Genomic DNA, 72,089 nt, shown 5'->3' with positions numbered 1-72,089 from the left:
CTCCTCTCAAAACCGTGCCTCTCCTCTCTTTCAGGGCTGAAAAATGAGCTCAAAACTCATTAAATGAGCTTATATATGTTGGGTCTTAGGTCCGGTTTGGGCCCGGTCCAACCCGTTAGCATTTTTGGTCCGTTTAGTCCACTTTGGGCTAAACCTTTAAGATTAGTGTCCGGTTTTCGATTCTAAAATTATTTTTGTCCTTTCAAAACAACAAATCAATTTTCTAAATATTATTTTCCAAAATACGCAGTACTGAACAGTCTAAAGTCGGTACTGCCAGATTAAGCGCCAGTACACATTTTTACAAAAATCTTTTCGAAAAGGTACATTTTCCAACTCAGAAAAATTCACTGAAATCAAATTTCATATTTTTATTTTTAAATTAAAACTTCTAAATTTTGAATTTATTCCAAGCACTAAAATTATTTTATTAAAATGATTTTACGTAAAAACACGAATTCTTACACAATGCAGTGAAAGATGGCTTGAAAGAGATTGTGTTGGATTTGAATTAGTTTATTTTAACTTCATTTAACTTAGTGCCATATTATATCATGTTTTGAATGTTGTCATTGAACAAACAGTAAGACAATGTTTTAATTTATTAGTATGTGCATATTTTATGATTCCTGCAACTTTTGATTTAGAGAGAGGGGGAGAGAGACAGAGGGGAGAAAGAAAGAAGATGGGGGAGAGAGAGGGGGAAAGAGGGGAGAGAGAGGAAGGGAAAGGGGGAGAGAGAGGGGAAAAAGGGAGAGAGATGGGAGAGAGAGGATGTGAAAACTAGTTGTAGCCTATAAACCAGTTTAAACTGGTTTTTCAATTAAAACCAGATCTATTTTTATGAACTGGTTTAAACTGGTGCACTATATTATAAATTGGTTTAAAATTAGTTTCTTATGTGACAAAACAGTTTGGTTCAATTTCTAAATCATTTAAAATGGTTTAGTGCAGTTTCAGTTCAATTTATGAAAAAACTGAACTATGCACACCCCTAATCATATGCATCCATATTGTTTTTGGCTTATTACTAGGTTATACTTATGCCTTCATGACATGGTGAACCTTAATTGCTAAACTATGTGCTCTACACATACTTGAAACTAGTCATTTGTGCATAATACTTCATTTGTGAAATTAGATTGTAAGCTCACCTAGGGACATCTTTTTGAAATTTTCAAGTTATATGGATCATGCTTACTATATGATTGATTTTAACGTCTATCTCTCTTTTCCTAAATTTGCATAGCACCCATGTCTCTCACTTTATGTCAATTAGGTAATGCGAACCAAAATTCCAAGTGTGTCATTGATTGATGTGTGATTTCCATAGTTTCTTTTGTTCATTAAGTTTCCTTGCACATCAACCAATGTTCATTCATTATCCATTTCACAATTGCTTGATTATTCTTTGAATGCTTTCATGCTTTTTTATTACTTGTTTGTTTGTCTTAGCCTATAAATTTTCTTTAAAATATCTCAAACACACTAGAATGAGTGAAGTGCATATTTCTTTTGTGTAATTGTGACATAGCTTTCTATGCTAGTGTGTGTATTCTAAACCGTATGCAACTTAGAACTCAGGCACTATTTTTCTTTAATATCACAAACTTATTAATTCACTTCATCTTAATGATTATTATTTCATTCCAACAATTTATACTCCCTTATATTTGTATTTACTCGTCTTACAATATTCTATTTTCTATTTTTTAAGATGATCTACCATAAACAAAAAAAATAAAAAAAAACATACAATAATCGATTGATCCACCAGTTAAAGGTGCAAACTATAATTCACACTTACAAAAGGATTTACATCATTCTCTCTCACTCTCTCTTTCTTTTGATTTCCACTTCCTCTTAAGATTATCTCAATTCCATTATTAATCTCAATTCCAAATTTTTTATAATTTTTTTGTCATTCTCACTTCCGATTTACTTTTAATTTAATCACTGAAAGATCACATACATAATCAATTATTTTACATTATTCTATTGACATCGTATACTTTTTTAATAGGTTAAAAAAAATAAACTTACATCTTGTGAGTTATTCTAAATCTGAAATTTCTTTAGATAAATAAAACAAGGTATAATTATTTGATAACTCATTTGTTTATAATAATAATAATAATAATAATAATAATTGACTCATCAATTCATTTGTTTTTAATTTGTTAGGCACATTTTCAATGAATACACAGGACAATAGAATTGTTACGACATGATATAGTAAGCACAGTACAAGAATTGATTTCAGATTGTGAGGATGAATTGAAATCTGTAATTGGTAGAAGTGTCAATTTAGCCCAAACCTTAGGGCTAGCCCTCAACCCTCCAAAAAAATTTTAGCCCACAGCCCTAAAAATTACAAAATGATATTTTGTAAGCCCAACCCTAATTAAGCCCTCCCAACAAAAAAGCAAAACAGGGCTGGCCCTATAAGCCCTAAAAGCCCTAAATCTAATTTTCTCCTCCCTGAGACCCTGAGTCCCTGACCCGAGAAGGCGAGAACTACTTGCATTGAAACGGTGAAACTGTGAAAGGAATCAAAGGATCTGCGTTCTACTTCTGTGTTCTACCTGCGAAATCTTTGGCTGCTTCTCCTCCCTCACGCGAAATCAGAGGTAGGTTTCTTCATTTTCTATCCCTCTCTGAGTTTCTTCTTTGTTTCTTCATTTTCTGTTACTTTATTACCTCTGGCACACTTAAAGAATTCCCGAATTAAGTGTTTACTGATGACTTTTGGGTTATCATAGTTTATTTATTGACCATCACCAATGTCTATTGTACCATAGTGATTCTTGATTAAGTGTTTATTTGTAACTTGAGTATATTACATATTTAAGGTGTCAATCCTTGTTATTTTAGTCTTTTTCATTGATGTGTTTTTGAATGGCAGTGTGTTATGATTCATGATTCAAAAGTTAGACAAATAATTTTAGGACATGATTTATGATTTGACATCCTTATTTAGTGGTTTGACAATGTCAACTTACGCCTTTTTATTCTCACTGCAGGAGTAAACAAGCTAAAGAACTCATTGAAAGCATTATATGTCTATTCCTAGATTGCCAGTTTCAAGGTTTATTAGTGCCTTTGAATGATTGCATGCAAGCCATTGTCAATTACTTCACAGACCAGGAATGGCATTCAAGTTGTGAGAACATAGCAAAATTCGTTGCTTCCAGGTTGTTATTACTTTTGGTGTCAATAATAGTAATTCAGTGATGCTATTGTTTGGCACAAATTTCTTTGGCACCACAAAACTTCCTTATATAGATAGATAACATCAACCTTGTGCTACTTCATGAATCAAAATACATAGTTATTCATCACTTGTTCAATTTTTGAGAGACGAATTAATACAGAGTAGCTCAGCTAGAAAGCCTTGGATTGTGGCTGCTAGTGTTGGAGTTGTGGAGGCTTTAAAGGACCAAAGAGTGTGCATGTGTATGATAAATAATGCCATTGGTGGATTTAGATTGCATTATTTGATTCTGAGGGAGAATTTTGTAGCTTAAGCCTAATCAATTAGTGAGTCATTCTTCTTGTTCTTCATTTGTATATATAGCTATATCAACAAGTGTGATAATGGTGGAGGATGCATGGTTCGTATGAAATCCTGCTTGCAAAATAATGGGGTAAAGAAAATAATATCAAAAAATTTCTTGAGATAATTTTATGTTTGATGGGATTATATGGTATCTAACACTAACATGATTAGTGCTGTGAATTACGAATGATTAAGCACTCTTAATAACTTTTAGTTACGAATGATTCCTACACTTTATTATATGTACTTATTTCTAGAATCATTCAGAAGAGTCCCATCATTTTCACCTTTCTTTTTTCACCTTTTACCCTATTATTATTGTCTATGGCTGTGATATTTTGTGCTGGAGTGGATGAAACAAAATTATAAATGCAGTGGACCAATATAGTTGTCATAGAAGGTAGCTTTTTTAGTCATTTCTAATGTGTATATAGTTGTCATATTAGTTTAATTTGTTGAATTTTGCAGTTGCATATGCCTATTTAGATAAGATGAATAATTAATATGAATTAATGAATGTTGTTGTTGCTATAGAATTTTAATACACATTATTTGGATATGATTAGGAAATTTATAAACATGGATGATGAAGTTGTTTCTGAGACTCCTGTTCAAGCTTCTGGTAGTGTTGATTCTGGTAAAAGATCTAATGTTTGGAGATTTTTTAAGAAGATTGGAAAAGACAGAGATGGTATTGAAAAGGCTGAATGCAATTTTTGTCATCATGAATACAAAATTGGAAAAAATCCAAAAACTAAGAATGGTTACGGGACTTCTCATCTGAGTCGTCATATAGTTTCTTGTAAATCTATACCCCTCAATATTAGATTTGATGATGATATAGAGGGTTTGCCAACTAAAATTGATCAGAATGTTCATAGAAAAAAACTCGCTCAGGCTATAGCAAAACATGATCTTGCGTTTAGCTTTGTTGAGTATGAGGGTATTAGAGATTGGATTAATTACATTAGTCCAACGATTATAATGCCTTCTAGAAACACTTTAGTTTCAGATCTTCAAATGATTTATTCAACAGAAAAAGAGAAATTGAGGCAGAAGATGTCTAGGATACCTAATAGAATTTGTTTGACATCTGATGTGTGGACAGCATCTACCACTGAAGGATATATTTGTCTGACAGCTCATTTTGTTGATGAGAATTGGCGACTAGTGAGTAAGATTTTGAATTTTTGTCGAATGATTCCTCCCCATACTGGAACCGATATGGAAGCAGTCTTATTTAACTCTTTGAAGCAATGGGGTATTGATAAGAAAGTATTCTCTATTACTTTAGATAATGCTTCTGCAAATGACAACATGCAAAACATCTTAAAAACTCATCTACGTAAGCAGAATAGTTTGCTTTGCGATGGAGAATATTTTCATGTGCGTTGCTCCGCTCACATTTTAAATTTGATTGTGCAAGAAGGGTTAAAGGTGGCTGCTGGAGCTTTATTTAAAATAAGAGAGAGTGTGAAATATGTGAAAGCTTCTGATGGGAGAATGATGAAATTTAAAGATTGTGTGCAGCAAGCAGAAATTGAAGAAGGTGTTGGTCTAAAATCAGATGTTCCAACTCGATGGAATTCTACATATATGATGTTGGAAAGTGCAATTAAATTTGAAAAAGCGTTTGACATCCTTAGTGTTGTAGATGGAGCTTATAAAGATTGTCCGACAAATGAAGAATGGAGCTTAGCAAAAAAAATGTGTGAATTTTTAGAGCCATTTTATGAAACTACAAATCTCATTTCGGGTTCATCATATCCAACATCAAATTTGTATTTTATGCAAGTTTAGAAAATTGAATGTCTTTTGGAAGACAATCAAACTTGTGATGATGTTGTTATTATGAACATGGCTTTCAGAATGAAGATGAAGTTTGATAAATATTGGAAGGATTATAGCACTGTCTTGGCTTTTGGGGCAATTCTTGATCCTCGATTAAAGTTAAAGTTCTTGAGGTTTTGTTACAAAAAACTAGATCCTTCAACCTTTGAATTGAAGGCAAATGAAGTATTGGAGAAATTTAAAAGGTTGTATGGAGAGTACATAAATACTTTTGGTGGTTCAACAATTTCTCAAAGTAGTAATCAATCTCCTATGTCACCTGAAGAAGGAAGGCTTACAAAGAAGAGCAAAATGGTGATGAAGGTATTTAATTTTAATATAGTATTATTTTTCTCCTATTATGTTTATTCGTTACTTAAATAATCTTTATACTATATCTTTTAGGAGTTCAGAGAATTTGACTGTGAAACCCAAACTTCCAAGGATAAAGATGAATTAGAGATTTATCTAAAAGAAGGTTTGATTCACACCAATGAAGATGATTTGAAGTATGATGTGCTGAATTTTTGGAAGATTAATGAGGATAGGTTTCCCACTCTGTCAGTTATGGCCAGAGATGTCTTAAGTATTCCCATCACTACGGTAGCATCTGAGTCTGCATTCAGTATTGGTGGACGTGTTTTAACAAAATATAGAAGTTCCACTCTTCATGCGCATGTCAAATGCTTATTTGCACAAGGAGTTGGTTACGTGGATTTGTTCCAAATCATGATGGTAAATATTTATGCTATTTTTTTCAAATAATATTTTAAATTAAATTTCTAACTATTTTTTAATTGGTTGATTTTAGATGATGAAATTGGTGAAATTCATGAAGAAGAAGTGTCAACAGAAACGATGCATCCCCCTCAACATTCATAATTTTAGATGATGAATTTTTGTGTCAACTTTATTTTAATTTTCTAGAGACATTATTGATGGTAAATACTAGAGAGTAAAAAAAAGGGGTGATGAGACAGTAAATACTATGTTTGATTTCTTGCTATATATAGTTAAAAGTTGGATTTAATATGATCAATGTACATTATTAACATTTATTTTTCAATTTTTTTATTTTTACGCATAAAAATGATAAAGGGATAAAACAAACTAATGACTTTTAATAAGTTTTATGTGTTATTGAAATAGAAAATGTAAAAAAAAAGGTTTAGGTAACCCATGAGTTGGCCCTAGGGCTTTTGGTCCATGAGGACTTTTGGCCCTGAGGGCTTTTTAAAAATTTGACCCTATTAATTAAAGGGCTTTTTATTCTTCTGGCCCTGTAAAGTAGGGCCAAAGCCCTATAGAGCCTAACATATTGACACCACTAGTAATTGGCATAGTATTTGATATATTAAAAGAAAAAAAATTTCTATAAAAGGTATGCTCAATTTGCTAGATTTAGTGTACGCAAATTATCTATTATAAAAGATAAGAAAGCACCATTATTTTCAGTTAGTATGTATGATTGAATTAGCTTAGCATCATTGTTTATATTTTATGAATTTTCCAGTTTATAACTTTCATAATCGATAGATATGCATCTTTCAAATTGCATGATACATCTTCAAGATATAGACATTTTTAAAATTATATTATAATTTATTTATTTATGGACCAATCAACTCTATATTATTCTTATTAGTATGCATACTATAATATTGATATACAACAGATAAAAAAATAACTAATAAAAAAAGTATAAGTTAATTTTTTTTTTGTGACTAAACAAAAAAAAGAAAAAAAGAGACAAAATTAAATTAATTAGCTAGGTTCATATCTAAATTTATTAGATGTTGAATCTCACTCCATAATTGACTCCAATTCGAATAAATGTCCGCGTCAGAAGCAGCTGTTTTAGCCATACAATCTGCAACACTATTCGTATTTTTCTGAATTAAAAGAATAGAAACTCTCCAATTCCAATTCATAACCTCCTTTATATGCTTTGCCAAATTCCATTCCAAATATCATTACCAAGCATTCATTGGTTTACCAAGAAAATGGCTTCTAAACAGTCTATTTCACAAATAACCTCACGAAATCCACTATCCCAAACTAGAAGTAAACTTCTCCAAATAGCATACAATTCAGCAAAAAGAATACTATACACTTCAATTTTTCTAGTGCAACATTTCAACCAACATCCATCGGAATTGCGAACGATACAACCAAAACCAGCATAGCCAAAAGAAGCAAAACAACTAGCACCACAATTCAATTTAATATAATTAACAGGAGGTGAAACCCAATGCAAACAAAGTGAAGGAGGAGATAAAGATTGATACATAGCAAAAATAGTGTAGAACTCTCTTATTGAACTACGAATTCAACTCACCACTTTACTAGCACTCCAAGAATCATCTATATTAAATAAGTCATGATTCCTGTTTCTCTAAATCCACCAGATGGTTGAGAAAAAAAGAAAAATATTTCCACTCCTTGCACCTCTATAAAGCCAATCACGTAAATTTGAGTTATCTGAATACAGGTCCAAAAGGCTCTAGATCTCTTTGGCACTGGGACACTCTCGAAGATAATGAAGCATGAATTTAAAATCACTCTGACACCGATGACAAGTGCTAGATAAAGTTAAGTCACGATCCAATCGAAACTCTACTGTAGGAATAGCGTTATGAAGACTGAGCCAAATCAAAAACTTGTACTTCTCAAGAATATATAGTCGCCACACCCACAACCAATTATCACGCTCATTCCAGTCAAACTTTCTTTTGGTTAGCCAACTATATTCACTCTTAGATAAGTAGAGTCTAGAAGATACCATACACCACGACCAATTCGAACTCTCCCCAGCATTCAAATTCGGATTATAAGCATTCAAACGCTGTCTGACATCTTTTGGAATATTCGAGAAAACATCACGGAGATTCCATTTGTCATCTTTCTAAACGTCTCTAATAGTTAAATCAGAATGATATATACGAACAAAAGAGAGATCTTGAGCAATTAAGCTCTCAATACTTCACTTGTCAAATCAAAAAGATTGATCAAGAGACTCAATGCATAAAGAGAATGCATTCTTAAGAGCATAAAAAATCTTTGAAATACTCTTTTAAACATAAGAAACATTTCAAAGAACATGACCATTTAAAATTCTCTCATTCCTCAGGTACTTCGCCCAAAATAGAGTAATTCAAGGCTTGTTCTGATAATAAAAAAGTTATTAAACCAATTTATCAAGTAAAGATATAAATTAATCTTTGGTGATCGCTTAACAATAATTACAATAAAAACATGTTTCATATGCTTAAAAAAATTTATATATTTTTATATTATTTCAATTACAGCAACTCAACTATGTAATTCCTTTGAATTATGATAATATACTAATATGCAAATTATATAATTGTGAGAGATCCTCAATTTGTTTTTTTTTATTTTTATTGATTAGTCTCGTCAATAAAAATAATTTTAATGGATGAAAAAAATTTCTCATATTATTTTATTTTTATTGAATGAAAACTCAATCATGCAATAAAATTATATTTATTTATATTATTTACTTATAATATTTATATTATTTTATTAACAAATAAAATTATTTTATTTCATAACTCATATTTTAATTATATTTAAATAATATAATTAAAATTATTAAAAATTATAAATATACTTTAAAATTAATTATTCTCTCTTTCTCTAATTTCAAGAATATTAATTATTTCTTCTGTCTAATTTCAAATATATTAATTATATATATTTGATTTTTGTAATCTAATCTTATCATTTAGTTAGATCTAATAACTATAATTAAATTCTTTCATTTTTTGTATAAGGATACCTTTTTCATTAGATACTACTTCATATATATTGTACATTAGGTGTATGCGAGTTAATATATATATGACCGTTGAATATATATAATATATATGTTGCATATATATTACTTTTTTTAATATTAATTTTTTTATAATAATAAATTATTTTTAATTTATAAATTTTAATAATATTATTACAAAAAATACTAATATTAATTTTAATTATTTTAATTAATTAAATAAGTGAAATTATAATAAAAACTAAATTTAATTTTTAATTGATTAAGTAGAATTACAATAAAGATTAAATTTAATTTCTTTAATAGAAAAAAAAAATTTAAATTCTTATTTACTATTTATAACACAAAAATAAATGTAAAGTAACTTTTTATGATAAATAGGATATAAATAGAGGTTAAGGTAAATCTTCTATTAGAGATGGTCTAAATGACCTTAGCCTTCTCTTTCAATCAGACAAATTTTTTTTATTGTATTTAGTACCAACAAAAATATATCTATTATTATATCTAACTAATTTTATAATTAAAATATGTTACATATTATTTTTTATTGTAATTAAATTAAATCTTTTTTTTAATTAAAGAGTTCTCTCTTATTTTTTTTTATTCCTTTGACTTTTTCTCTATTTCTCTTATTCTTTTACTCACTCTATCTCTCTTATATATTATTATCAATGACTAATTATAAATTTGACAATTAAAATGTGCAACATAATATTTTTTAATTTAATTAGAATTAAAATTGAGATATAACTATATTATATTATTAATTTAACAATCAAAATATATCACATAACACTCTCTCATTAACATTAAGATGAAATATTTCTCTCCGAAATCATTAAATTTTATTCCTCCATCCTCTTAACTACATCTGTCTCCTTCTCTATTTCTCTCTGTCCTTCCAATTCTATATATAATTTATATTTTATATTACTAATTTAACAAATTAAAATATATTATGAGATATTCTTTTATTACAATTAAAATAATTTTTAAAAAAGATTAACAAATTTCATCTCTCCTTCTTCTTCTTATTTATCTTTTTTCTCTTATTTTCTATCTCTCCCTATCTTTCTATTCTACAAAAAAATAAAATTAATAAAATAAAATAATTAAAAAAATCCAATAATATTATTCAAAAAATATATTGCTGTTGTTGTATATTTTTTAAAATTTTTTATTTAATTTCAAAATTTTATTATTTATCTTTTTAATCTATATTTTTACTTCTCCTTTTTCAAATATTTATTATATATAATTTGGAGAGAATATTTTTGTTGTGATTAGTAATTAGAATCAAAATTCAATTGTTTAAAAAAATTAATTTTAAATTAAGTTATAACTATTAATATACATTTTTTAATATTAATTAAAATCTAATTATATATATTATTTTTAAACAACAAGCATTAAAATTAAGTATTTTTATTTGTACAACAGATTTAATACCTAATCAAAATATAAAAATATACATATTAAATTCTTTCAAATTTTAGATAATGAATGTTAAAATTGATTATTAGTAAAAAATTAAACTGTTGCATATGAAAATAATAACTAAAAAGTTTATTATTTGATTTTTTTTATCTACAGAAACTTTAGAGTCTTCTTAGCTAACAGATCTCTTACGACCTGACATTTTTGTAAAAGTAATTTGATTCTATACATTTTTTCTATCACATAATCTATAATGTCAAGATAAAACTAATATAATTTCAAAAGATTTATATTCTCGCAATTTTGAGTAAAAATATTAATATTGTATAAAAATAATGTTTAAATTATTATTTTATAATATAATATTATATACATTACATTGTATTAATTTATAAATGCATTTATTCACTTTTACTATTTAAATTGTGATTTTATTATAACTTTATATATTTATTTAATTATTACTGAGTCAAACAATTTAACTATAATGATCTACCGATTAAATTATTGATCTAGTAATCTAATAACTTAGTTTGGTCGATTATCAATTCGGTCTTGATAATTAAAAATAAAAGAGATCCTGAATATAATGTAAGCCTTTATGTAAACATTATAAAGCCTGATCTCGGATGCTGAGGGTGGAAGAAGTTAGGAACATTTTGTTCTCCCATCAAATACACAATTAACCAAATATTTCGGGTACACTTGAGATCTACTCATTTAAATTTTATTTTATTCCAAAAAATAGTTGTGCAATATCTGATATGTGAATGGTTATGGAAAAGAACATAAAATCAAGAGGTGATCAGCTAAAAAGTAAATAATTTAATTAATTTATTATTATATTTAATTAATTTTATTTGTTTTTAATTTATAATATTTGATATTAATTGTTTTTCATCTTAAATTAAATTTTTGAATGATACGTTGGAGAATTGAAGGTAGAAATCATGGAACTCTACTTCTAACAATCTCGATTTTTAGTGTATAAAAAAATTTATAAAATATATAAAAAAATATTCATTTAGTATGAAAAAGAAACATTTTAATACTTAGTAGAAGAAACATCCTAATGACTAGCATAAACATTATCCACGTAGAAATCTTAAATTAACTCAGAGACATTTGGCTGATTTTTTGCTGGTACCTTCTTGGTTCCTAACATTGTTGAATGGTTATTTATTAGGGTAGTAAACGCAATGCTCTACATGTTACGCATAAGGACAAATAATATATTTATGTAATTTATACAAAAAAAATCTTCAATGTACCACTTTATATTATCCTTATAATAGTTTTAAAGATATTAATTATAATGAATTAAAAGTTGATTTTAAATAAATTTTATGAAATTGTTAACCTTTTTATTTTAAATTTATAAAAAATATTTTTTTATTGAATAAGAATTAATAAAAATATAAATTTTTTATCTTATTAATTTTTATTTTTTATATTTTATTTGAATATAAATAGATATTTTTTATTTGTATTTATGTTTAAAGTTAAGTTGTTGAATTGTTGTTATGTTACGTTGCCGACTAGATGTATCAGACTCCATATATATATAGTAAAATTCCACCATTTTAAACATATTTACAAAAAACTTTTTGTATTTAAAAATTAAAAAATCAATGTTATTCATTGAATCATTGATAACTTATTTTAAAAATATCAGAGAGAGATTTGTCAAAACCGGATATAAAATTATACGGTCAACAATATGCATTATGGAGGGATCATGGCATATTAGATCCATCTATATTAGTATACTACTACAGTACTTGCAACGGTCCAAAAAGCATGTGGCAACAAATCTACAAATGTAAATAAATAAATCAATTTAAGTATTTGAAAAATATTATGCGTCCTTTAAAATTCAATTTTTAATCGATTTTTTAATTTAAATGATATTATTTTAATTAAAATACATTTTTAGTTTGTAGTTAAATATATTGGTAATTAAAATTAATTTAAATTTTAAATACTAAAATTTTTTAACTTTCTACTCATTTTATAAAGTAGTTACTTTATTATTTTTTTATTTTTTTTTATAAGTTATTCTCTTCTTCTTTCTTCTTTCGTACGTTCTTGTCTTTTTCTTTCTCATGTTCTTCACAAAATTTTTTATAAAAGAATGTTACTCTTCAGAGAAAGATATAAAAGCCAATTAAATCTTTGAAATCAATTCCTCAACTTTGTGATATATGAAACAATTTTAGAATTTATTACAATTCTTGTAGTGATCGTAATTTTTTTCAATTGTAACACATCTAACATTGTTAAATTATACAGAAAATATTTTTGAAACACACTCAAAATCATAAATCTAAAATTTAAATTTAAACATTAAAATACAATTATAACACATCTAAAACTATGAAGTGATACATAAAATATTTCTAAAACACATCCAAAATCATAAATCAGAAATTTAAACCCTTGCAGTGACCGTAATTGCAGATATCACAGTGTTGACAATTTGAGGATTGTGATTCTTTAAGTTGTTCTTCTACCTAAATCATTCGCCAATGCAAATTAGGAATAAAAGACCATCAAAATCATTGGAAGATACAAAAATAAATTAGATATTTAACGTCAATTCCTCAACTTTGTGATATATGAAACAATTTTAGAGTTTATATTATTACAACCCTTGCAGTGGCTGTAATTTTTTTTCAATGGTAACACATCTAAAATTATTAAGTTATACAGAAAATATTTTTGAAACACATCCAAAATTATAACTCTAAAATTTAAATATAAACATTAAAAAATAATTATAACACGTCTAAAATTATGAAATGATACATAAAATATTTCTAAAACACATCCAAAATAAGAAATTTAAACCCTTGCAGTGGCCGTAATTACAGATATCACAATGTTGACAATTTAAAGATTGTGATTCTTTAAGTTATTCTTCTACTTAAACCATTCTCCAATGCAAATTTGGATGTTGTACATGGCATGCAAAATCAATGTGATTGAATAACTAAACAGATACATACGTTTAACTATGAATCATTTTCTCTTAAACACATCCAAAATATCTGAGGTTCACTTTCGACGCAAAAGGATTGGCGACGCTGATGATTGGATTTTTGACGGTTTAGAATTTCTCAAATAAAATCTCGTCGAAGTATAGTTTCTAAACCAAGCAATAATCTTTTCATACAAAAAGTTGTTTGTCACTAAAACAAACCCCTAAATTTATAAACCGAAGTATTGAACCTCGGGTCGTTCTCCCTAGGAATTACAATAAAGTGTCTTGTTATTGGTTTAAGTTGTTTTGGGGTTTTGGATAAGAGACATGAAAGTAAAAGGCAATGAAAATAAACTAACAACTATAAAAGGCTCTTGGCAAGGTATGAAAATTAGAAGTCCTATCCTAGTTATCCTTCTCAATTGTGATGAGAATTGTTCATTGCTACCACTTAGTTAACCCTTACTAAATAAAGGAAAGTCAAGTGGATGAATTGACTTGAGCCACAAGTTCTAGCCAACTCCCAAGGAAAGACTAGCTTTAGTGCACTCCAAACCAATTAGCAATCTCTCCAATTACCAATCAACAAGGGCATTAGATAACTCAAGTGTCACTAATTACTCTACCTAGGCCAAGAGGAACAAAATCTATACTATATCTAGAAGAGGCATTTCAACAAACACATAAAAAGCAATAAAAGTAAACAACATAAATTGCAAGAATTAAAGAGAGATCTAACTACAAAGGCAAGAGATCAACAATAGAAAAGCAAAGAAGAACAATTATTATGAATTACCTCTTATTGAATTGAAAGAAAATGGAAGGAACAATAGTAGATCTACAACAAAGTATAAGAACAACATAAAGGAAATTACAATAAAAGAATGGAAGAAGAAGGAATGTAACAACAAGGAATTGAGAAGATAGAAGTAGAAGAAGATGAATTAAAATCTAGATCTAAGAACTAAGCCTAATCCTAATCCTAATCCTAGAGAGAAGTGAGAGCTTCTCTCTCTAGAAATTACTTCTAGAACTAAACTATGGCTAATGGTAACTAGATATCTCATCCCTCTTTAATCCTTGACTTAAATAGCATCAGAAATGAGTTGGATTGAGCCCACAAGGCTCCTAAAACCGCTGGGGACGATTTCATTAAAGTGGGCCACGGACAGAATCGGCGCGCGCGCGCAAAGTGCGCGTGCGCGCCCCTGAACACGAAGCAACATATGGCAAAATTTATATCATTTCGAAGCCCCGGATGTTAGCTTTCCAACCCAATTGGAACCGCATCATTTGGACCTCTATAGCTCAAGTTATGGTCGTTTAAGTGCGAAGAGGTCGGCTTGACAGCTTTCCGGTTCTTTCATTTCTTCATGAGTTCTCCAACTTTTTATGCTTCTTTCTTCATTCCGTTGATCCAATCTTTGCCTCCTAAACCTTAAATCACTTAACAAACATATCAAGGCATCTAATGGAATCAAGGTGAATTAGATTTAGCTATTTTAAGGCCTAAAAAGCATGTTTTCACTCTTAAGCACAATTAAAGGAGAATATACAAAACCATGCTATTTCATTGAATAAATGTGGGTAAAAGGTTATAAAATCCCCTAAAATTAATACAAGATAAACCGTCAAATTGGGATTTGTCAGACGCTGATGAGGATGAACGTGACGAGGAATATGACGAAGCGAGGCTGCGGATTGAGCGACGAGGAGGACTACGACGGCGCAGAGGAACGGCGAAACAGATGAACGACGCTGGGATGACGCGGCAGCGCCGAGGAGTGGCAACGACGAGGAGGAAGGCGGCGACAAGAAGGAAGGCGGTATAAACGAAGAATCACACGGACAGCATACAGCTCTCTGAGGATGACGTGGCGGCGCCGAGAAGTGGTAACGACGAAGAGGAGAGCGACAACAAGAAAAAAGGCGACGCAAATAAAGAATCCCACGGACGACGTGCAGCTCTCCAAAAATGACGGCTGGATTGAGAGTTTTATGATCTTTTTTAGGGGTTTTCTGCCGTGTGAATTAATTAAAACTCTTAAAATTTACTTTTTGAGTTTTAAAATTAAAATCTTTAATTTTGTTGAATTTATATTTTTGGATATAAGTTTTATTTAATTTGTATTTTAAATGTGTATTTAATTTTAAAAAAATATTAAATTTATTTAATATTTAAATTATTATAATAAAAATTTGAATAAAAAATATTTTTAAAAGATACCTAATCGTATTGTAAGTATTTATACGAAACAATTTGGTCGCAACGGTTGGACTTGTCCTTACAGAAAATTCATCAAGTACGTGGATTCCAATTGCTTCGTAGTGTAATAATAATAATAATAATCAGAGTGAATAGCCATTTTGTGGTTCAAAAATTTGGATTTGGATAAAACAGATCCAATATTATTTTGGATAAAATAAATTTTTAAATATCAGCTCTACTTGATAGCATAATTTAATAATTAATCCATCATTATGAATATTAATAAAATTATCTATGTGGTACATTAAGTATTTATATTAACTGCATAGTAAACTATACGTAAACATTAAATTACTTTCGTAGACTTAAAAAAATGATAAATTTTACCTATTCTTTTTTAAATTAAAGGTTAAATTATTTTTTGTGATATATCTTATTATTATTAAATAAAATAAAATAAATTAATTTATCATGATTAATTTTAATTTTTAATTTAACTTAAATTTTATTAATCTAATCAATTAATCATGATGTAATTTTTTTGTAAATTATAAAAATTAATAAAAAAATTTAATTTTGTAATATATTTTTTTCAAATTATTTATTTATTAATCAATTTCAATCACAAGAAAAAATGAAAAAAGTAAAAGAGAATTATTAAAAAAGTGTTTTGGAAATTTTAAATTTCGTGTCTCTTCAATTTTTTGTATCTGTATGTTTTTTTTTAGATTTTTATTTTTTAGTTGAAACTAATTAATAGATCAGATATGTGATTTAAAAAAAATTATAAAATAGAAGTTTTTTAGTGATTTTTATAATTTGTTAAAAAAATTATACCGTAATTAGTTAATTAGATTAACAAAATTTAGATTGCATTATGAGTTTAATCATGATAGTCAGCTTATTTCATTCAATAATAATAATAAAATATGTTTTAAAAAGATAATTTATTCTTTATTTTATTTTAGAGAAAGTGAAATAAAATTTACTTAAAAAAAATTCTAACCCACAGATTAATAAGTTGTACTTTGTTCCAGACATTGTTAGTAGAGAAAAACCGGAAAAGAATTTTTCGTTGACAGAGAACAATGTATCTATTTAGGAAAACAACAATAAAAAAGATAACAAAAAAAAAAAAAACTAAGCCATTTGATGAAACCTACTTCTGCCATAACGAGGTTGCAAGAAATCATTTGCTGCGTCTTAAACCTTAAACCCCAATAATTATATCATTTATCAAACAAAATTGATATTTAGGAGTTTATTTTGTCAAAAATAAATATTAAAATATATTTTATAAAAAATAGAATCTTTTGAATGACAAAATAATTATTATTGAAGTAAACAGATAAAAATATATACGGAAGAATATAAATAGAATAAAAGTATATAAAAAATATTTTTAAATAGTTCAATGTATTGTAAAGATTATTTAATTTTAACAAGTCAATATTATTATTTTAGTTGTATATATAGTGATGGATTCAGTTCTGAGAAAAAGACAAAAATTGAAATGATATTTTGAGCGTTGTTGCATCATGCATGGAGGTTTCAGAAATTACAAAATATATAATTGCAATTTTATGTTAGAACATAATGTTAGATAGAAAAATGATAAATTTAACTTGTTTAAATCATCTGACATATATCGAATTATTTTAAATTTTTTTGTAAGCACTTTTGTTCTTTTTATAATCTTTTTCATGTATATTTTATTTATTTAGGACTTGTTTGAGTGATTTTGAGTAATTTTAAAAAAAATATTTTAAGTGATTTTTTAAAATTTTTTAAAGAAAAAATAATTTGATATTTTGATATTTCATGTTAAAATATTTTTTTTATTTATCAATTATATTAAAATATTTTTTTAAAGTAAAAAATCTTTTAAAAATATAAATTATAATTTAAAAAAGATATTTTTTATTTATTAATTTTATTTTTAATTTTAAAATAATTAACCATGCTAAAAATAAAAAAAAAATATTTTCTCAATAAAAGAATTTTTTTCAATAACTTAATGATATCCAAACAAATTTTTATTCCAATTATTAAATTAAGAAAATAGTTGTTATTCTTGAAAAAGGTTCCATTAACCTTCTCAAGTAGAGGTGGAAAAGATTAAGACAAGTCAAATTTTATTCTTAATAAATTAGGTTTACAATAGAGTATATTGTTCTAAACATAACTTGTAGTATAGTATAAACTCTTTAATGAATACTAAGTTTGGTTTATTATCAAGTCTAGCCTGATTTAAAGCGTGTCAATAAACTTGATTTTTTTTAATAAAAAATAAATAAGTAATATTAATATACGATATTAGATAAGTAATGCACGTATATAATTAAAGAAATAAATGATATAATGAATAAAGATATTTAAATATTATAGAAGACTCCATTTAAATTTTTACTATTGTATTTTTATTAGTACAATAAAATTCTATATATCTTCATAAACATAACAGATTATTTCGTAGGTCTAGCTCTGACTTATGTATTGTATTTAGTTCTTTTAGTATATTCAGAAAGTGGAGACACAGAGGAATGAAATTTTTAGAGAAGAAAACTAAAACTTTAATAACACTTATTTTTAAAAATATCATTAGTTAACTTTTTAAATTTTAAATCTACCCATTAATTTTTATATTTATCTTAAACTAAACATAATATTAAAACATAACTCAATCCAATACATTTTATACTAAATACAATATAAAATTTTTATTTAATCTCTATTTTTTAAATTTCTATCTTTGTCTCATTTTTAAATGCAACATTAAAGAACTTAAATTTTTTAAATAATTTTGGCATGTTTTTTATCATTTCAGGTTACAAGCTCGATAGACGGAATATTTTTTTTCACTTTTATTCTCAAGGTTAAAAACTTAAAATCAAGACACTAGTAAAGTAGCAACGATTTTGGGGAACTATTTGAAAATAGAGAAATTAAATTTGGTAAGTAAATTTGTAAGATTATATTTGGTAAAGAGACTGAAACTAAAAAATAAAAATTAAATTAAGTTTTTTTTATTGTATTTGATATAAAATATAGGGTAATTTACGCAAATAAAATAAAGGAGCAAAACCTTTACGCAAATACAATATTAGCAAATTTCAAACGCAAATACAATAAACACAACTATATATAATCCGCTACATTCTGTAGCGGAACTCAATTGCACGTAATCCGCTATAGGGTATCGCGGATTACGTTGAGGGCTGAGTTACTCATAAACCGCTACACCCTGTAGTGGTTTATGACCAAATTAAATGGCGCTACACTCATAATCCGCTACACACTCTAGCGGATTATGAACAATGTGGATTGATGGAAAGATGCCTATATATACCAGTCTTACAGTAACAACTCGTGATGCAAAATGTACGAAGTTATACAAATACAATGTCCATAAATAATAAGCCATAGAAATATAATAGGCACAAGGCATTAACAGTAACACTGATTAAATTTTTACATTAGGCATAAGTCATAAGTCATACAAATAGGTCGGAACCAAGATTAACACAAACACACGAAAGGAACTAACAGTAACACCCGAAAGCATAAATTGCTACAGGAGAATAAAAAATTCAAAAAAAGTAGAAGCACACAGACTAGAAATCCTACGAACTACCGGCAACGGTGGAGCCTCTCTAGGGGCAAGACCTACGCGTGTGCCCAGGCTGTCTGCATAGCCCGCACCGCTTGGTTCGGTTAGGGTCGGCCTCATCCATGTTGTTCCGGATTCTGGTAGACCTCGGTCGGCCATCACGACAACGCCTCAAGCTGGGGTCCGGAATAACGGTCGGACCGTCATAAGGTGGCCAAAGTCCCTCCGGTATTGGCGGCACGAAACCCATCTGGTACATCCTGAACACCTTCTGCATGGTGTAGACCTCGTCAACATAGATAGACCAGTCAAGCCATGACCGGGCACAACATGCAATCGCATGGCAACATGGGTAATGGAGAACTTGAAAGTATCCACAGTCGTATGTACGGTGCTGGAGGGAAACTCGGTACGTCCCAAGTGAAAAGCTCCCGGTGAGCGTCGTCTCGGCAACGGTGTACTCAGACTGGTGTCTATCAAACAGAGTGACAGTGAAACATCTGGAGTCTTTCAAGTTGCGCTCGATTGCCTTCATAAAAGACTGGCAGAACTTGGCACCGCTGGCCAATTCAGCCTCTGCCGTCTGACCACGAATCACAAACAACTCCGCTAGCCGACCATATGTGGACTTGACTAGGGCGGTAACCGGAAGATTCCGTGTACCCTTAAGAACAGAATTAACACACTCAGATATATTGGTCGTCATGTGACCGAACCGTCTGCCACCATCCTGGTACTGAGTCCACTTATTGTATTCTATTCTGTTCGTCCAATCACACATTGCCGGATTCTCAGTCCGCATTATATCAAATCAATAGTGAAACTCTGCCTCAGTCTTCGCATAAGCAGCGTTCACAAGCAAATGCTTTGCATCCGTGCCCTTGAAACTTAGTGCGAAGTTAGCTGCAACATGCCGAATACAAAATGCTCGGTATGCAAGCGGGGGTAACCACCCACTGTTCGGGTTCTCTAGTGCAGCCTTGATGCCATTGTGCCTATCTGAAATGACCAGTATCCCCTGTTGCGGAGTCACATGTTGCCGCAGGTTGATCAGGAAGAAAGACCAAGACTCGGCATTTTCCCCCTCCACGAGACTGAAAGCAATAGGCAAGATGTTGGAGTTCCCATCTTGAGCGATGGCCAGGAGCAAAGTCCCTTCATAGTTGCCATACATATGAGTACCGTCTATGCTTACCAATGGCTTGCATTGTCGGAAAGCTTCAACACAAGGAGGAAACGTCCAGAAAAGACGATGAAAGTACACGGTTGAGTCATCCATGTCATCACCCATGCGAACCGGAGATGTCTTCAACAACGTAACCGTCCCCTCCATGGTGGACTGCACACCAAGGATCCAACGAGGTAGCTCGGCGTAGGACTCTTCCTAGTCTCCGTATATCTGTGCTACCGTCTTCTATTTTACCAACCACGTCTTTCTGTAACTTGGCTTGAACCCGTACGTTCCTTCGGTAGCCTCTTGCAACACCTTTATCGATACCGCCGCATTGGCTCGAACCAGAGAAAATATCTTCGCACAGATCACGTGATAATCTAGTTGTCGGTGGTCGCTGGATATCAATGTAGCCAAACATGTGTGTGGTCCGTTGTACCGCCGAACCTCCCAGGTTCCCTTCCGTGCTCGAAGGCTGATGCGAATCATCCATGTGCAACCCTTCCCAAACTCCTTGCATCTCCCATGGTACTTAAGATGATCTGACTCCATCACTCTATACTCAACTCCGCGCCGAATGCTGTAATCCTTTACAGTAAGCACAGCTTCCTCCTTACTATGGAAAGATTCGCCAACTTGAAATTCAGTTACAGAATTTTCCTCGTGCAAGCCTCGACCCCCAAAGGTTGGTGCTGAATCCGTCGGTTGGCTGATGGCTCCCAGATCCAAGGTAGAATAATGTGCAGGTTGCTCATGTGTGCCGGCACTTGACGGCGGTTGACATCTTGCTGGGTTTTGCAAAATTTCATCATCACTGTCCCTTCCAATGTCAGCAGGCTCTTCATCGGAATCATCCTCTTGCATAGCATTTTCCACCCGATCCGGTTCTCCCTCATGTCCTACATCTGGAAATGGATGAGTTGAGGTGTGTGTTAGGATTCACGTTGGGCAAACTGGAGTTTGAATGGAAGTGATTTTGTAGAATTGATTTTGGATAGAAGTGAGTTTGTGCCAACATGATTTATGTTTGGCAATTTTTACTAAAATTGATTTTGATAATATAAATTTTGTTTGGATAATATTAGTTAAAATTACTTCTAGATAAATAATTAATTAATTATTAAAAATATAATATTAAATTATAATATTTTTTTAAGTATATTTAATCTTTTTTTATATTTTTAGTATTTTTATATAATATTTTTTTATAATACTCTATTTTAGTATATTATAATTTTTTATTATTATAATAAAAATTAATATTTATTTATAAAATTAAAAATAACATAAAAATGGATAACTTTTTAAGTATTTTTTATAGTAAAAATTAATATGTATTTATTAAATTAAAAATAATATATAAAATAATATATTTTAGTACTTTTAATAATTTTATTTTTATTATTATTTTAGGTTCTAATTTTTTACAAGTTATATTTTTATTATTATTTATAATTAATTTTTTATTTAATTTATCATTTCTAATAAGAACAATAATACATATTATAAAAAAATTAAAATAGTAAACAGTTGCCAAAAATTAGAATAATTATTTTAATATTCACAGTATTTATTTAGAAAAAATTATGGAAAAACCAATAATAACTAGCAACCTAAACGTGCGTTGAGTAAACGTAGAAGCTATAATTTCTTACTTCTAGTAAACGAGCTTTTGGGATGCAGAATCACGTTAGCGTTCAAAGAAAAAAGTTGCCAAACATAAAAAAACAACGTTCAAAGCACTCAAACGCACTTTTATCCTCTTCAACGTGTTTCACAAACACACCCGAGGTGAATGGCCCAACTGGACCGGCTGGTCGATACTCCAACAAACACTCAGCTGCAACAACGGGCATCGAGGTGGAGGCACCCCATCGTGGTGGACTGGGACTGGGGGTTTGGAGAGGATGCACCAGAACTATCGATCCCATGTTCCAGCTTCGCAAACAACTCATGTATCCTCACTTCCGGAAAACTCCGACGACAATGAAACAACACCTGCATATCTTCATCTGTTCGTAACATGAACGTTTCGTATTGCACACCGGTTGACACAACCGCAATAGGGATCTTGTAGAACAGCTTCTTCACCCACTTTGTGCCACCCGCGGCCAACTTCTGCAGTATACTGCTCTTCAAATCCAACAGTGTATCAGACGACCTGACAAAAACACTCAACGGTTCTCTGTCTGTAAACTTCACACCGTGCCTCTTACTCTTTTTTTATTTTTCCAACATGATGCACTAACACCAAAAAGCTCTCTTCACTCTCCATTCCTCAAGTTATGAATGAATGAGAATGACACTCTACACAACTTGTTGGGTATATATAGGCATCTTCCCATCAATCTACATTGTTCATAATCCGCTAGAGTGTGTAGCGGATTATGAGTGTAGCGCCATTTGGTCATAAACCGCTATAGGGTGTAGCAGTTTATGAGTAACTCAGCCATCAACGTAATCCGCGATACCCTGTAGCAGATTACGTGCAATTGAGTTCCGCTACAGAGGTAGCGGATTATATATAGTTGCATTTATTGCATTTATGTCTGGAAATTATCAATGTTGTATTTATGTAAAGATTTTACTCCTTCATTTTATTTGCGTAAATTGTCCTAAAATATATGTGATTAAGTTATGTCTTAATATTTTATTTGATTTAAAATAAATATAAAGATTATAACAAATAAAATTATTTAAATATTTTTATTAATTAAAAAAATAAAACGTATCCTTTATTATTGCCTCTGCATCATCGTGAGGAGCTCGTAGTAACTGAGCAAATGACTGCAAAATATAGTACACAGATACAATGTTAAGAGTATCAATGATGCAAGTTTAAGTCATTAAGACTCCAAAAGGATCCTTGAAGCACGGAGATCAAGGTGAGAAAAAGAGAGGGGGCATTTGCCCCACTTGAAGTTTGAAAATAAATTAATAATATATATAGATTAATACACTATCAGAAATACACGATATTAGCTACGAAAAAATTGTGGTTAAAATTACGAAAATTTGTGGTAATTAAACATTAACAACAAATACATATTTGTAATTAATAAGGGCGACATCTTTTTAATTAGCCACGGTTTTTGATTTGTTAGTCACAGTTTTGTGATCCGTAGAAATATTTAAATAGCCACAGTTTTTATATTATTGTCCACATTCTAAATCGTGGCTAAATGAAAATAATGTAACCAATAAATATAATTTTACCACAATTTTTTTCGTAATTAATATTGACAGGCTAAACTTTTTTGCCACCTTTTTTCTGTGACTAAACAATGTTGGGTTATTTAGCCATAGTTTTTTCTGTGTCAAAAAAAGTATGTACAAAAAATATTTAACAGGCCAGATTTTTTTTTCATGCTTTTTTCCGTGGGCAATATTAATGGGCTATTTACCAACACATAAATCCGTAGCTTTTTTTTTAATTAAAAAAATTTCTGCCATAATTACCAATTGAATATTTTTTTAAATTGTTATTGTATATATTTATTTCTATATATATACTAACATGTTAAAAATATTTTATAATAATAAAAACCATCAAAGCAACGATAATAACTATTAAAACAAAAAAATAGCAAACTAAGTAATAACGGTAAAGCATATGCATTGTTCATATATATCGTAAAGAAATAGCAAAAAGTAAGTTTTATAATTCTGTACGACAAAAAATAAAAGTATCTCTAATAACAGTGTAAACTAGATATAAATTAAGATTAAAATAGATATGACATGAGGTGCATCAATCCGACTGAATGTGTGGCATAGAATAAGAGAAGGTATGTACTTCATTACCGTACTTCTGTTGTAGAAATCTGTGGAGGGTTGTCACTTGATCTTTAGCTTCTTGAAGTTGCCTTTCCAAATCTGCAACATGCTGTTGGGATGCACTGCTAGAACTTTCGCATATTGCCTCTCCAAAGATGCACTTTGACTTACCATTCTCAAGACCACAAACTTTTTCAATTACATCATCTGGATGAGCCAAAACTTTTGACTGAATACCTTCAGTGGCAGCACGTGCTTGATCTTCAGGCAAATACTCTGCTATTTTTTCCTACAAACCAATGCACATCGCATTGGATTAGAGTATTGACATAATTAAGGCATATAAAAAATATACGGCCATATAAAAACAAATTCAGACATTCATAGCTAATTGTTGTCCTTCCCCTAATTGTTGTCCTTCCCGCTTACATAACTCCCATCTTTCTTTAGCAAAGTTGATACAATAATCTCGCTTCGACATAAAGGCCTTTCCAATTTTTTCTTCTGATACAATAAATAGAATATTAAAGGTAATCACAAATTTAATTAAAACCGCTAATTTTATAGAAATAGTATAACAGTACTAGGCTCAATAATAAAAAAAATAATACCACTTGAGTTGCTCTTTTAGCATTACTTTTACTTTCACTGGCATGTGAAACTATAAATTTCTCACGATTTCTAACATTTTGCAAACATTGTTTCTATGATTTTCAAGAACAAGAAATTAGTAAATAAATGTTACTAGATATTCATAATAAATATTCAATAAAAAAAAATAAAAAAAAAGCATAGATTAAGTATTTACCTTTGTTTTAGGGTCCATATAATGATCCACAAAAGCAGTCCATTCAACAGGCGGTATGTCTGAGGGATTCGCAGCCAGAATTTCTGTCTTTTTTTGTTAGAAAAGAAGTATTCTCCTCGTAAATTATATTTATGGGCCTTCCATCTATTACCTAAGGTCCTTAGAACCCATTTAACGCTAGCAACATAATCAAACTCAAAATTTTTCTTGAAATATTTCATAGAGGAGATCAATTATTAAATGACAATAAATCAATAAAAATGCACATCAAAGTGAAATAAACTTACTTCAATAAATTTTTACTGTCTTTTTGTGTTATCTTCTGGTATCTTATCCCATCTTTTAATTGATGGATAATGTTCCTCCAACCTTTTATAATCTCTTAAATTTTAAACCCAAACATGAACATCAAGAGTAATAAATCATATAACTAGATTCAAGAATTTATGATCCATGAGGAATGCCGCAAGATAATGCCTATGAGAAATGTGAATAAAGTTAACGATGTAAGTGCTACTGAAAATTTCAATTTGTGCTCCATGAATGATAAATTATTTAAGGTTTTCCTAGTCAAGGTTTGAGTAGTTTGCTGTGATCATGCAAGAGAAGATAACAACAATATATAATAAAACCAAAGCTTAAATCAATAATTCAAGGGATCAAAGAAAATTTCTGCAGTAAATAAAAAATTCTGAAAATATGAACAACTATATCCACTTTCATAATAACTAGTTTAATAGCAGTAAATTTTATATCACTAAATAGGATTAGAATTCATTTTATATAAATAAATTGAAAAGTCCAACATGAAAAAAATATCCGTCAATGTAGTAATGAGGACTACCATTCTATTATGTGTTAGTGATATCAAACTATTTTATCAAAACGTCACACATAAAATGCATCATGTTAGAGAAAAAATTACCGTATTAGGAATTCAAGTTCTTGGTTGCTGCTAGTCTTGTGCCAACTTTAGAGTTTTAATTGATGCTTTGTACAAGGCAGACAATAGAAGATTAATTTCTTACAACATCGAACCAAATAATACAGATACATGCCCATTTTTAAATCCTCATCTAATCCATTCTTTTTTTCTAAAATAGAGACATACCAAATAAAATAAAAAATTACAAAGGATCAAATTTAGAAAAAAAAACCTGGAGAAGTTGATGTTGTTGACGACAACGACGTTGAACAGTGTGATCGAGTATTTTCTATTGAATAATTTTTCTTTTTTGTACAAATAAATTATAGAAATAGATACTTTTATTTTATTTTTGACCAAAAGACTAACAATAATCTTGGTTGAATATGTATATTTCTTTTTATTTGCGTCATAACTGTGATAACATTCACTGGTAGATAATAAAGTTTATAAATTTATTAATGTTATATACGATGCTAGTTTTTGGAATTAATAACATTACTATTAATACCAAATATAAATAAAAATGTTCACATGAAAAATAAAATAAAACATAAAATAGCATTATCAGTTGAATTAGAAATTTCAGTACATCATACAGTGATGATCATATAGCATGTTCAGTTGAAAACCAAATGTAACATTAAACAGAAAGACTAAGCGTAGATAAAATTGGAATAAACGGAAAGACTAAGCCTAGATAAAACTGGAATAGGAAACTAAGAGAGCTAATAATATAGTGGGGTTATGTTCAACGAAACTAAACTAGATATAATATTCTCCTGAATACCAAATTTCACAAAATCATCTAACTTTCTCACGAGCAACAGGATCCAAATCCTTCTTCCAAAATGGCTTCTTGTTGAGATCAATATCTTTTACCGTAGCCTGGATTTCTGGTGATTCAGTTGTACAGCGAATATATTCTCTCTTTTGAAAAAAAAATTGCAATGTGTCGCTTCATGATGATGAATTGTTTTCGACGTGGCCACTCAAACTCACATACTGGCTTGGTTTTAACGCTTGTCTACATAGATAAAAAATACAATGATTTATATTCAATTTACAGTGTTACATACAGGTGCTAGCAACACAATTTATTTTCAAAAGTTACCTTCATATCCATTAATATGACATCTGCATCCCAGTCAGAAAAAATAGTAAAATATGAAAATCCATGCCTTTGTAGATACTGCACACCAAGTGCATATATCTCTTACAAGTTTCCAACCAAACCAAATAACTATAGAGAATTATTAAATGGTAATATCATGTTAAATTCGATAACAAAGCGCAAACAGAATATTAAAGACAACAAACTTCTATACTAAAATCCATAGTAGAAGATGGGGCACTAGTGTAGAATGCATGTGAGAAGGGAGACTTTTTACAGATATTAGTATGAGCATTGAGTGCTATCAGTCAAAAATGCACATTAATCTTATTACACCAAGGCTTATCAAACGTAATTTAAATACGTACAATATATATTTTTTTCTTTCTTCAACATCAAAATGAATTTAATTAATACTTAGTAATTAACTTATAATTAGTTATTATTCCAATTAATCAGAGTTAGTTGTTTCTAAAATAAATTAAAGCAACTCCGTTAAACATAAACATGAGAATTCTAAAAAATACTATACCCCTTTCTATCTCCCTTATCTAAAAAACCTTCACCTTATTAACATTATTATGCATTGTAGCTTTAATTTTATTCAGTCAAATAATAATTTTAATCTATATTATTATTAAATTCACTTACTTCCCTCATCTTCAATTTAATTTCAAATCAACTTATATTCCATCTATAAGTTAATTATAAACATGTATTTATTTTTGAACTGTGGGTCGTCAGAATAAAATAAATTTTGCATGTTCTTTATTATTTATTTATTTATAGTGGAGTTAAATTTTGATTCTGGTTGAGATGCATACTTAAGAAGACACAAAATTCACAACAGTCATCACCAAATTATTAAAAGAGAATTCAATGCTACAATAATGATCTTTCGTATATATGAAAAAAATATAATTGATATAAAAAGTGATTTTGAGTTGATAAGTAGTTTACAAAATTAGTTTCTTTTTGTACTCTTTTGTATTTTTCTTATAATTTTAATATATATAACATGGATCATTATTATTGTAGCATTGAATTCTCTTCTAATAATTTGATGATGATTGTAGTGGCTCTTTATATTTGTACTCTCAAATATGTATCCCAAATAGAATCAAAATTTAACTCCACCAAAAATAAATAGTAAAGAATAAAAGGGTAAGAAATACAAACATAACCACCATAAATAAATAGGAAAAAATAAATTGCATTCGGCCAGAAAAAATATTGACAGAAAAAATATGCATGGTAAAAATGAAAGAAAAAGTGAAATTACAAGTCATGATCCGCATCTAATTTTTATACTGCTAATGAACAACATAACCATACTAAGAAATTACTATTTAATCAAACAAGTGAAAATTAACAACTTAGTTAGTAGAAAGTATAAAAATTGTAAATCATCAACCACATTGAAAATTAAATAATTAACATACCTTATTAATTTTCAGTGATAGCACTGGTAAAGAGGGAGAAGAAACCAACTTTCAGAAAACTGACAAAAAAAACATGCACCCTAATATTTATTGTTAAGGTTTAAATTTGAGAAAAATATGAACTGCATAAAAATATTTTGAAAAGGTTGGAGGGAAACACTAAATTAAGCGCGGAATTAAAAATGGACATCATTTCATTTCATCATGGTGATCATTTAGTCCATTACAAATGAGAAAATCCATCTCAAGTTGGCCACGGATAAATAGAAACGTCAAAAAATTCTATAAAATTTGGTTACAAAGATACAATATGTTGCAATTAGTTACCACGGTCGTTGAGCTTTGCTACTATTTATCGTTTATCAGTACCTGCCCGTTGGTAACTTTTATATTTCTGGTAGTGATATATTTTGTTTTCATTATTATACTATGTTTGTTTCCATTAAAATTTATGTTAAAAAAAAAGTTATATTGTTAAATTTAACATGAAACAATCTTTATCTTATTATATGCATCAAAACTTAAAATAAATAAATAAACAAATTCAACATTAATAAATATTGATAATATATTTTTAAAAATAACTAAGTAATTAATTACTAAGTTAAAACTTAATTTTTTAAATATAAGCGAAATTATTAGTTTTTTTTAAAATGGTTAAGATAAAAAAAGAATGATATCTATCTATTAATTAATATTTTTAAATTGATAATATATTAAAATTAAATTTAAAAATATATATAAATATACAATATTTAATTATTTTGAAATAAAGAGAGAAAATTATTTCAATTAATTTTTTATTATTTTAAATTAATATGTTTTTATATATATGTCTAACTTTTCTGGATATTTATATGTATGATTTTAGTTTCAAAGTATAAATATATTAATGTTTAGCAAAATTTATTTTAGTATATTTTTGTTCTATAACTGAAATTTTTTATGTCGGTCATTGTTTCGAAGCCTACAAAGATCTAAAGAACGGTCCAATAACTTAAATTGCTCCCTTTTTTTTCTTTCTCTTTTTTTAATCTATTTGGTCTGAAATTTGGTGTGTGATACTGAACGTAACCTAGAATAAGATGAAAAATTAAAGAAAGAGAGTTTTCTACCTCAATTTGATTTTTTAATGCAATATTAAAGGAAATTATTCTACCTTTTTTGTTCACATCCAAGTTTATAAAAAAAATTTAAAAATAATTTCATTGATCAAAATTAAGGAAAAAAAAATATGTGGCTACCATGTTTTAAAAGGTTTTTATACCTCTTAAGTTTAAAGCTCTAATTCATAAGTTCACTAAAATAAAAATAGGTAAAATCATAACTGGGTCTAAAACAAACAAAACAAACTAAAATAAAATAAACATAAAATAAATACTAAGAAAGCGATGCCTATTTAATTCATCTTGACTAACGAGAGTCTTCAATACATCTTGTAAATAGTAAGACGTTTGACTTTCCATAATCGTTAATCTTTGTCTTACCTAATTCTTGATGCATTTTCTGAACAAATGATTTAGCCATGTTTGCAAAACCTTCTTTTATTCTCTTAGTTGTTGCTCTTGTAATTGGACCAATTAACATATGACAGTTCTCAGTTTGTCCCACAGAGCTCGTGTCATTCCCTCCCTCCTAAAAAAGATTCATCCTCGAATCTGCATTCAAATCAAAAGGAGATAAGTCAGATATATTAAAAGTAGCTGACACATTATACTCACCTGAAAGATCAATATTGTAAGCATTGTTATTGATCCTTTCGAGCACATGAAATGGATCATCACCCCTAGGGTCTAACTTGGATTTTCTTTGAGTAAGAAACTTCTCATTTCTCAAATGAACCCATATCCAATCACCAGGTTCAAAGAAAAGTTGTCTTTGACCTTTATTCACCTTTTGAGCTATCAACCCATTTTTCTTTTCAAGCAAATCACGTACTTTCAAGTGCATTGCTTTAACTTTTTTAGCTTTACCTTCTGCATCCAAGCTAATAAGGTCACTCAAAGGTAAGAGTAATAAGTCCAAAACAGTAACCATACACAAGTTCAAAAGGAGAAAAACCTGTAGAAGAATAAATGGTTCTATTATAAGCAAACTCAATAAAAGGTAAACAATCTTCTCAAGTTTTCAAATTCTTACCAACAACAGCACGTAATAAGGTCTCTAATCTTCTATTTATTACTTCAGTTTGACTATCAATCTGAGGATGACAAGTAGTAGAGTATAATAATTTTATGCCTAATTTACCCCATAGCACTTTCCAAAAGTTACTAAAAAATTTTACGTCACGATCAGAAACAATAGTTTGGGGAACACCATGCAAGCGCACAATATCTCTAAAAAATAGATCAGCAATATTTGTTGCATCATCAGTTTTATGGCATGCAATAAAATGAGCTATTTTACTAAACTTGTCTACCACAACAAAAATATTATCTCTACCTTTCCTAGTTTGAGGCAAACTAAGAACAAAATCTATAAAAATATCAACTCACGGATACATAGGAACAGGTAAGGGAGTCTACAAATTATGTTATAAAGACTTAGATTTAGCCTGTTTATATGTAATATATTTAGCATAAAATTTTTTAACATCTCTACACATGTGTGGCTAGTAAAAATGTTTAGATAACACATTCAATGTCTTATGCACACCAAAATGACCCATCAAATTCCCATTATGTGATTCCAGAACAAGTAAGTCCTTCATAGAACAAGCAGAAACACAAATTCTATTATCACAAAACAGAAAACCTTCATGTTTATAAAATTCGTTAAATGCACCATGTTCACAAGAGGCACAAATAGCAAAAAAGTCAGAATCAGTTGCATACAACTCATTTAAAAATTCAAATCCTAACAACTTAGAAGTAAGTGTAGTAATCAAAGCATACCTCAGAGATAAAGTATTAGCAACTACATTCTCTTTACCATGTTTAAATGCAATCACATATGAAAATGTCTCAATGAATTTCACCCATTTAGCATGTCTTTTATCAAACTTACCTTGTCCTTTAAGTGCTTCAAAGATTCATGATCCGTGTGAATCACAAGCTCCTTAGGTAAGAGGTAGTGTTTCCAATCCTCCAAAACCCAAACCAAAGCATATACTTCTTTGTCATAAGTTGAATATTTGCGCGAGCTAAATTTAACTCTTTACTAAAGAAGGCAATAGTTCATTTTTCCTGCATCAAAACAGTACCTATACCAATCCCAGAAGTATCACATTCGATCTCAAAGGTTTGATCAAAGTTAGGTAAAACAAGAATAGGAGCAGAGCACAAACAATCGTTTAGGGTATAAAATGCAATTTCTTGTTCCTTTTTTCCATTTAAACCCAATATCTTTTTTAATAACCTCTGTGAGAGGCATAGTAATGGTAGAAAAGTTTTTCATAAATCTCCTATAAAACTCAGCTAACCCATGAAAACTTCTTACCTCAGAAGCATTCTTGAGCGTTGACCATTCACGATTAGCCTTTACCTTTTCCTCATCAACCTCAATTTCATTCGCACTCACAACAAAAATAAGAAATACAACTCGATCAGTACAAAATGTGCACTTTTTAAGATTGACATGTAATTTTTCTTTTTGAAGCACTTCCAAAATAGCTGAAACATGTGACAAGTGGTCATCCAAACAACTGCTATAAATGAAAATATCATCGAAATAAACAACAACAAATTTACCTAAAAATTCTCGCAAAACATGGTTCATTAGACGCATAAAAGTACTAGGTGCATTAATTAGCCCAAAAGGTGTAACACTACCACACAGAGCTTTACGCTTAAGTTGTAAAACAGAGGTGGTGTGGTATTACGACCTCTAAAATAAAATATATATACATATGATAATAGAAAGAATATAATATACGTCTTGGAAAGTAAGTAAAGCAAAACCGCAAAAATAAAAAATGCAACGCTCAGAAATAACGTAACTTGCATACAAAGAAACTAAGTTTCATAAACATATATATACAGAAAGTAAGAACAGAGGGTCAAGAGTACAAGATAACAAGCTCCTAACTCAACACATATATATATATATAGCCCAAAATACACAAAAGAGGTCCTAGTTCTCCATACACCTCTAAGAGGCACAAAAATAAAACAAGTTGTTAGGAGAGTTATATACATATAGTCATATATAAAAGTACACAAAACAAAGTTCCAAAATGATCCACTTTGCTAAAGAACTCCAGACGCCTAGCGAGGTGCTTCTCGACCTGCATATGAAAAACAACAAATATCTGTATGGAATAAGAACTGGAGGTTCTCAGCGTGGTAGAGGTGCTGCATACATAAGATATAAGGTCCTGGAAAAGTCAGAGGCAATCCTAGAACTCCGACATTCAAATTATAAAACTTAAATATTTAAAACTGAAACCATAAACAGGGTGGTCTCTAAGGCTTCCTAAACTTAACCCAAACCATACCATAATCCTCAAATCTTCCACCTTTTCTCCAATCCTCTAACTCCGGTGCACAGACAAGCAAAACAAACAAGTCAAGCACATACAGAAAGCATATATAACAAGTAACCAATTAGCAATTAACATGAATAAACAATTAAGCAAGCTAAGACAATGGACACTCAAACAAAACATACAAATGCACATGATGCATGCCTTTTCTACTGGTCGTGAGCTCACGTGTCGGTTAACTGCCAGAACCCGACACACCCGGTAGCTAATCCGAATACCATCTTTCAACTGCGCATCCCCAGGAGGTATAAAATTGGGGGATTAGTGCTCTACCACCTTCTCTTGGAGGCATACCAGGGGGAATAAATTGGGAGATTAGTGCTCTACCACCTTCTCCTAGTGAGGCCGTGCCATACTGGTCGAGGGATTAGTGCCCTACCACCTTGCAGACAAAGAGAGAAAAAGAATGTGAGAAAATACGTTAGGGGATTAGTGCCCTACCACTTTTCTCACATCCCACAAAAGACAATCACAATAAATGCGGGGAAATGAATCGAAGGATTAGTGCCCTACCGCCTTCCCCACATCTCACAAAACACAATCACAAGGAATGCGGGAGAAAAAGATCGAGGGATTAGCGTCCTATTGCCTTCCCCGCCTCCAACACATCAATATCATCATTATGTCCATTTATTCTCAAAATTCATCATCATCATTCCTTTACATTCATTCATTATAGTCATGGCATCACACATATACCTCATATCTTTGCATTTTCGTACATAATTCATCATTTCAAATCTTACTTCACCCTCAAGCTACCACCTTTTCCTACCTTCATCTTATTATTAGGCATACCACTAAGATCTAGGGGCTAAAACAGTAAAAATAGAGGTTTAGAGGTTTGAAATTAAGTTTTAAAACACAAAATTCATGTTTGCTGAAACAGGGGTCACGCGTACGCGTGGGAGTGAAATTTGCCTATCACGCGTACACATTACCTCGTCCGCGTACCCATGCATGCCAAATAGAAATCGCCCATCCGCGTATGGAGGGGTTTGCGTACGCATGCATTGTAGATGAGTAAAAAAATGGTTAAGTCTGTAGAATTTTAAATTTTACATACCGAACTTCGGACGTGCATAATTTTGTCATTTTAAAATATTTTTCATCCGTTCTTCGAACGGCGTAAACTTCACGGATCCAATTTTTATATGAAAGAAGTTTGAAACAATTTGGGAGTTCGGAAGCTAAGTTATGGCTCGCCGAAATTCGGCCAAAAATAAGATTTTCACAAAAATTCATAAACCTCTATTTTCACCAAAAATCAAACTCAATATCAACTTTCTATACACATAAACAACACCACAACATACCAAATCAGCATCACAACTCCACATTCTACCAAAATCAATCATACCTTATTCTTGTATACAAATTCTTTCAACGTTTTCAATAATAACATCAAAATCATTAACCTTAACATATCCACCATCAACATTCTCATTTACCATAATCAAAGTCATCATTCATTAACCTTCTTACCACATCAACTATATTCATACTACCAAAACAATGAATTTATCATGCCTCATCAAATTACACATATACATTGTCAACTAACTATTAATCAAGTTCAACATTCTCAATCCAACTTATCCTAAGTCGTCTAGCCTAAGTTTTCACAAGACATTATATATTAAATACGAGAAACAAAAACCATACATTGGCCGATTTTCTCATAGAATTCAAGGGCACCACCAAAATGTTCAAAATTCAGCCCCAAGAATCCAAAGTAATGACACCCAAAGCTCCACCAAGACTCCAATATTCACAATCAAGTTCCAATTTACATATATACACACCTAATACACATTACCATATATGTATACCCAAAACTAAATACCCAACACACAAAATTAATGAATTAATTAGGATTCTAGGATTATCACCTTACTCAAGCACCAACGAAACAAGATTAAGCGTTTTCCTCAAACTAATTCGAACCTAAACACTGGAATTAAATAATTTTTAACATCTTTACTCACAAATTTTTAAAATTGAAAATGAAAAAATTGAGGAAGAAAACGTGACTAAAACTTTGTAGAGCTCGATACTGCGAATGCGTGGTTGTAAACGAGACGGCAAACAGAGCAAAAAGTTATGGAGGATTAAATTGAATTCAAAGGTTTGAGTTCTTCTTCCTTTTTCTCCTCTCCATGAATGTGTTTCATGTGATTTGAACAGAAATGAGCTTCATAATTATAGTTGACAATATTTTGCGTAATTATAATACTGTGTAATTATTATTATTCCTATTATTTAAATTATTAATACACAAAAACTAAATCTTTTAAAATATTATTAGTTGTACTAAAATTTCTTATTAGCGTTAGAATAAAATATCTACATAAAAAGTTAGTTGTAGTAAAATATTTTATTAACGTTTTGCTTTAAAGTAATTATGCATAATTATAATTATTTATTTTTAAAATAGCTACTCAAATGAATTTAGCATTAATTAAAATTTTCTTTTTTATAATAAAGTATATCAATCTTATTATACTACTGTTGTATCAATGTATAATAATTTTAATCAATTATGGAAGTTAATATTAAGAAATATTAATATAAAAGGAAATTATTATTTAAAATTAAACCATCATATATTATTATTTATTCTTAAGATAGATCATCAAATTAATTTAGTATTAATTAAATTTTTTTATTTTAAAATATATCAATTCTATTATTTTACTATTGCATGAATGCATAATTATTTTAATTAATTACGTAAAATTAATGTTAAAAAATATTAGTATAAAAAAACTATCATTTAAAAGAAAATTATCATATATTATTAATATTATAAGACAATCATGCATAATTATACTTATTTATTTTAAAATAGATAATCAAATTTATTTAGCATTAACTAAATTTTATTCCTATTTTAAAGCATAACAATCCTATTATATTACTACAGTAGTATAATATATAATTATTTTAATCAATTAATAAAATTAATGTTAAAAAATATTAATATAAAAAAAGTTATTATTTAAAAAAAAACTGTCGTATATTAATTAGATTATACATTAATCATGCATAATTAAATTATATAATAGTAATAATGTACAGTACTCATCCGTTTAAACAAGTGCTGGAAGTTTGATGTCGTATTATACATGCAGTAATTCATTGGTCTGGGGATGTCAACGGAACAGGGAGAAGGCCAGGATGGAGGATACCTCTTTGCTCCCCATCCCCGTCCCCAAATTTACTCTCCATCTCCGTCCCCGTTTCTGTTTTCCGTTGTGGGAGAATATTACTCTCCCACCCACATTCTCCACAGGGTCTCATTTTTTTGCGTGGGTCCCATTCTCTATCTCTTTGATAGTTTTGACTAATATTAGTTTTCATAGGAATAGAGCAGAAAGTATCCATTATATACAAAAACAGTAAAATTTTATACAAAAAATCTAAACGATAAGATGGTGACTTCTTTCAAAATGACGCAGTGGGGGATGCCCCGGCGAGGCAGAACACAGAGCAGTGGACGAAGTGGGAGACGCGACAGCAGAGAGGAGAATGGACACGATAACAGAGTTGTGAAAATGAACACCACTAATATAGAGAACGACGTGGTGAGGGTTATGGAACGGTGAGGAGTGACAATGCGGTTAGACGGGAGAGTGGCGAGGGGATGGCTGCAGAGAAGTTGGAGTATGAATGACGCTAGAGATCTATGAGTTGAAGAAGGATTATGCAAATGAGGATTAGAAATTTTGGGTTTCTCTCACTCTCTCTCCCTCACTCTCTCTCTCTATCTCTCTCTCTCTATATATATATAAGAAATAAACTATTAAGAACAATTAAGTAAATTTATAAAATTTGGGGATTAGGAGGGACGGAAGGGGGATCTTCGCTCGAGTCCCCGCGCCTGCCTCGGGAGAATTTCGCCCCCATCCCCATCCCCGCAGAAAAAATCCTCCACAGTCGGATCTCCATTCGGGGCAGTCTCCGCAGAGATCCGCGCGTCTTGGAGAGTTTTGCTATCCGTACATTGGCCAACAATAAACTATTAAATAAAGCTTAAATCTGCGACGAATTAATCCTTTGTCTGTCAGGTTAAGGATATCGTGGATAACAAAATTATATACATTTTCTCGTAAAAATCAAAATATTTTTTTATTACATACTATATTTTTTTTGCTTTACTTAATCCAAATATTTTGTTAATTTTTTATTATATATTTTTATTTAATTTTTGGATAAATAACATAAAATATCGAGATTTTTATTTTAATAAATAAAATAAATGGGATAATTATAAAAATAAATAATTTAAAAATTATTTATCATTTTAAATACCTCAGTCTTATCTCGTTTACACTGTAAACGAGATAAAACTAGTCAGCTGCAACGGGTATATCTTGTTTATAGTGTAAACGAGATATATGAAATGTTCATCTCGTTTACAGTGTAAACGAGATAAGTAGAAGACAAAGTGGCAGCAGCTATAAAAGGATGTGTAATCCTTGGTATTCTCCACAAACATTTTTCATCCTTTTTCTTTCTGGTTTTTCTCACGAAACAAGGCATTAATAGCCAGTAATAGTCTATACATAGTTGTGCTTGTTTATCCCAATTATTGTATTATGAGAAATGGTGACATTTGAGTGTGAGAGTCTGATATTGTTTCGCACTTAACGTGTGAATACGTTGTCAGATTTGAAGAGTTTAATATTGAGCAAATTCGGTGGTATAGAAGTGAGGGAGATTGGAAGGGTGGCGTATATGTTGCTGGCACCCATGGGTAACAGAGTCTTCCGGTTTCGACTATTCCGACTTCAAGGGGACAAGCATGTACGACTGATGTTCGACATCCATAGGAGGATCATGGTGGAGCAGGTAATGGAGTTTTCCGCCGAGGTGGGATATAGTGATGGTGGTGGTTCCGTACACTCGACCTATATACAAGACGACCGACCTCTCGCACCACCGCTCATTCATGTCGCCATTCTAGTGGATGAGGCAGAGGAGGGCAAAGAGGAGTCGGACAGTAATTACGTGGAGGACAATGTGAATAGTGATTCGTCATTTCATGTATCTCGTTTATAGTGTAAATAATATTTATATATCTCGTTTATACTATAAACAAAATAAGACTAAAATATTTAAAACGATAAATAATTTTTAAATTATTTATTTTAATAATCATCTCATTTATTTTATTTATTAAAATAAAAATCCCGAGCCAGTGAACCATTTCATTCTAAAGTTTTTTTTTGGGGGACTATTCAAAAAGTTGAATTTGTAGTTCAAGATTTTTTTTTTTTCATGAATGATTAACTTTTCATTAATTAAAAATAAGAACACACTTTCCTAAAATAATATTTACAACAAAATTTTAGCAGCCCACCCGTCTAAAACAAAAATCTATAGATAGAATCATTATAATAATTTGCAAACATTAAATATATATTAGTAAAAATATTTGGATTACGTATTTGAGAATTTAAGAGTCTTGAAAACATAGGTATTTAATTGAATAAATAATTGTTTGATAACATTTTATTTAAAAATAAATAAAAATTATTTAGGAAAAAAGAATTACACCAACTCCTTTTGGAATTTAGTGAATTTTGTCATCAAATATTTACAAAATAAAAGTTCTACTGTTATTTATTTATTTATTTTTGGACAAAAGATAATATGAGAATAAAGGAAAAGGAAGAAGTAGAGAGAACGTTTCAATATTCAGTTGCGGAAAAAGCGCTAGACGCGCGGGAGAGGAGCGCGTGGGAAAGGGTAAGGTCAACGCGCTTTGGGGGGTAGTGTGGGTTGCCCTAATCGCATGCGAGCGAGAACTGGTTCTCTTATCCTGTGAAACCACCATCATAAATTCATATCATCGCTCTTCAGCCATGTCCTCCTTCCTCCACCATCTCTTCGTCTCCGTCTTCGTATTCGCCTTCCTCAATCTCCGATCTGAATTCGGCTGAGTCGGCTTGCTCGATCGCTACCCTCACTTGTCAGATTCGCTTCCGATTCAACCCGGTAAATCGGTGAGTTCCCATCTTCTTTTTCCTTATATCTTTCAGATCTGAAAATTTTCTTCTCTTTTGATTCGTTTTTTGTGCCTTAATTTTTACTTTTCTTCGGTTTTAGGTTGAACAATGGAGCCTATGGACATCGTCGGCAAATCGAAGGAAGACGCTTCGCTTCCTAAAGGTTTTCTTTGTTTTCTTTAATATTTTAATTTTTAATTTTTTCCCCTTAGTTTTTGACGGTGACTTTTTCTTAATTTGATTTGATTTTTAAAATTTTTTTTTAACTGGCTTTATTTTGATTGCATACATATCACATATGTGATATTTATATTTTCGTTGAGTTCGTTGGAATCAATTTGTTGTGTGCATATATGATTTTCATTCCTTTCTGAAAATACTTTGGGATTTAGGGTTAGGATGAGGAGAATTGAAAGAAATAAGTCAAGATTGAGAAACACTTTGTAATTTTCATTGTTTTTAGCAGCTAGCACTAATCTCTCATTATTATTTTTATTCTGAGCTGCACTAAGGGGGGAGATCACATTATAATTAATTAATCACTGCAGAAATTTTGTTTCTGTTTGATGACTAGAAATCATCATTCCATATATAGCAAGCCATAGATGCCATATATGCCTTTTCTCTCTCTCACTTTCCTTTCCTTAATTGATTATTATTTATTTATGATTTTAACAGAACAACTTTCTCAATTTTTTGGAATGAAAAAGAATTACGGTTTTCTAGTTAAATTGATAGAGTTGTTATTCATAATACCTGATTGTCACTGTTCTTGTGGACCGGTTTAATTGAGAAAATGCTGTTGACTAATAGTAAAAGTCTGGTGTCTGTTTTCCTGCTAACTTTTGTGGCACTTGAGATTAGGTCTTTTCTTGTATTTTGTTTGTGTTGCTCACCGAAGCTGTTATTTTTTGCAGCAACAATGACAAAAATTATTAAAGAGATGTTACCTCCAGATGTACGTGTTGCAAGAGACGCACAAGATCTATTGATCGAGTGTTGTGTAGGTCGGATTTCCAACTTTTGGTGTTTTTCTTGTTACTATTTTTTGTATTCTTTTAGTTTGAGGTGATTCTCTATCCAGGGCCTAAATTCTATATAATGGATCTTTCTTAGCACCATAATTTGTTATGGAATCTAGACCCTGCATAACATGTTTGTTTTTGTATCTATATTTGGTGGGCATGAAAAAATTATGTTATTGAATGGCAATTTATGCTTCCTTTATTTTAGCAGTTTCCTGTTTCATATTCTTATTTTACTCAGTTAACTGAATAATAGTTGTTTATCAATGCAGAATTTATAAACCTTGTTTCGTCGGAGTCCAATGAAGTCTGTAGCAGAGAGGAAAAACGGACTATTGCACCTGAGCATGTACTGAAGGCTTTAGAGGTGAATATTCTTATATTCATCAACCCTTTGTATATATCGCTAAGTTTGCATGCGATTCGTCTGCAATTTATACTTAAGTGTTAATCTGGCCCCATGGAATTATCTTGGATTGTTGTAAACTAAAGATAGCCATAGAAGATGTTATAAGCAATTATGGATTGGAGATTTTCAAGAATGGATAAATATTAGATGTTTTAAACTGGGCCTTATATGCTTACTTTTTTCTACTTAGGTCCTCGGCTTTGGCGAGTACATTGAAGAAGTCTATGCAGCATATGAACAGCACAAGCTGGAGACCATGGTAATCTTAACATTTATGCACCATCCATGCTGAGTTCGAGTGTTCTTTTACAATTAGCAATATTGCTTTCTGTTAACCTGCCACCTTCCCTTGAGGTTCTTAATCTGTGAGAACTTGCACATGAAAGGGGGGGTATATGAACACGTGGAGTGTTCCCTTTTGATGAACCAATTCCAGTGTTTTACCTCTGTATTTGAGAAATCTTTTTTGAAGTTGCACTTTCCTGTTTCCTAATTGCGGAATTAGATGAAAGATGCAGTGTTTGTAGGAGAACCTGTAGGATATACCATCTCCTACTATTCTATTCTGGGTTTTTTTTCTACATGCTGTTTGTGAGCACGTCCTTTGTTTATTTTTCTATTGATATTTTAGTAGTTCTTGTCATCACAGTCCCTACTCTTTCCGGTTCTATCTTTGGAATATAGGCTTTTTTGCTCTATCAACTTGATGGAATGATGAATTTGTGGCTGACAATAATGCATCCTTCTGATTTAATGATTAATTAATAGTAAGCGGATGAATGGTCTAGTATTCTAGCTTTTGGTACACCGGTATCATTTTGGGTAATGAGAAGTTTGAGCAGTTTTTTGAGGCAGTTAACTTTATTGTGTGCAAAATTACTTGGGAAAGGGAAACGATTTTCTGATTGGTTATTGTTTCTCCAGCAGGACTCTTTAAAAGGTGGTGGTAAGTGGAGCAATGGAGCTGAGATGACCGAAGAAGAAGCATTAGCAGAGCAGCAACGGATGTTTGCAGAGGCGCGAGCCAGGATGAATGGCGGGGCTATTGCTTCCAAGCAACCAGAAGCTGACCAAAGTTTAGATAGCTAACTCTAGGACCTCGTGTTTTCTCGAAGCGTGGGCAAAGGCATCTCTGACATCTTTTCCTGCCCTTCTAATTAGCTCTGTTGTGTACAAAAGCCACTCACTAGTTTGCTGGCCTATGTGGATGTGCTCTCCATTTGTATTCTATCCTTTTATGAATCCATATTTGTAAGTCAATGTAATTAGTGAGAGTTCGTGAAAACCCTCCACTATTTAGAGTTACGTGTAAGTATTTAATCTGCATTTTGTGTCTTCTACACACTAACAGCTCGTAGCTTGAAGCTGACGGTAGCGACTATATTAGATTGTAAAAGTTATTGATGAATATGTAGAAGCAATGGTATTCTGTTTATTTCTGTTAACTTGTTAGATATGAGACATCATTCAACCTCTCCTTTCTTCTCGCAGGTATGATCCGTCTACATCTATTTTTGTTAAATTAGCTCCTTTTGTGTTCAACTTAAATGGTATTTATCCTCTGGTTATAGGTAAATAATTATTCGGAGATTTAACATGATGGCTTATTTTGACAAAATGTAAAATTATGTACTACTTTTTCCAAATGCGGTTTGTTATTTTAAGAGGAAGTATCATGTTTAGGTTTCAATTCTGTGTTAACCCCGTTATCGTATTCGGGTGTACCAGAAGTATTATTACTCTAATTTCTGTACGTTTAGAAACATTCAATTAATGTTTCTATTCTACTACGCTATAAGTCTCCTTTCTTGTTTTTGCCTAATCATAGCCGGAAATCGAAAATAATCTTATTTCTGATACTAGATTCTCCTGTTTTTCTGTTTATGATCTTGGCGTTGGGAATCGAAATCTCAACACACTAATAAAATGTCTTATTGGTTAACGCATCCGAATTATTGTGTCTGTTCTATCCTACTACTCTACTCCCTATATTATTAAACACTCGATAGTTCTGATAAACTAATACGAGTTTGGGTTAAACATGGCTTTTCCATTTTGTTGACAGCGTAGAAGGATTTAGAAGAAGTGGGGCCATGGCAAGGTACAAATAGGGTGTCAGTTCGTAGATACGTGTAATGTAGGCTCTGTAGCCAGCAATGAGCCATGAGAATTCAGTAATCCCTCAAGATGACGTCATCATGGTGCACCTTTGCACTAGAAGACATGAAATGGTGCAGAGGAGTGTGCTTGCTTGCTACTCTCCTGAATGCATGTCTAGTTTCAACAGTGATGGCTTTGTGCTTTGTTTTTTTTCTCTCTTAAATTTTTCTCTAATTTCTCTTTTTTACCGTTTTGGGTGCATCAAGTCAAAAGAGCTTAGTCAAGCACAATTCCCCCCTTCTCTATCTGTGGCTGAATGCCCCACCAGAAAGTGAAACAACAAACACATTGTCTCCTTAGATTCCTTTCTTTTCCATTTGAAAATTGCACTCTCTCTCTCTGTGCCTGATTTCCCATATCAGCTAGTGGGACTGCCTATGTTTCTTTTGTCAGGATTCTTCTCTTGCTCTCTCACACACTATAGATATTAGATATAGATTCATATAGATACATAGATACATGCCTATAATTACAAAGAAAGAACCAAACTTTCTTATTTAATTAACCATAAAATCCTCAACTAACAGTATAAAGAAGAAGCCACACTCTCTGTGTGTGTGTTTCTCTGTCTCTCCTTTCCCCCTTCTCTTCTCTGCTTTTTTAACCCTTTACTCTTCTCTTCTCTAATGAAGACACTACTCATGGAGAGGACAACCACCTCAACAAACTCAACAACCTCATCAACCTCAAACTTAACCTTAAACTCTTCAGGAAACCCATCTCAAGACATGTCTTCCAAGAGGCACCACTTCCACTGGACTAACAAAGTTGGAAACGAAGAAGAAGAACAGCAAGAAGAAGCTGAACTATCACTTCCCACTTCCCAGACAGTGTCCAAGATCATAGAAGAGGAGACAAAAGCAGCAAAAGAAGAACAACTTCTTGACAACAAAGCTGTTCAAGGAACAACTTCACAAGCAAGGAGGAAGCTTCAGGCAGTGGCAATCTCCAAACTCCGTTCAGTTCTCACAGTTTTCAACAAGAACCGTTCCAACCTACCCTTTGGTCTTGGCCCTCGTGTAGTTGGAACACTCTTCGGTTACCGTCGTGGCCATGTCCATTTTGCTTTTCAGAAGGACCCCACTTCACAACCCGCGTTTCTCATAGAGCTTGCAACACCGATAAGCGGTTTGGTTCGGGAAATGGCTTCTGGGTTGGTCAGAATCGCCTTGGAATGTGATAAAGAGAAGAACAAAGAAGGTGTAGAGAATGAGAAGAAGGAGAAGAAGGAGAAGAAGCAAGCGAGGCTTCTTCAGGAGACTCTGTGGAGGACCTATTGCAACGGTAAAAAGTGTGGCTATGCTACAAGGAGAGAGTGTGGGCCTAAAGACTGGGATATTCTGAAAGCCGTGGAACCAATTTCAATGGGTGCTGGTGTTCTTCCAGTGAACAACAACAATGGTGAGGGTGGTGGTGGTTCTGATGGTGGTGAAGTTATGTATATGAGGGCAAGGTTTGAGAGAATTGTTGGGTCAAGAGACTCTGAAGCTTTCTATATGATGAACCCTGATAGCAATGGAGCACCTGAACTTAGTATCTATTTGCTTAGAGTCTAGCAGTTCATGGCAAAGTTCTGTTTTTTCAGTTATTATACTTAGTTTCCCTTTGTTCTTTGTGGATTCTGTGAACAGTAGGTTATTTATTTATTATTCCTATTCCTATACTACTTGCTTATTAGCTGTTCAATCATGGAAATGGAGACCTAGTCCTGTCCAAGGTTGTTCTTTTTTTTTTTTGTCTTTTCATGTACCCTTATTCTTCATGGAGATGGAGGAAGTTGAGGGGTTTTCTGTTTTTTCTTCTCTCTTTTTTTTTTTTTTGGGTAGAATAGGAGGGTAGGGTCTAATGGCAGAGCAGAGAAGAGGGTGAAAATGGTGCAAATACTTTACAGCATGGTGGTGGGGAGTGGGGTCATGAAAGGTGTATCTGTATAGTTCCTATTATTATTTCTATTTTTCTCTAATCCTTGAATTAGTGATATGAGACTGGAGGTTAATGCTAATCATGATTGTTTTTGCATTTTTCTTTTTGTTTTATAATTCTGGATTTTGATTTAGTGCCTTTTTAGCAAAATTTCATGATTGCCATGTTGTTTGTTTAATTAAAATTGGAGGATTAGCCTTCTATCTTTGCACTGTACTCCCCCACGCTTTCCTTTTTTCATTTTTACCCCCGTTATGTGCTTATTCCCTAGTTGATTTCATTTCATTCATTACAATTGGAAGTGCTGCTTCCACTTCAGAATGTCCCTATTATGTGGTCTTATGTTGGTTACTCCATCACTCTTCACACAGACCATTACTGCTAGTTATAAAATTTGCATCAATCACACTTTCTTTGTGGGTCTAAATACTTCTTTTGCTGCTTATATCTTGAACATACTGTAGTTTGGATTCTATAACGTCAGTCATGTTCTTACAGATTCTACTGCATGTGATCCTTTCTTTACTCTATTTAAGGGGAAGATTACCATATGAGAATGTATGTATAAGCATTGTAACTTGATATCATATATTAATTATTATTTGGGGCTGTGAGTGCCATTTCATTATTTGTTTTGTTTTGTTTCCTTGTGAGTTGTGATTATCTTCTTTCCTTGTTTAGCTTGAATCCTTTATCAGCATGTTCTTTCATACCAACACAATTTTCAGTATTTGGTCCAAAAAGCAAAGATTGTTCCAATCATTGCTTTTTATGTACAAATTTGTTTGGGAAGTGATCCCAAGATTTTTTTTTTTTTGCCCTTTTTCTTTTTCCTTTTAAATTTTAATGCTTAATCAATCATAGAAGTCATAAAAAGCAAATGTAAAATAGAAAAAGGAAAAAATATATATTCAGTTACCCACAATCTGACAACATACCTCATCTTTTTTTTTTTCATTTTGCTATCCTTTATTCTTTTGTTTATGCACTCAGCTATTTTGCTTTTTCCACTTGTTGACTGCTTTTTTATTTTGTTTGGCCTAATTGAAATGTATATGAAAAACATTCTTATTTTTCTCACAAGCTTACATGATTCATTGTAATTTGTGCAAGCATGAGTCTCTTAAAGTATTAGACTATATCACTATGTAGCCCACCACATTGAAACATATGTGGCCACAACACTTATTTAATCACAAAAAAGGAAAATTCCTTCAACCTTGATTATTTGATCATAATAGTGATCTCTCCCTTTTTTCACCTTTCCTTTCTCCTAGTTTTCAGGCTTTAACAATTTCCCACTATTTTTTTCCCTGTAGATTAGTAGAGAGAAGAAAATGTAGATTAGAATATGTTGCTGACAGCTAGAGAAACCAATTTGTTACATGCCTTTCACTGATACCGAAGTTGTTGTTCATAAAAAAAAAAAAAATTTATCATCTAGTAATCATTCTTCTTAAGATAGAAAAGCTAATTGCTCCACATAAAGTTTGGCTACTCATTCACATCATTATTGGCCTAATTAGTGCACCAACACACCCCAATCCCCACACTGAAAATATGAAAATAAACAATGGAGATAGAAGAAGAAACCAGAATAATCCCTTAAGGTTGTCGGTGGAACATATTCACAAGTTTAAGGTGTTGTCCGTAAATTAATAAAATGGATCTTACATTGTCATCTTTCTCTCCAAAATCATATAAGTAAATTTAATGCAAATCATTCTATTAAGATCAGGACATACCAATAAACCTTTAGAGTTTATACCTGAGAAGAACTAAACTTGTTCTTTTGTGAAATATGAGGATATCTTTTACTAGTTATGTAAGCCATCTTTGTCTTGGCTTTAACAATTTCGATTGTTCCATTTACTGAAAAATCTTAGTTGATGAATTAGACCAAATAGTTATTATAATTAAAGGGGACTTCAGGTTGATGCTATGCAGTCTATAATTGTTTTGTGTCTTCTTTTTGGTCGGGAATCAAAGATTATTACTACACTTTTCCACCAGGTTGTGTCACTAAGCTATGGGATTCTCATCTATGATCTATGTAAGCTAAGGTTCACACTTTTTTTTGGCATACATTAGAAAATAATGGCTAGAAAGGGACAGCACCTATTTGCTCAAATATATAGCAGCTGTTATGAGGTCTACTACTACAATGTGAGTTTATTTTATAAAGAGTAGTATTAATTGAATATCTAAACGTTAGTGTTGATATGAAGTCCAAAATTTAGTTATTTACATGTTAAAGGAATATCCTTTTCTTATATCAACTATTGCATGATATGTTGGTTCAGAAAAATGTCACAGCACACTTTGGCTTTTTGCACAGATATCTTGTGATTTGTCATTTGTTTCTTTGATCTGTTGGGACTTGTACCTACTACCTATGAGATCTTTCTATCTGCCATAGATCTTTCCAATCTTTAGGTAGATCAATGGAATTTCATTGAGCTTTGTAATTACTTTTATTTTAACAAATAAGAAAGAAAATATATATGCAGAGGAAGACTTTCTCTTAGTTCATGGATTGCACTATCTGGTATGGTAAAATTTAATCTTCTCTTGTTTCTTACTTCTTAGTAGTTATCATTAAAGTGATGTTACTAATGCCTAAATGATAAAAAAAAAAAACTTATTTTGTGATTTTTTTAAAGAGTAAACCACCAAAAATACACTCGAATAATTTTGGCGCTGATAAAAATGCATCCAAATTTTGTTATCGATAAAAGTGTCCTCAAATAATTTTAAAACGCCACAAAAATATCTAACATTAAATATGTATTTTCAAAAAATGGTTTAAAGATTGAATTTTAATGCACTTTTTGCAAGCATGATTAGAAAAATGAGATGTTTTTATCCTTAAAATTTGGTGATTTTTCCGCTGAGTATATATATAATTTTTTTGCGATTTTTTTTGTCAACAATTAATAATACTTTTAAAAAATCACAAAAAATATATACTTAGCGAAAAATCAACAAATTTTAAGAATAATAATATCTCATTTTTCTAATCATGATTGTAAAAAATCCTATCAAAATTCAATTTCTAAAGTATTTTTTGAGAAATACATATTTAATGTTGGATATTTTTGTCGCATTTTAAAATTATTTGAGGGCATTTTCTCGATAAAGAAATTCGGGTGCATTTTTATCAGCGTCAAAATTATTCGAGCACATTTTTAATAGTTTACCCCCCTTTTTAAAATACTAAAACTTATTTTTGTTATTTTTAAATCATATTTGATATCAAATTAACAATTACTTTTAGATATTCAAATAACATCACTTTTCTCAATATCTTAGAAAAAACTACTTGCTTATCTTTGGGTGTGGTGTTAAGATGATATGAGTATCAAATGTTAAGAGTTAATGTAACACAACTCTTATTTTGTTACTTTTAAGTTTGAATTTAATTTTAAAACATACAATTTTACATATGCATTCAATTACATAATGTTATATTAGAAAAACTAACTATATTTTATATTAATCGCATAAATGGTAATAAAAAAAAACAGATGTAGTTAGATAATTATATAAAATATTTTGTACTACAAATCAAAATTAAACTCTTTGAGTTTTAACATAACTAAAGAATTTAGATATTCTAAAGTGAGAAAATTAGTAAAATAATGTGAAGAAGTATATTAAATTCATAACTCTCATAAAATGTGTGTTTCATTATCCTAATTTAAAAGTGATTAATCTTTCATACCACTTTTCCAACTTCTTCACCTTAGAGTCTTGATCCATAAATAAAAATAGTAGTTCTCTTGTAATAATCAGTCAATCAGCTACCACATTGCTATTAAATTTTCAAAGTGTATGCACCACAAATTCACATGTTGGTTATCCAACTTGTGTCATAATTGTACAGTATTTTCAATGGGGATTAGATGTTTAAGTCAGCATCAAAGGTCATGAATACAATAATAAAGAAACAAATATATTAATTAATCTTGTCAAAATTAACAAACTTGGATTGTACAATGAAAACAACCTTGTCGAAACTGAAATCAAATAATGAAAAGATTTGACTACTTAAAATTGACCCTAATCTACAAGTACATGTCATTATCAAACCTAACACAAATTCACATTACATCTGATTTTTTTCTCTTGTTAAAGTCTATAAAAGTATGGTGTATTGAGGTTGAGGAAACAGTGAATGTACATACATAATAAAAGATTTTATAGTTTCCTCAAGAAACTTCAATAGCCTGAAATAATGAACATGGTTCAGTTTGGGGGGGTGATGATGAGTGAGAAGCAGCACACTTGGGGTCTTGCAGTTGATTGAACTGTTTCCTTATTCATTTGAGGTGCACATCATGTTTGCAATGAGATCTCTCAAACTGAGCTTCCTTGTGTTCTAAGCAACTTCATCTTCCCCTCCTTTTTGTGTAAATCACTTTAAATATTCGCTTTTTGCCGAGCAAAACCAGGCTGTATAATACAACCAAAAGTATATGGAGACAATGCAAACAAGAAAAATAGATTTGTTATTTGCTTTGGTTACAAAAAATGAATGCTGTATTGATTTTCACCATTGAGAAGTAAAGATGAAGATAAACATGGGGTTGGTGAAAATATGATCAATTATGAAAATCTTAAAATTTTCACAAGGAGCAAGAAAGTACTATACCTGAAGAAGCATTGATGGAGGGGGTGCAGTAGTAGGTTCAGGAATGACATGACTTCTGGTTTTTCTGCCATTAAATGTTGCAATAGATGGGCTGTTAGATGTGGTTATGTCCCAAAAGCTTCTCTTCTTGGCAACTTGGACTGGTGATCGAAAGCGATGGCTTGGACTCTTCAACTCGCCATTGCTTGACTCCTTTAGCCTTAGGCTAGCCCTGGTCAACACTCTCTTCCTTACTTCTTCTGCTGTTGTTGCTGCAGTGGTTTGAATTCCACCCTTTTGTGAAAGCTCGCGAATAAGATCATCTTTTTGCTTTAGCTGCAAACTATGATCTTTCTTCATTCTCTCGATCTCTGCCTCCAGTGCTTTCACGGTTCGGTTGAGTGTTCTCACAGCTAGCTCAGCTCCTTTCTTCTTGTTGGATTCTGGAGTGAAACAAGTTCCCGAGAGGAAAGAAGATCTAGTCCTTCGTTTTTGGTTAGGCTGTGTGGATGTTGGAGGAGTAGAAAGAGCTGAAGCTGAAGGCGGTGTTGGAGAGGATTGCGCAGCCAAGGACTGTGCTTGAACAGTCAACAATTTCTGTTGCTGCTTTGCTAGCTGCATTCTCAATTCACGATTCTCCTTTTGCAGCTCGATTACCAACTTGGCCTGGTCAGTTTCTGTCTCCGGCACTGGCAATTGATCCTCATTAGCATCTCTTACCTGCATGAACAGATTACCTTATTTATTCAATGCCATCACAAATATGTTTAGTTTTTGACATGCTGATAGTATGATACTACTTTCCTTCCAAAATATTTGTTGCTTTGAAAATTCGTATAAAGATAGAGTTATAAATGTGTTTAATGTACAACATGATGAAAACTTCGGAACAGAGGGAAGTAATAGCTTGTAATGGTAAAGAGGATTCAACCTTTGTCCGAATCTCCTTGGCTCTATCGGCCCAGTGAACAGTATTCTGTGTTTCGCCAAATGAGAGGTTACTTGGGCTTATATTCGCAATCATGATAGTGTTACATGTTCCTCCTAATGAGTCCTTGAGGAGTTGAGTGAGTTTGGAATTCCTATATGGTATGTGTTTTTTGCCTTCCACAAGAGCATTTATGCAGCTGCTTAGTGCAAGGAGAGACCGGTTTATGTTAGCGCCCTCAAGAGATCTAAGTGTTCTTTGATCTGTGGCAAGAGCTCTCTCTGACCCTGCAAGATCAATCAATGAGAGCTTTCCCACACGATTAACTATATTCATCGCTGCATCCCTAACTCGGTATTCAATCACAACCTATATGTAACAAAAATAAGGTGGATTTTGTTAGTGAGTAGAACATGTCACAATCATAAGGTGGATTTTGTTAGTTAGTCACCTGCAAAATTGCATGTGAACGCGAAGATGTTTCATTCGCACGAGTTGGTTCGGTGGTTCTGTTCTGATTTCCTTGTTGCAGCAATGCCATAACCTGCATCAACCAACCAAGGTGAATACAATGTTAAATAAGGTTCAAAGTTCAAACTCAACTACTTATAAAAATTGGAATTCACTAAAAGGGATGAGAACATTACTTCATCTGTGGAATAAGCTCTATATTGTGTAAGACCTGCTGCCACAATCCCCTATAAAATGTTTGGACAATGTATCATCAGATGTCATTAAAAAGTAAAAGATAATGCATAGTCAACTTGGATCACAAAATTTTTTATGTTTGAATAATATTACTTATGTTCTTGAATCATAAAAGTGAACTCAAGCACTCAACCTGGGGACCAAAATTCATAAACTTGAAACTCAGGAATTCATGGGATGAATTTATGCAAATTTTCATGATCTCATCATCATAATCATGGTGGCACAGGTAGCAAGCAATATGATAAACAATGGCATTAATTAAACACATTAACCTTCTTCAAGAACTTACAATCACATCACAAAACTTCCACTAACATCTCCCATCACACATTATAAACTTTCAGTAGTGGTTTGTTGGATACACAATAAGCTTCTATTCGCAAGGTGAAGAAGCAAACCTGTTTATCTTCTCTAAGAACCAGAGGCCTTCCAGGGGAAAGTAAATCCCTAACTGTTTCATTGTAGACCTCAAGATACGACAGATGAACAACATGGTTCCCATCACAACTTCTCTGCCTGATTTTGCTAAAAACATCTTTGATTGCCAATACCATCACTCCAGGATTCTCTACCGTGCCGAGCATGGTGTAAGTCTTTCCAGCTCCCGTGGCACCATAACAGAACACTGAACCATTCCTCCCTTGCAGAACTGCTTCCACTAGTTCTGAGGTCCTGAAAATTTGAAAAGTCAATGCACAAGCCAATAAAAGATTCTTGAATGCTTGCTGAATAAATGTTTTTGGTATGTCAAATCTCAAAAAGCTGTCTCAACAATTTTTTAATCATAAACAACTTTGAATTTGAATTCAGTCTTAGCTGATTCACAAACACTTAGTTTCAAAATGAATACAGAAAGAAGCAACATTGATGGTACTATCAATGTCTACATTCATAAACCTACAAATTTCTCCAATATGGTAATCAACTAATCATAATTCATAGCAATGAAGTAAGTAACATTGATCAATAGATGAAAATTCAGCAACTTTCCAAAAAAAAAAAAACGAGAGCAAAATCAACACACAGCAAAGCACCAGAAAAGAAAGATTTCCAAAAATAGCAACTAAAGCTAGCTCTTTTACCATAAAAACCATTGATTCCAGTTTCAGCACAAAACATGAAAATTATTGAAAATTTTTAAAATCCATAAAATGAAACTCACGTAGTTGAATAAACTTCTTGCTGAGTAGCCGATTCAGGAAACGCAGCATCAAAAGTGAAGTGCCTTCCACGAACCCTATTCAGCCTCAGATAATCGTTCTCGTTTGCAAATTCCGTTAGATAAACGTCACGGCGATTAACGACCCTAACGGAGCACCGTGAACCCGCTTCTTTCTCCTTCTTGTTCATAGGCCTAAGCCTCACAAACACAAGGATCCTGCTCCCATTCCCATCCACCTTCCCCTGTTTCTCCGAACTCTCCTCCGCCGACGTCGCCACCGGCGCCGCCGCTGCCCCCATCGACAGCTTCCTAGCCACCGTGTTGGAACCAGAATCCGAAACCATTGTTGTATTTTTTGTCGTTGTGGATTTTCTCTGGCACGAAAACCCAACGATTCGGTCGGTTCCAAGAACTGGAAGGTTCTCCTTTGTGTCTTCGTCGGCGGCAGTGGCGGTGGCGGCGCGTGATGGTGGTGGTGGTGGTAGTGGTTGTGGCAACACGAAGGTTCTTGTAACGGTCGAATTTGGAAGAAGGCTGTACATTTTGTTCTCTCTCATGATTCTGCTCTCTGTTTTACTCTGTTCTTGTCTGTTGTTTTCGTTGCTCTGTTCATTTTGGAACTTCAGGGAAGGGTTCTTGAGAGCTTGAGAAGCTTGCTTCTGCTGCTCGTAGAGCATTGTCAGTGCCCTAAGCTTCTCCTTCAGGCCATGGTGCGGGTTCCTCAGCCGCGAGTCCGGTTCGTCTCGAACCGGGTTCGGCGTCATCTGAGACCGTGTCGAAACCGGCATTATCTCGAGATTCTTCGGTTCTTTTGCTTCTACGGTGACATGCCAAGAAGAATTTGAGATCGACCCAGCTAAAGAGGAAGCTTTGTGGCAGTTCTTAAAGTCGGAAACTTTTCCGGCGGAAGAGTAAAGAAAGAAAAGGAAGAAAGAAACAGTGTTTAGCTGAAGAAGAAAGAGTAGTAGTGTTTTGTTTGCATTCTAGGTGTTTGTGTAAATGTGTGTGCGAGATTTGGAATTTTGATTTTTAGGTGAATCTGAGCCGTTGGTTTAGGAGGGAAATCGAACGAGTATTAGTTTACAGTTTACCCTTTGGGGTTTGACCGTTTGAGTTGACTTTTTAGAGTGATTGAGGGAGTGGAAATACTGAAAACTGAAAAGTTTTGAAATGGAAAAATTTGAATGGGGATTTTGGGAGTAACGGTCAAATACTCAAATGTGAAGATCCCAAACGGTTATCTAATGTGGGGGTCCACTTTGGATAATATTTGCTACTACTCCCTAATGCACGGGAATCTTACCTTCACCATAAATGAGGAATTTATTTTAATTTAATAATATACATATATGATATTAGGGGTGTGCATGGGCCTGGTGAAACCGGGTTTGATGTGACCCAGATCCGGCCCGAAATATATACCGGGCCTATTTGTTAGACCCGAACCCGACCCTAGACCCGATGAAACCTATACACTTTCGGGCCACGATTATACCGGGTAAAAACCGGGTGAAAATCGGGCCGTTAACATTATGTTACGTTGATACCTTCTTGTAAGTTAGCATGTAAAAATATCCAAATTTCCAAGACTCCAACTATTATTTGACATGGTAAAATTCACTTAGAAAAATATAATAAGAACCAACTTTTCTCTAAAATTAAAGCATAACCATAATCAATACTAATATTGCCTAATAACACCAAATATTTAAATTAATACAAATAACACAAGATTATGCATTAGTCTAAAGTCTTATGCATTTTAAATATAAAATATTAACTTATAGTCTTATATATAATGACTAGTAATACAAAATATTAAAGTTTACAATACTTAAATTTCACATAATAATAGCCATCATCCATCTAGGGGTGTGCATGATCCATCACTAATAACACAAAATATTAATTGTGTATGATGACCGGGCCACCGGGCCGATTTCGGGTGACCCGAGATATGGCTCGGACCCGACCCGAAATAATGACCGGGTCTATTTTTAAGACCCATACCCGGCCCTAGACCCGATGAAATCACACCAAATTAGCCCCAAAAGTGTTCGGGACCGGGCCGGATCTTCGGGTCGGGTCGGGCCATGCACATCCCTATATGATATGATATAGGAAGAGTTTTAAGTGTATGGAAAATGTCAATATTCCAATTATTTTAACGGTTGATTTGAATTATAAAAAATATATATAATATATATTAATTAAAATCAACGATTAAAACAATTGAAATGCTGATATTTTTCGATACACTTCAAATTTTTCCTATGATATATCCAACTAACATGTGTTTCTTTTTTGTTACTGTCTAGTTTAGAGTAAATGGAAATTATGATAGAATAAACCAAGTAAATAAACAAGAAAATATCATCGATATTATGATATAGTTAATTGTATTTATGCGAATTTGATTCTAATTATTAGTGCAAAGGTAATTTTAATAGATAGTAAAAATTATGACGGAGTGTTTGTATTTATATTTAGACAAGGAAAAGTCTAGGGGCCAGCAGTTTTATTGAATTTTGGCCAGCATGTAACCAGCAGGGGAAGGTGAGCCATTGGATGAAATCTCATACCAATCTCACACCATCAAATCATTATTGATGGTTAGTTGATGGCTAACAATCACAAAAATTGCTGGCCCCTAGCATTGCTCTTTAGACAATCTATGATAGAGTTACTTTGTGAAAAGAATGAAGAGAAATGTATAAACTTATATTAAAAAAATAATAAAAATAAAATGACATATTTTTCTAATTAAGTTATGTAATTATCTATCAAAATGAATTTTTATGTTTTACCATTTTTTATTTACCATAACATACATCTTTGTATTTTACTTGCGACTTTGCGTGCTAATGAAAAATTTGCTTCAAAGTCTAAATCACTAAGTACTAGACAATGGAAAATCATTATAACGTATAAACCATATTATTGGCATTGTTTCACTAAAATTGTTCTGTTTTTATTTTAGCTTGTTGAGTTTATCAAAGATGTGATTGAACTTCCAAGGCAAGCAACACACGTGATTACATTACACAAAATTTGAATGCTACCAATTAATGAATTAACTAAGGGAGAATCAGGGCATAATTATAAACAATCGTGCCTTATAATAAAAATAAAAATACCCTAATAACAATTGCGCAGATATAGAAGTATTGATCTCATAATTTCGTTCATGAATGGTTTTTCAATGAATAGGTAATCTCTTTTGTGTGTGTGGGAGGTACTAGTGCACTTAACAATGATTATTGTTAAATCCACTATTTTAGTGGGCCTTTCTTACCAAACAAAGGCTTTAGGAGTTTAGAGCCTAATTATATTTCTGTTTCCTTTCGGCTTATGAAAGAAAAAGAAAAACATCAATGAAATGCAATGGGGCCAACAATGTTTGGTGATTGGTTTTTCCCTGTTATTTTATCCCATTCTATGTGATATATCATTTAGCTGCTTAATGGAACATAATTAGGTGCAATTGCTATAATGAAGTTTGTGACCAATTTTAGATTATTTCCTTTCAGGTGATTACATTAACTAGTGCAAATAGATTATGATAAATTTTTGTGTACATTAAATGGGGTATAAATCTTCATCATTATGCTCCCTTTTTATTGTTTTTTTCCCTAGTTTCCTCAAATTTTCTGCTATATAATGTCCCCTACATGTCTCTCTAATGAGTACCAATAATGATACACAAACTATTAACGAATGTCCTACCACAAACTATTTTCTTTTTTTTTTTTCATAATGAATTCTTTTCTTGTTATTTTCTAATTGCCTCTACACATAACAAGAAACTCTATCAACATTACTTAAATGCTTATTTAAATTTGAGGGATGATATAGAAAAGTTAACATTCTTTATTCTTAGATTATTGAATTTAGATTCTCTAAATTTTGAATTTTTACTTTAAAGGATAAAGTGTAATTTCTTACTTTTAAATAATTTTTTTCTCATATTTTTTTTTGTCCTATCTATAAAATAAATGATTAGAAATTATACTTTATTCTTTAAAGTAAAATTCAAAATTTAGAGAATTCAGATCCTAGATTGATGGTACCTGGTATGGAATGGATTAAATGGAGTTCAGGAGAATTAAATAGACTTCAATTGTTTGGCAGTTGAAACTTGAAAGGATATTTAAGCAAATTCGTTAGAAGGATAAATTATTTTGCTTAAAATTTCAAACAAAATGTCGATGCCATGTTTCCTTTGGTCAATAGAAATTCATTGAAGAACAAAGATTTGGAAAAACAATGCCAGCTCAAACTTTTACGGCTAATAAACATATTAACTTAATCACATTTCACAAATTTATTATTATTATTATTATTTTGACATTCACAAATTTTTATTTTATATTTTTTTATAAGCACAATGTATTTTTTTATTTTTTTTGTTTTTACAATATTTCTCAACTCAACAGACTAATAACTTAATCTGCCGCGAATATAAACTCCATTGACGCCATTTAAATTTGTCACACTTGATTAAGCGAATTGGTGCTCAAGCTAGTTTTTTTTTTTTTTTTTTTTTTTGGACAAGGTGCTCAAGCTAGTTATCTTGCGAATCTTTTGGTAAATTTTTTTTTTCTTTGGATTTGGTATAAAATTTTCTAAATTTTTTTTTGGGTTAAAACTGTATTTTTAACCTATGGAGCATAGAACAAAGGAATCAGTGCGATGGGCCCAATCCTAGCCATTTTGGAGTAGCTGAGCCCAAAAGGAAATCCAAAATATAATTGACCTATTTCAGCGAGAGAAGTCCATGTCTTGAATAGTGGCTCCAAATCTTTTCTTTGAATCTTACATGGGACAAAAAAATACCAAGAAAGAGTAGATGACAAAAAAAACCGAGAAAAAAAAACGGGGAACAAAAAAAACCGCCACACGTTAGATATGAATCTTGGTGAATGACTAGGGTTTAACGAGTGAGAGAGAGAAGTAGAACAAGGCGCGACCGTGCGAGTGGCCTTGAGCTTCTGAAAATTCTAGAACCACCAGCCATGGCAGAATCACCTGAAACAGAAGAAAAGTTTCAAGCTTCAACCATCTTTATGAACGAAACGAAGAAAAAGATGAAGAATAAGAATAAGAAGAAGCGGCCTCGGGATTCTGAATCAGAGAACCAATCAGCTGAACCTCAACAAGAAGAGGGCGCAGAATCCTTGGAAAACAATGCGAACAAGAAGAAGAAGAATAAGAAGTTGAAGGGAGTGGAAGAAGATAGCTACGTTGATAAAAATGGTGAAGAAGAAGAAGAAGAAAAGGAAGAAGAGAGGAAAGAGAAGAAGAATAAGGGTGGTGGCGGTGGAATAATGAGTAACGATGAATTCTCTTCTCTAGGGTTATCAGAACCAACTTCGAAGGCAATTCGGGATATGGGGTTCTCATACATGACTCAGATTCAATCAAGGGCAATTCCACATCTTCTAATAGGAAAAGATGTTCTTGGCGCTGCCAGAACCGGTTCCGGGAAAACCCTTGCTTTTCTGGTCCCTGCTGTGGAGCTTCTCTATAATGTTCAGTTCACGCCTCGTAATGGTGCTGGTGTTATTATCATTTGCCCCACCAGAGAGCTTGCAATTCAGGTTTGTCTTTTCAAAAAAAATGTGATGCATTTGATATATGATTGTAAGTTGGTTGTTTATGATTGCTGATTTGTTTGCTTATTGAATTTGATGTTTGTTTGTGTGTTTTAGACGCATGCTGTAGCCAAGGAACTCCTCAAGTATCATTCGCAGACTCTTGGATTGATTATTGGAGGTTCGACGAGAAAACTCGAAGCCGAACGCATTGCTAAAGGGGTCAATCTGCTCGTGGCAACTCCTGGTCGTCTTCTGGATCATCTTCAGAATACAAAAGGGTTCATATATAAAAACTTGAAGGTAAATTGTGCCCTTCTTTATTATATTTTTTCTCCTTTTGTGAACTTGCTATGGTATGCACATATGTTAAGACTAGTTTGCTGAGCAATTATACTAGTATATAGTTATCAAGTATTTACGTGATTTGAAGCATTGTGATGATGATGATGATAATAATAACTCATGACCTCACATATTGTTGAAGCCCTTGCCATGATATCTGAAGTAATATTAAATTGTAGCTATTCTCTTACCATGAACTCCTACTGCGTGATTTGGCAGTGCCTCATGATCGATGAAGCTGACAGGATACTAGAAGCTAACTTTGAGGAAGAAATGAAGCAGATTATTAAGATCCTTCCAAAGGTATCTGAAATTTGTTTCACTTTTTGTCCCAATAATGCATAATGTTATTCCACATGCGGATGGAATTATTGACCTTGAAAACATATTAACATCTAACAAAAAATGACTTAATTTAATTTACCAGTTACTATTACTATTACTATTACTATAATCTTTCTTGTTTTGTGGCATTACTATTACGTATTTAGTAAAAATGCATTGAGCTACTTGTGGATTAAAACACATTTCGTTTTCTACCTTAACAAATAAGTTGTAACATTTTTCCCTTTCCAAATTGTTATGCGGGTTGAGGACTTGGGTAAGAACTCCTCTTTAAAGGTTCTAATATGTTTTGTCACTACAGAGCTTTTTTTTTTTTTTTTTAAGTGAGCAGTGATTGCTACAAAGGTCTATTTAGTTTTGGTTATATCCCTTTATGATTATTAAGGCAACTACGTTTATATTTATTATATGATCTTAATATATTTGTGAGCTTGACTAATTGATTTCTCATGGAACAGAATAGGCAAACGGCTTTATTTTCGGCTACGCAAACAAAGAAGGTTTGTTCATTCATCTTTTATCTTTCATTATGTTCTTTCCTAAAAATAAATTCTGACTCCGTAGTTTTTTGTTTTAACTTACAGGTTGAGGATCTTGCACGCTTGTCATTTCAGACAACGCCTATATATATTGATGTAGATGATGGGAGAACCAAGGTGATATCTCCCTACTTTATTGTAATCTTTGAAATTTTGTTCATCAATATTACCATAGTGACTTACAACATCCTCATCCATGCAGGTTACAAATGAAGGGTTAATGCAGGGTTATGTTGTTGTTCCCTGTGCCAAGCGATTCATGGTTCTCTATTCCTTCTTGAAGAGATTTCATTCAAAAAAAGTGATGGTGTTTTTTTCTTCATGTAACTCTGTGAAATTCCATACAGACATTCTTAATCATATTCATTTGAATTGCTCAAGTATTCATGGAAAACAAAAGCAGCAGACCCGAACAACCACCTTCTTTGACTTCTGCAAAGCAGAAAAGGGGATCTTGCTCTGTACTGATGTTGCTGCTCGTGGACTTGACATACCTGCTGTGGTATTGTCATATTTATTACCAAGTTATTTCAAAATTTGTTCAACTCATCTGTATGACACTTTTAGTTTTCCTCAATTTTTTATTAATCGCCTGCCTTTTTTTCCCCTTCTTTTTGTGTGTTGTAGGACTGGATTGTGCAGTATGATCCACCAGATGAACCGAAGGTGATTCCTGTTTTCATTTGATTTTTGGCATTCTTATATGTTTATCATCTATATAACATGTTTTATATTGGTACCAATACCAGGAATATATCCACAGGGTTGGTAGAACAGCTCGTGGAGAAGGTGGAAAAGGAAATGCTTTACTGTTCCTGATTCCTGAAGAATTACAATTTCTTCGTTATCTGAAGGTCAGTTTCTCTCTCATTATGACAAAATGATATACTCAGCTTTCTAATGCTGAATGAGTTTTAATAGCTTCTGGTAATGTTTTTGCTTTATGAGAAAGTAGTGCTCCAAAATAGATTACTGAAGAAACTCGAGGCATGGTTGCTACCTTTGCCTCTCGGCTTATAATCAAAATAAACATTTTTTAATGCTCAATTTCAGGCAGCTAAGGTCCCTGTGAAAGAGTATGGATATGATGAAAAGAAGGTGGCAAATGTACAATCTCACCTGGTATATTCCTTCTTCTTCCCCTTGTTTTAATCAAATGTTTGTTTAGTATGTAGCACAAAGCTCAGCTTATCTCACAAAGCACCATCTGTACTGTGCAGGAGGATTTGGTAGTCAACAACTTTTTCCTAAACAAGATGGCTAAAGATGCGTATAGATCCTATCTATTGGCATACAATTCACATTCTATGAAGGATATATTCAATATACACCGCCTCGATCTGAAGGTGCGGTTTTCAAATTGTTATATATAATTATTTTCCTGACCTCTAGAGATCTATTTCTTCAAAATTCAATATATGATTTGATCATTATAGGACCGTGTTGAAATGGTTCACTAAAATAACAAAAAATAAAATTGGTAACAGAAGATTAATGAAGGATATCTGTGTTGTATTTGTTATCTTCAAGAGTAAATCATTAGATGTAGGTATTTTCGGTCGAAGTGCATCAATTGTGAGGCTGTATCAAAGGATAGATACAAATAGTGTGCTGGCAACGTATCATTTTTCAATGTCTAGATGTTACGGATCCAAGCAAGAATGAAGAATTAGGAATAGAAGCTTCTAATCATAAAGAGAAGCAAATGTCTCCTCTGCCCTTAAATTACACTAGAAGGAAGAGAGTGGAGGGTAGAATAGGAAAGACTAGGGAAGAGAATCGTGACAGTGTTAGTGGGAAAAATGTAAAAGATAGTCAGTAGGGATAATTCTAACGGATTTTCATTATTGGAGTGAGGAGAGTATTAGTAGCAAATTAGGGAGAGGAAGGGACAGACTTTTGGAAAGAATTAAGGCTGGCTCTTACTATCACACCCATCATCTTTTCTTCCTTGTAATTCCGTTCTTCTATATCAGTAAATTGAGTGAAATCATCTTGCGTCACTCTTTTGTTTTGTCTGGCTGTTTTGTTTTTTCTTAATTTCAATATCTCACCGGTTGGTTACACAAGATAGGACAATCGACATGGCTTCAGATCCCAAAATTTGAAATAGAAAAGTTAATGCAAATAATCATAGTTACTGAACTTATATTGAATTATTTCAATGGTGAAATCATGTTGCATAGATAATACATCATTGATAATAATTCCAACTAATTGGTGTACTTGTGCAGGACGTAGCGGCTTCTTTCTGTCTTGCAAACCCACCAAATGTGACTCTGAACTTAAACAGCAGTAAGAAAAGGAAGAACATGCGCAGAGTTGATGGAAGTAGTCACAGCAGCCCTCATGGAAAAAGAAATTTTCATTCTAAAAAGCAATTTGTGAGGCATTAACTGCATATATATGCACCACTGCTTTGTAAAATGCTTGTTGTTTCTTCCCACCACACCCTCAAAAAACAGTTTTGATAGGATAGGAGCCCCAACAAAGTTTATATAATCATATGGATTTTTTAGCTTAGCCATCATAAACATCAGCTTCGAATGTGTCTGCTTATATTATTAACTGTAATATTAGTTGTGATAATGGTTTCCTTTCGTTTGTTACATTACCATTTCATCAGTAATTAATCAATTTTTTTGTTTTTATTTACTCAATATTTTTTTATGGTTATTGGTGTACATGTATTTTATTAGTCAGATCTTAATACTAAAGCACTAAACTGTAATCTGTATTTCCAATAGAAATTCTTTTCTATCCCAAGAGTACAAGTGAACATGACATTTTCTAAACAAATCTAGAATATTGTTATTTTTTTACAAACTCGTTTATTATGAGCATTGGGAAAGAGAATGAAGGAATGTCCCACCATTGTGTACGAGTAAATATGAGAAATGAACCACTTTATAATAGTTGTTGACATTATATATAAGTGCAATTTCTACAAAAAAAAAAATTATCTTTTTTGTCTCTAATGTTTGGAGTAAGTTTCAGTTATTTTTAACGTTTAAATCGTTTTTTTAATTTAAGTTTTTAACATTTTAAAATTGACTCAATATCCTAGTGTTAGTGATCTATTAAGATTTTGAAACGTTAAAGACTTGAATAGAAAAAAAATATTGGGAACAAAAATGATACATTACTCTTAGAAAAATTACCAAATTAAGTAAAATGATAATGAATTTTAACGAAAGAAATTGGTTATAGAATGACTAGTATATAAATTTCCGGAAAAGAAAAAAAAGAGTATGTACATATACAATAAAGTATAAATTATATCTTTTTGTCTCTAATATACCAAATTTTTTTAATATTTAATTTAATTAATTTTACTTTTAATTTTTTAATAAATTATAATTTTTCTTCAAAATAAAATTTATTTAAATTAAACATTAAAGAAGTTTAATACATTAGAAACAAAAAGGTATAATTTATACTTTATTATATATGTATCATATTCATTTTTTTCTTTTTCTGAAAGTTTATCTACTAGTCATTCTAGAATTATTCTATGATGAATAAAAATCTTGAATTCGTAATGCAATTCATTCTGTTAAAATTTACTTTCATTTTACTTGATTTGGTAATTCTTCTAAGAATAATGTATCATTTTTGTTCCCAACATTTTCGTCCTATTTAAATCTCTAACATTTCAAAATCGTCTCAATTTTATCCCACCATCAATTTTGTTAACAGATCTCTAATGGTAGGACAATATTAAAACAATTTTAAAACGTTAAAAACTTAAAAAGGACTATTTAAACATTTGGGATAATTTTAAAACTTAACCAAACGTAGGAACAAAAACAATATTTTATTCTCCTACAAATATAGGCGCCATCCTTAAAAAAAAAAGTCAATACCTAAAAGAAAATTTCATTACCAACTCTTATGATTTATGATCAAAACAACAAAACACAGTGGCTAATTTGTAATTTATCTCCACAAACTTTGATTTATTCGAAGAGGTCAATTGCAATTCATAATATTAATCTTGTACAGTTGTACGTGTAATTGATAAGTTCAAATTCTCATAAAGATAAATGGTTAAGATTTGGAGGCTACTTTATTGATCAAAAAACATAGATTTATGATGTTACTTAGGAAGACATGATAATGGCTGTCCCTTTCCCTTTTGTTACTTAGCAATGGTATTTGATATAACCAGACAAAATTGATATATATATATATAAAAGAAAATAAAAATGAAAGAAACTGGGCTTGCCTGCCAAATGGACCATTTTGAACAGAAATACATTGGCTCATTTGGTTTGTATAATATGGCCGAATGCAATTTTTCACGTTATATCTAGACCACAATTTTTTTTTTAGATTTAAATTCAAAGAATAGAATTCAATAGACCTAAAAGATGATCTTTATCATGGATTCTTGGTTCATAAGAAATTATATTTTTGAGAATTTGAGATTGTTAACAGATACAAGAAGACTAAGATACCCTTGTTTAAGCTTATGTGAGTGACAAAGTAATTATGCTAACAAAGTATTAAAATAAGAAATTGTTATTTTTAAATCTGATTCGAAGTCTTAATAAAAATCCAAAATTTTATAGTCACCCCGACTCCCCGAGTGTAGAAAAAAATAATTATGTTAATATTTTATATAATGTTTTACATTTTAATAATGTTTATAAAATAATATAATCATCATAATTGATAATAAATACAATATAAATTTCTTTTTCATGTTAATTAACAACGAGTTTAATTATTTAAATTAATAATAAATATTAGTTAAAAATACATTTTAACTTAATACCATAGTTATAAATTTTTATTAAAGTAAGATAATTATGTTTAGTATAACTATTGAAATTGAAAGAATACTGTATGTTAAACAAGCAAATATTGTAATTTACTTCTTACAAGCATATTAGGCAAATCAGTAAGAAATTAGTACATATGTTATAATGCAATTTTAGAACATAATAAAAATACATTAAAAAAATAATGACCTTTTATTAATTGAATAATGACATTGTAATATTTTTATTGGTTATTATAGTTTTTTTATCATCTAAATTTCTTTATGTAAGAGTTCCAAGAACCACTTCCAGTTGTCTTTGTTCTCAATATGAACAATTGTCCATGCAATTGGGTACACATGATTATTTGCGTTTTGACTCATGGCGCACAACAGCCAACCTCCATAATAGGTCTTCAAAAAAGCCCCATCAAGTCCTACTAAGTGTCTACAGCCACCCACAAAACCTTTCTTGCATCCATGCAAACAGACATAAAACCTTTCAAATATACCTTCTCCATTAGGCATTGGACTAACACCTAACTTGATAGTTGAATCCGGATTAGATCTCAATAGCTCTTTTGCATAATCTCTGAGTTTAGCATATTCTGCAGCTTCATCATCCCTCACTATTTTCCTTGCATCACCCAAAGCTCTTGTAATTGTAGTCCTAGACAATTGTATTCCAGTTTTTGCTTTAAAATAATTAAAAACTGCATAGTGTCTAAATGTTGGGAGCTTCCTAACCTTCTTAACAAGTACATCAGTTACCCAATATTTAGTTGCACATCTATTCTTTAAAGTTCTCTAACATGTATGATCATTATTAAAGGTCTTAATTTGCCAATATCCATTCGGTTTGTTATAAGAACAAAACACCATCCAGGGACAATCTTCATTTTTGCATACCACCTTATATCTAGTAGTGTCATTTTTCTTGTACCTAACACCCATATCCTCTTGCAATGTATAATTTCTAACTCCTTTCTTAAAAGCATCCTTAGTGGTAAATTCCATACCTAGCTCTAACCTCACATGTCCAAACTTGGCAGCATCATTAAAGATGGGATTCACAGTTAAGTTTACATCATCCTCAGAGTCTAGTGGAGTCTTCAGTTCATCAGATTTTCATCTATCATCAGAAAAAGACACTGTCATACAAATTCATGCATTACATCACTGACAGAAAAAGAATAAAATCAATACATATGCACATTAATTATAATAAAAAAATATACTTTACATACATTGCAAGTTTTCTTCTTTCTCATAATCAGATGCATCCATTGAAGGGGACGAAAAATATTTTCATCATTAATAGTCTTTTTCTTGCCTTTATTATGTCATTGCCAGTCTTCCTTTTTCTCCTATCGCTGGTAGGACCAACATCATCATCGTTGTCACTTCTTGAGTCCACACAGTCAAGTGGCATGTGTGGCTTGTATAACACTGGGTTTTTTGATTTATGCATTGTTGGTTGAGGGAGTGGGTTGAGAGCAGACTTTCTGAGATATGAGTTTAGATGTAATGGGATTTGGTTGGGATAGAGATTTAGGGGACTTCGCCTGTGAATAAGATTTGTGGACATTAACATTGAGGGCAGTAGATCTTGGTGGAATAGGCTTGGAGGCAGTGGGTTGGGAGACAGTGAGCTTGGAAACAATGGGCTTGGAGGCAGTGGACTGGGAGGTAGTGGATTTGGGAGCAATGGGCTTGGAGGCAGTGGGTTAGGGGGCAGTGGGCTGTGGGACAATGGATGGGGTGGAAGTGGACATGGGGCAGTGGGTAGGGGACAGTGGGCTGTAGTGGATTTCAGTTCAACTGGGATAAAGGTAATTGGTTCTTCAAGTTGACTTAATATTGTGCTGATTTTCTTCACAGCTTCAACACCTTCTACTCTATCTTCTTCTACGCCTTCCATTCCAACCTTCTGGCCTATAGCATGATCCTCGTCAGACAACTCCATTACATCAATTATATCAGGAACCGAAGGTCTGTGCTCAAAATAGATATGGAAGACGTTGTTATTCTCGTAGCAGTGCTTGATCATATTAACAAGGTCCTGGTCCACTTGCAATCTCCTAAGACCAAACTCCAACCCATCTTCAAGGTCCAAAAACCAACATGTTTCAGCCTTGTCATACCCCAATTCTTTATAATAACCTATTACCGCAAATACGTTAAGATAGTCTTCATCGACTCCAACCCATTCATCATACAAGTCAGATGTGTAGATAAAATTTCCACCAGGATCTGTCTCAAACTTTTCACCATGGTGAAAAATAAGTTTCAATCGATCAGGCATCTGAAGTTTACAGCACAATGCACAAAACAGACAGTATTAATCATTTTGTCGCAAAACAACCATATTGCAAAGAACTAGAAATCAACACTATATTTGTAATAAGAACGCATGTATTTACTTCTTATTGACTATAACTAAAACCAGATTATGATTCATGTAGTTACAAGGTTCATATCAGAAACCCTAAACCCTAACATTTGCGTCATTAACAACCACAACATTCTAAACCATTCACTTACATATACAACAACTCATTCACACATAAGTATCAAGAACCCTCAATGAAATACAAAAAATGGAAGAGAAGGATCAACATGAACTGTTACCTCTCACCGTTGGCAGTGTGCGAAGGTGATGCTTCATCGATAACTCCTTCACTGACCGGAGAGAATAGATTCTAAGGATGATCCTTGGCGAAAAAATGTAAGTGGGAAGTATGGGAGAATGAACAGACAGAGAGGAAGAGAAAGCTTTTCTGAGGTTTTGGTGGGAAACGTTGAAGTGGAAGGGGGACCAGCAAGAATTGTTTATTCAAAGGGGAGAAGATGTTGAACGACGTCGTTTCACACACTTAGGGCATCCTCTCCCTTAACGACATCGTTTACTAGAATGTCCACATGACAGTTCACGTTCCACATCAGCAATGTTTAGACGGTACTTCTGCGAGAGACTAACGGAGATGCATATTTTTGAATTTTAGGGATTTAGTTGGTCATTTTTAAAAATTAAAGACTGAATTGAATAGCGATTTGAAATTCAGAGACTATTTTAGGCATTTACTCTTTAAAATAATAAAAAATAATATTACATAAAGTCCTTTTTATATGTAATTTGTAGGTTTAACATGAGCTTTATTTTTCAATGTAAATTCCGATCAAATACCACGAATTAGTATAAAAGGTTTTCATATATCCATACCCTAAATCGTTGCTTCTGAATATTAATTATACTTTGCATCTGAAACTAAGTAATTTATGGAAAATTCTCATGAATTAAAATGAGCAAAAAATATGAGTGAATCATGTGGAGGTTTCACAATAAAAGATTGGACGGTCCAATAATATCTGTATTATTAAATGATTCTAATAATAAAATATTTTTTTAAAATTTTTAATAATTATTGAATAATTTTTATTTAATTCTAATTATTAATTAATTTTTTATATATTATTTAATTATAAAATTTATTTTTTATTTATAAATTATTATTTTATGATTTATCAATGTCTATCTTATTTTTAAAATTTTATTATTAAGTTATATGAATACTTATTTTTAATCTCTTTTTTAATTTTATTTTAATGTGAAAACTCTGGTCTCATCTTTTTTAAACTTAAAGATTACCAATTTCTTAATCTGTCATCAATTTATTTTCAATTACAGTTTAAAAATCTCCTTTTACTGTGATTATCAATTTGTTGTGCGATGATCGCCGTTATGAATGACAGGTATGCGATCCTCGCAGTTACAGAAATTACAATATGCAAAAATCCAATCGATTTTTTCATTGAAGAAATCGATTGGTTGGTGAACATAAGTCCTTTGCCTTTTACGTGGTTCAGAAACCAATTGATTTTTACATTCAGTTAATTGATTGGTTAGTGAAGATTTTTTTTCAATTGCTTGTAAAACAATTGATTTTTTTATCTAAGAAATTGATTGATTAGTGAAGACTCGTAAAACAATGGATTTTTTATCCAAGAAATCGATTGATTAGTGAAGAAATATTTTTCTCTACAACAATCGATTGTTTTATGAGCAAAAAGTCAGTTTTGTGTAAGTGAATCAATTTTATTACCTATCTAATTGATCGGTTGAGGGATCCAATTGTAGGGCGGCAAAACATACCACATAACTTGGACCAACCCGTTCGGGTAGGGTAGCGAGCAGTGCTGGTTTGCCTGCAGGTCCTACACGCGTTCCTAATATATTATATAGGTTTAATTATTCTGTTGGTCCCTATAATTTTGTTAAATTTTCAATTAGATCTCTATACCAATTTTTTTTTAATTAGATCTCTTTTGACAATAAACATTACAAAAATCGTTAAAGATAGATAAATTGACCATTATACCCATCATTTACCTTTTACCAACCACTCACTCAATAGGGCTCTAAGTTCTGACTTTCTTTGCCTCTTCTTAACCTTTCTCCTCTTTTGTTTACTTCTCGTACTCTATGAATACTCATAGATCAAAGTCACTTATCTTTAAAAATCTCTAGCTCCAAAACTCTCATAAGAAAGAGACATCTTTATTTTTGTGGTGAGGCAGTTGCTGTCATTTCTTCTTCGACAATAGGAGATACACGTTTTTTGAAGAGGAGGATCAAAATCATACTTTTCAGCATGTAAAACCAGGATGGCATGTAAATTTTGGTATAGCACCTACTTCAACCATCGCGTCATGTTTATTGCGGTTCGATGCTAAATTTGCCAAAATGCCTCCTGCAACTTCCTTTACTTTCATATCCTCATCATCAAGGTATTTAATAGATAATGGTAGAATGTCACTCTTTATCATTCTTATGCAGAACTTCCAATTAACAGATAAATTTCAGAGTGTATTCATACTCTGCTCTTTCACCTGCCAAAAATGAATACAAAAGATTCTCAATTTTAAACACCAGTGAAATATGTGAATATGAATGAAATTTATAGGATAAGAGGTCATAACCTCAGTGGCCAATGACGATTGCCTCAAAAATATATTTATCTCTTTTACTGCTCCACTATCTACTAAAATATTTCTGTATAGATTGACTGAAGATATTGATCGCAAAAAGACATGTAGCTGCCTCACATGTCACACTAGACTCTTATCTAAGGAGGTTTGCAATAAGATTAATACAACTAGAAAATTGTATTATAGTGTCAATACACTTCTTTTCACCAAGTGAATATTTTCAGAGAATAATTATAGCTTACTCTCTAACCAGAGGATCATGATCTAGGCCTAAGATACGGACAAATAAGGCCACATAAAAGAAAAATATCAAGATAAGTAAATAATAATACAATTATCCATATAAATTTTTCCTTCTAGCTAACCCATGGAAAGAAAAATTTTTTTCCTTTTATCTTGTAATCTTTTTGTTTCTTAACAGATTTTTTCTTCTATTAAAAGTAAGTATTACATGAAATGAAATAGCTGTCTATATTGAATTTATATTATGCACACACACTACCAAAGTTTTACTACTTCAAGGAACAAACAATTTATGTATTAAAATAAAAATTCTTAAATTTTGAATAATATTTCCTGGTATCACCAACTAACAAAGCATATCGGCACAAGGCTGATTTCATTACTCCGCATCAACATAATATACTCAAATAACAATCCAATCTCTTATTTAAACTTTAAAAAATAACTAAATTGTTCTAACATAACATCTCTGAATGAAACATCATGGCCTTAAAAAATGTGACACTTAGCTATAAGGTTCTAATAAATATATATCACAATAAACAAGGAAAAGAAATGAGAGAGAGGAAATTTGAACATATTGAAAGCAAAAGGGATAAAGAGCATTGTAAGGTGGAATCAAGACCGTTACTACTGACCCTCGAAAGGAGAGAGAATTTGGAATTTGATTTTGAGAAGATTGACAGTCTTGTGTTGATTGGGATGAAAGCAGAGAGATTATAGGTATAAGAACAGTGAAAACTGTCGGAAACATAGGTCAGAACCTGTCACTTCCGGATTAGTGTTATTCAGTGTGGTTTCTAAGTTTTTCTAGGATTCAACAACAAATTCTATTGATAAGAATTAGTGTTAGAGGCTTGCAGCTTAATGTAGGCAAGAAGAAATTATATTTGGGCCAATTTTAGTTGGTTTAAATTTTAAAGTGAAGAGTTTTTGTCAGAGTCCGAAAAAGTGAAGAATTTTTGTCTAAGAAGAGTTAGTTTTGTCTGTACGAAGAAAAAAGAGTGAAAGCGAATTAGAAATTGAGAAAATAGTTAGGAAATCTTTAGTTTAGGAGAGACTTAATTGAAAATTTGGTAAAATTATAGAGACTAATATAGTGAAAAAAGTTGGTGTTGAACCCACAACTTGTACCTTATAAAAATTTGCAATAACCATTAAACTAGCTATTTAATTTACTAATTTAATACATTTATTTTTTTATAAAATTAATCTAAAATAAAAATAAAACTTAAAAATAAAATTCAGATTGAGATATCACATATTACACTAAGTGAATTCAGAAATCCTAATGCCGTTTCTTAAATTAGGTTCACTCAATTTTTTATTAATATGTATGAAATTTGAAATGATTGATATTTATATTTATTTAAAAAATTTTGATTTTCTGCGGATAGGGTTTAGAACCATAGAATACGGACAGGGTTAGAGTTGAGAGATTCTTAATTCGCGAATAAGGTAGGGTAGAATTTTAAAAAAATTTTCTAACTCGTGAATAAAGTTAGGGTAGAGCCAAAACCCTACCATACCCATTGTCAATCCTATCCAATTGATTAGTTAAAGAAAACAATTGATTATATGCACTGATTGTTTGAAAGATTTGTATAAATACACATATTAATATATTACCTAATTACCTAATTTTTTATAAAATGTTCCAATCACAAATAATTTTTCAAATGATGTTTACACGACAACAAGAAGAAGAAAATGGTATAAAAAAGAGTGCAACTTCTAAATGTCATAAGGTTGTTCATACTTTAAAGGATGCTATATAAAATATAATTTAATTATTTTAAATAAAATACAATTAGTAAGACATACTAATTATATAAAATAGTTTTTTTTTAGTAAAAGGAGCTCAATACAACAAGGTGGAATTAAAGAAAAAAAAAACAACAATTGACAACTCTAAAATTATAAAAAAAAATCCATAGTCATTTCCCACATTACTATCAACAACCAAAAGATTCGCCACCTATCCACTTATTGGAGCTTGTAAAAGATCTGTTAATAATTTCCACCACACTTGAACCTTGATTGTTGAATATTCTATCATTTCTTTCTAACCAAATTGTCTAGATAACAGCAAAAAAAAACTCATCAACCACTTTTTTCTTTTCATCTTTTTCGATAGTACATCCGTATAACTTTTAAAGTGTTGCTTGAGTGTATCTGGAATAGTCCATATCCTTTCAAGAATGAATAACCAACCACACCATATTTGACAAGTGAACTCACATCCAATGAACAAATAAAAAACAATTTCAATAAATTTATTACATAAGACATATATATTATCATTTTGGTCACTAACACCTAATCTAATTATATAAAATAATTGTTCAAATAATAAATAGATAAAACATATAAATACTCAATAACTAAAGTTCTTTAATATCCTAGACCATTGATATCTTCATATCTAATTGTTTGTGTCAGCCAAGACCATAACTCGTGACTTTCTATAGTTGCAAACTGTTGATTAAATGCATAGTTATTATCATGTAAAAATATAAAAAGTATTTATTATATATTATATATTAGTATTAAGTGAAAGTAACGATCTTACATAATAAATAAAAGTATAGCCAAAATTTATGGTGTAATTACTTGATAAAAACTATTGACCTAAATTGACAAAAAGTTTTTAACACGATTTTTTTTTTTTCATAATTTTAATATGAAGTATGGTAATTTTAATAGCATATTTAATTTTTCATTTAGTAATCTCAAAATAAAAACACAGACTAAAGACATGTTAGGCTTATTGTTAGCTCCTATCAATGATTGTTTTGGGTCAGTAAAATTGGGCCTTGTGACTTTTTGTCAGGCAGCTTTGTGATTGCTAATTGTTTAAACTCACAGTTGGGCCTATCAAAAATTCAGTTTTCTTAGAACAAAATTTAATTTAGCAGAGATACAGATTTTGGGTTCGGTTATTGACCCGGTCCTTGAAAAAAAAAGGATTCTTATGACTAGAAAAAAAAAGATAAATGCTTCTGTTTCAATTTTGTTTAACATGAAACTCTAACTTTCTAAGGCTATGTTTGTTTGAAGAAAAAATAAAGAAAAAAAAAGAAAAAAATAAAAAAAATAATTATTTTTTTTTATTTGATTGAAAAAAATTAAAACAATGGATAAAAAAAATTGG

At 31.5% G+C, this 72,089-nt stretch overlaps 7 protein-coding genes across 8 annotated transcripts; 4 read left to right on the top strand and 3 right to left on the bottom strand.

Moving 5' to 3' along the window:
* The first annotated feature begins 4,138 nt into the window (after window positions 1-4,138).
* LOC140183837 (zinc finger BED domain-containing protein RICESLEEPER 3-like) lies at window positions 4,139-7,979 on the top strand. Its single transcript, XM_072233348.1, has 4 exons — window positions 4,139-5,268; window positions 5,428-5,713; window positions 5,795-6,124; window positions 7,881-7,979. The coding sequence occupies exons 1-4, from the start codon at window positions 4,139-4,141 to the stop codon at window positions 7,977-7,979; spliced, it is 1,845 nt and encodes a 614-aa protein (XP_072089449.1).
* An 11,494-nt stretch (window positions 7,980-19,473) lies between these two features.
* LOC114925266 (uncharacterized) lies at window positions 19,474-20,232 on the bottom strand. The gene has a single exon (XM_029292597.1). It carries the CDS (start codon window positions 20,230-20,232, stop codon window positions 19,474-19,476), a length of 759 nt encoding a protein of 252 aa, XP_029148430.1.
* A 9-nt stretch (window positions 20,233-20,241) lies between these two features.
* LOC112770868 (uncharacterized) lies at window positions 20,242-20,763 on the bottom strand. The gene has a single exon (XM_025815367.1). It carries the CDS (start codon window positions 20,761-20,763, stop codon window positions 20,242-20,244), a length of 522 nt encoding a protein of 173 aa, XP_025671152.1.
* An 18,035-nt stretch (window positions 20,764-38,798) lies between these two features.
* LOC112708950 (protein Dr1 homolog) lies at window positions 38,799-42,037 on the top strand. 2 transcript variants are annotated; one of them, XM_025760869.3, is made up of 6 exons: window positions 38,799-39,161; window positions 39,265-39,327; window positions 40,082-40,171; window positions 40,462-40,556; window positions 40,789-40,857; window positions 41,526-42,037. In XM_025760869.3, the coding sequence occupies exons 2-6, from the start codon at window positions 39,273-39,275 to the stop codon at window positions 41,685-41,687; spliced, it is 471 nt and encodes a 156-aa protein (XP_025616654.1). In that variant the 5' UTR covers window positions 38,799-39,161; window positions 39,265-39,272; the 3' UTR covers window positions 41,688-42,037. The 2 variants fall into 2 exon arrangements, with proteins under 2 accessions (XP_025616654.1, XP_025616651.1); XM_025760866.3 differs by having other exon boundaries at window positions 38,809-39,161; window positions 41,523-42,037.
* A 745-nt stretch (window positions 42,038-42,782) lies between these two features.
* LOC112708940 (protein MIZU-KUSSEI 1) lies at window positions 42,783-44,777 on the top strand. The gene has a single exon (XM_025760859.3). It carries the CDS (start codon window positions 43,385-43,387, stop codon window positions 44,312-44,314), a length of 930 nt encoding a protein of 309 aa, XP_025616644.1. The 5' UTR covers window positions 42,783-43,384; the 3' UTR covers window positions 44,315-44,777.
* Window positions 44,778-48,623: 3,846 nt separating this feature from the next.
* LOC112708933 (kinesin-like protein KIN-8A) lies at window positions 48,624-53,075 on the bottom strand. The gene is made up of 7 exons (XM_025760853.3): window positions 52,116-53,075; window positions 51,352-51,625; window positions 50,890-50,940; window positions 50,694-50,786; window positions 50,246-50,611; window positions 49,336-50,034; window positions 48,624-49,136 (listed from the first exon to the last, which is right to left on the bottom strand). The coding sequence occupies exons 1-7, from the start codon at window positions 52,901-52,903 to the stop codon at window positions 49,104-49,106; spliced, it is 2,304 nt and encodes a 767-aa protein (XP_025616638.1). The 5' UTR covers window positions 52,904-53,075; the 3' UTR covers window positions 48,624-49,103.
* Window positions 53,076-56,901: 3,826 nt separating this feature from the next.
* On the top strand, window positions 56,902-61,598 carry LOC112708926 (ATP-dependent RNA helicase HAS1). The gene is made up of 11 exons (XM_025760847.3): window positions 56,902-57,715; window positions 57,827-58,012; window positions 58,274-58,357; window positions 58,858-58,899; window positions 58,984-59,055; window positions 59,141-59,440; window positions 59,566-59,604; window positions 59,688-59,792; window positions 59,992-60,060; window positions 60,159-60,284; window positions 61,173-61,598. Exons 1-11 carry the CDS (start codon window positions 57,131-57,133, stop codon window positions 61,332-61,334), a joined length of 1,770 nt encoding a protein of 589 aa, XP_025616632.1. The 5' UTR covers window positions 56,902-57,130; the 3' UTR covers window positions 61,335-61,598.
* The last annotated feature ends 10,491 nt before the right edge of the window (window positions 61,599-72,089 follow it).

This window comes from Arachis hypogaea, chromosome 1, assembly GCF_003086295.3.
Source record: "Arachis hypogaea cultivar Tifrunner chromosome 1, arahy.Tifrunner.gnm2.J5K5, whole genome shotgun sequence".
NCBI classification, from domain to species: Eukaryota; Viridiplantae; Streptophyta; class Magnoliopsida; order Fabales; family Fabaceae; genus Arachis; species Arachis hypogaea.
The sequence above is the reverse complement of the archived record's forward strand: the minus strand, read 5'-3'. Positions and strand labels throughout refer to the sequence as shown.

Bases quoted from the DNA above. Each gene is read 5' to 3' on its own strand.
- LOC140183837 (XM_072233348.1), top strand. From the start codon at position 4,139: ATGGATGATGAAGTTGTTTCTGAGACTCCTGTTCAAGCTTCTGGTAGT. The intron at 5,714-5,794 runs GTATTTAATTTT...TATATCTTTTAG, and splicing joins AGAGCAAAATGGTGATGAAG to GAGTTCAGAGAATTTGACTG. The intron at 6,125-7,880 runs GTAAATATTTAT...ATCTGAATACAG, and splicing joins ATTTGTTCCAAATCATGATG to GTCCAAAAGGCTCTAGATCT.
- LOC114925266 (XM_029292597.1), bottom strand. From the start codon at position 20,232: ATGCGGACTGAGAATCCGGCAATGTGTGATTGGACGAACAGAATAGAA.
- LOC112770868 (XM_025815367.1), bottom strand. From the start codon at position 20,763: ATGGAGGGGACGGTTACGTTGTTGAAGACATCTCCGGTTCGCATGGGT.
- LOC112708950 (XM_025760866.3), top strand. From the start codon at position 39,273: ATGGAGCCTATGGACATCGTCGGCAAATCGAAGGAAGACGCTTCGCTT. The intron at 39,328-40,081 runs GTTTTCTTTGTT...TATTTTTTGCAG, and splicing joins AGACGCTTCGCTTCCTAAAG to CAACAATGACAAAAATTATT. The intron at 40,858-41,522 runs GTAATCTTAACA...TTGTTTCTCCAG, and splicing joins AGCACAAGCTGGAGACCATG to CAGGACTCTTTAAAAGGTGG.
- LOC112708940 (XM_025760859.3), top strand. From the start codon at position 43,385: ATGAAGACACTACTCATGGAGAGGACAACCACCTCAACAAACTCAACA.
- LOC112708933 (XM_025760853.3), bottom strand. From the start codon at position 52,903: ATGCCGGTTTCGACACGGTCTCAGATGACGCCGAACCCGGTTCGAGAC. The intron at 51,626-52,115 runs GTGAGTTTCATT...TCAAATTTTCAG, and splicing joins CAAGAAGTTTATTCAACTAC to GACCTCAGAACTAGTGGAAG. The intron at 50,612-50,693 runs GTGACTAACTAA...TGTTACATATAG, and splicing joins GTTCACATGCAATTTTGCAG to GTTGTGATTGAATACCGAGT.
- LOC112708926 (XM_025760847.3), top strand. From the start codon at position 57,131: ATGGCAGAATCACCTGAAACAGAAGAAAAGTTTCAAGCTTCAACCATC. The intron at 58,358-58,857 runs GTATCTGAAATT...CTCATGGAACAG, and splicing joins TTATTAAGATCCTTCCAAAG to AATAGGCAAACGGCTTTATT. The intron at 58,900-58,983 runs GTTTGTTCATTC...TTTAACTTACAG, and splicing joins CGGCTACGCAAACAAAGAAG to GTTGAGGATCTTGCACGCTT.